The sequence below is a fragment of the Pinus tabuliformis genome, chromosome 6 (genome assembly GCF_031772625.1).
Source record: "Pinus tabuliformis cultivar Carrire ecotype Pingquan chromosome 6, CPIR1, whole genome shotgun sequence".
NCBI classification, from domain to species: Eukaryota; Viridiplantae; Streptophyta; class Pinopsida; order Pinales; family Pinaceae; genus Pinus; species Pinus tabuliformis.
This window is the reverse complement of record NC_142292.1, coordinates 723,927,420-723,999,508: the sequence shown is the minus strand read 5'-3', so window position 1 is coordinate 723,999,508 and position 72,089 is coordinate 723,927,420.

The window sequence follows — 72,089 nt, the reverse complement described above, 5'->3', positions numbered from 1 at the left end:
TGGGAAGACGTACCTCTCATATAGCCAATGAGTTGGGGAAAGAGGATGGGACCATTGCACTGTGTCTAGGATGCATGGTGTTAAAAAACTTGATCTAGGAACAAATCGGATTGGGGTTCTACCCCTGGATTGACTTTCATAAATGAAGAGTGACAAAGTCTTTTGACTCACTCTCGATCAATTATTATTCATTATCTATATCAATGTGCAACAGATTTTAGATGATATGAAAATATTTTCCATGATGACATGATGATGGATGGATTGGCAAGTAGAATTCTCCATTGTTGAGAGGGAGTTTTAAAATTGGAATCTAGGCCCAAATTCCACTTTGGATAAGTCCATTGATGGAGATGATTATTTTATTGAATTCCTCTTTTCGAGAGGACCAAAATTGACTTAAATATCACTAAATTTGGACAAGGGGAAATATGTTTTTGAAGTAAATACCACACATGTACAAATTGTTAAGGTTAGAAACATCATCATGTAGGCTCATGAAGCCTGATAAACATGTCTTTTGACCCTCATCAATTCATAGAAATAAGAGATACCTCCACCCTCCTTCGGCATCATCATCTCACATCACATTCTTCTATGTTCTCATCTGATTGGACAGTACACCTCATTGGGTAGTGATTCTTTTCACACGTGTGGCTAAAAGGAGGATGAATTTCAGGATGCCTAAATCAAGAAGTTTTCTATAGTTTGACCAAGTGTTGACCAAAATTGACTTGGGTGTATTTGACCTTTGTTGATTTCTATTTTTGTGGGATATTACCTGTTTGGGAGGCCACACTATTTAGCACAAAAATTGAGAATTTATGGGCACTTTGACATGCATTGAACACATGCTTCTTTGATCATAGGGTGGACTTCAAGTTGACCAACTTTGAATATAGATTTGTTGATTGTTTTGGGCTGAATTTTACCAATAAGAGAGGTTGAGTTACTCTCTCCTTTGACCAAGACATTTTAGAGAAGTCTAAACAGACTTTTACTATTGTTTACTTTCTGGTTACGGTTGGTTTGATTGTTGGACTAAGAGAAAATTTGCAGATTTGACGAAGCTATTTTGGACAGTGATTTGGCAAGTCAAATTTAACTTTGTATTATTGTACTCTCACTATCTGCTAAACATTTGATATTTATAGTAAGAATATTGATCAAGGGCTTTCCCCATCTTGGGGTGTTTCCCTGGAATTAGCCAAATATTGGTGCTCTCTTATATTGGCTTGTCTTCTGCATTTTATTTATGTTCTTTCTATAGTTACCATCAATGTCATTAATGGTTTAAGTGATTTCTATAGGAAATTAAGTGGAAATTATCACTAAGCTAATAAAAGGAAATTGAAGAAATTGTTGCAAGCATAGAACATACCATTGTTATCTTAAATTGATAGTAGGTGAACTTATGACAACCACAACACCAAAGCAAGCTATAATGTTTGTCAAATATATTATTTTGGCAAGGTTCTTCCCATTATCACTATGCGACAAGTATTCCCTTTCCCAATACTAGAACATCACAATGCAATGTAATTGGATTACAATACTCTAAAAATATACCTGAGACGTCATGGCTGAGGATTATTTGTTGTTATAAAGTCAGCTAGGACCTCAATTAAGCACTAGCCACTTACGCAAACAAGATGGCCCTAAAGGGGGAAATGAGGATTATTTGTTGTTCTAAAGTCAACTAAGACTTGAACTGGGCATCAACCACTTAAGACAACCCACTTACACAGGCAGGATGGACCTGAAGGGGAAAAGTATATCCCTTGGTGATCTAAACCTTGGTGAGAGGTGTGTAACACCTTGTATTTACCATATAGCTAAGACCCCATACTAACAAAGTTAAAAATGTTGGTTCCAAAATTTATCATTACATTTGTAATAACTTAGCCTCATTTCGGTTAACGGTAAATGGAGACAGTTGAGAACAAACTTAATTATCCCAAGAAGTGGCCACTAAATAGTTTTCTTTTGGACTGAGAGAGAGGCTTGCGATACTATCATTTGGGGGTTTCACGATATAAAAAACAAATAATTTGTGAAGATAATCATCTTATTGTGTTACTTGATTCATGAAGATGATGTAACATTGTTCTACAATAGATTACTAGTAAAACAATATAACATGACCCATGCATAAACTACCCACATATAAAAACATAAATAAATACAATCTATAATTTAGGTCAAATACATTTTCTTGTGCTTACCTATAATATAACTACGTTGACATAATAACATTAGCTATCATATAAAATATGAATGCCAAGAATATCAATGGGCTTGGGCTTGATGGCCCTTTCCTAGTATCCTGAAATAGACATGGAGCACATGGAGGTAGGGGTTGGACTTGTGTGTCCTAGAGATGAATATTTAGTGCGCATCATACAAAACAAACTCAACACATGTTCTCATTAAGTCCTAGGAAGAAATAATTTTAAACCATTGGCCAAGGTTCCATTCCCATGGGCTTTACTAGGTGTTGGGACAAGAAAAAAGAATGATTTATCTTTGTAAAACACTTCATTTGTCATTCATCCTTATACGATTATCTCTGTTTATATATTAAAATGAGGAAAATATTCGCTAAAGTTGGAGGAAACTATTTGGTGATAGAATATGAAAATCCAGTATGAAAAACTAATTCTTTGCTATCTTTGTATGCAGATATGCGAACTAGGAAAAAGTTGTTCAGTTGACAGAACGACATGAGGCCATAAAAGGGAAAAGCTACAACGTCTTGGGCGTCCAGGGAAGTGGAAGATCAGCTCGAACAATGCTATTTTATCACATGATAGGATAATATATTGTAAAATCCCAGGATCCCCTTATCCTGAGGATTCACTTTTAACCTATTACTCTTTATGTTATATATAGGGCCAAAAGGAAATTAGACATAGTTCAGACTCTTATAATTTGCAATTATTCTTTTTGAAAACATAGATTTTGTTATATTAGTGGCTCTATCAACTGTTACTTGCAATTAATGAAAGAATATTGCGTTTGATACATCTTCATATTTTGAGTTCTTATTAAGCAGAGGCTTTTGGCGACTTTGGGCCTAGTCACAAGAAGTTCTTTTTCTCCTTTGTGTTATAATTTTTATGTTTAGTCGTTGCTATTGATTTAATGATTTAGTCATTGGTTATTTCATTTATCATAAAGATTTGTGATATTGATTCATACTGCTATTCAATTAGATCTAGAGTGAAGCCATGTGACACACTTAGGTAGCGCTTCGATTAGAATGAGTGAATTAGTGTTGATAGAAGATTGTTGTTCATTTGATTAGATGTCATCATAGATCTCAGAGATAAGATTGATTAACTTATAGCGATTGTAATATAGATCATTTGATATCTAGGAATCCTTTATTGCTATTTTCTGTTCAATTACAGATTGTTGTTCAATTACCAATTGTTGTTCAATTACTATTGATGTTCAATTGGGAATTAAAAGTTGATTTGGGTTGTTATATATTAATAGTGATGTTCAATAGTTATAGTTTCTTTACTTGATTGAGTACGATTAGCCTTAAGTTTATTTGAACAATTCCAAGTGTAATTCTTATTTACATTCAGTTTAAATTGATTTCAGAATAGGTTACATAGAATTGCAGAGTGTGTTGAGAGTATTTCTTCCATAGATAGTTCTTTTTAGAATTGTGTGAATTTAATTGAAGAATTAGCCATTAGGATTGCAACGATTCATCATTAGATAACCTCTAGATTCATTGCATATATTGTGTTGGCACTCTTGAGATAAAAAGAATTACCTCGGGTTGAGAACTAATGTAGGGATTAAGATTGCGTGTAAAAATACATCTTAGTGAGCCAACACTAGGTATTTATGGGGGTACTTAGAGGTAGATTTTGAACTTATGGCACATTGAGATGAACAAAAAGTGCACGTATTACAAGTCCAAGCCCACTCCTTAATTCTAACTTCTTCTTGAAGCTTGGGAAGCAAAGAGCTCAACAACAATGGCCAAAGTTCAATTCCCAAATACTTTTGAGAGACAATCATGATGGCACATGGAGGTATGCATTAAGCTTAGGGCACATATTTAATATTACATACCCAATCCCACCCCAATGTTCCCCTTAAGGTCTTTGGAGTGTGAGCTTGAAATCATCGACATAGGTTGCATTCCCAAGGGATTTACCCAACACCTTAGGGTAGCCTTAGACCACTTTGAGGTTCTGATCAAACAGATGGAACCTAGATATTAGGGCCACATGATTATATTAAAAATTAAAGCCCGTGTTTTTGTTGTGGCTTTTCATGAAATGGTAATTCAAGTGCAATTGATTCAACCTGAGTTTAGTTTCCTTAAAAACATGTTAATTCAACCAATTGTTGTGTTATATTGTCATGTTTAACAAGGCAAAGACAGTCTTTTGTGTAGGTAAAAAACAAACCCCTTTTCTTCAATAAAGTTCCATTTGTAGAAATATGTATATAGAGTGACCATATGGGGGCATAAAGGTGATTTTTTTTCAAACACCTACCAAAAACTAATTGAGAAATTATATACTACTATGAATGCGAGTAAATTTTCTCTTGACAAACATCCTTGAAGGAATTAAAACCAAGTTATGATCTTGATTAAAATCTCGTGCTGTGAATTGTTTACTGGCATCGACCAATTGACCTTGAGAAAGTGAAGCTAGCCTAAGTGAATTGCACTAAAACATGATGCAAACTTTGAATATAACAACTAGAGAAAGTAATAGGATCAAAACCACATAATTGTACATTATGCATATTTTTGGAGGCTAATGACATACGCCACATTTATAGTAGGAAAATATCGATAAAATAAATGCATACCTCTAAGAATTTGTTGGGATTGTGAGGACTTGTGGCAATATTAATGGCGCTGAAGGTAGCAGCCACTGAAGAAACTTTCTGTAATTAACTTATTGAATATGAGGAAGCACTGAAAAATTCCTAAAGCTGCATGTAAAATTCCACAAAATCTATCATTATACAAAATCCATTAAAGAATGTTTTAACAAAAATGTTTAAGAACCCAAACCCTCAAATATCCAAGAATCGTAGGCTTCGTAATTTTTCATGTACAAGTTTCCTTGGTATTGTGCCTTAGCTTTGCCACTAATTGATAACCCTCCAAAGTTCAAATGTTTAACCTACATCCATCTTGACTCTTGATTTTTTAACATCTATTTTTCTATGGTCTGGGCTTTGAGCATGTTTTTCATTCCCTTAGGGCTGAGTGAGGTGTAGAGGATTCTCACAACTACCCTAGTAGCCACAATGTTGGGATTCTGAGCATCTAACCCTATTATTCAAGCCTTTTTCTCCTGATCCTTTAATATTGATAAAGGGCCTCCCAAACTCATCAAATTCCAATGTAATTCTTGCAAATAGTAACAAAATGTAGCACAGAGGTTAAAGCCTAAACATACAAGCATTGCTGCAAAAACCAATGAATTTTGAACCATAGACCTAAGGTGCATGTGGTCCTCTCTGTGTGGAAGACTAAATGTTAGGTGGAAATCTATTGAAGTTAAAATTGGAACATACCTTGACGCTATCAATGGGCTAAAGATTCGATGGAGATATTCAATATTGGGTCTGCTACTAGTAAAACCATAATTCATAGCTCTTTGAAATTCCATTTTCACTCCTGGTGAAAAGTGGACAAATATGAAGTTATGGTTTGTGGGGGTTTTGTAAAGCAAAATTAAAGCTCAATTTTTTAAAAATTGCTAGATTTTTTCCTTGTCAAAAACAAATAAATATGGTGAAAATAAAATAAATATGAAGGTATGGTTGGCAGGGGTTTTGTAAAAAGAAATTAAAGCTCAAGTTTTTACAAATTGCTAAATTTTTCTTTGTGAAAAACAAATAAATACGATGAGAAGCCAACAAATATGAAGTTATGGTTGGAGGGGGTTTTGTAAAGCGAAATTAAAGCTCATTTTTTAAATAATTCTAAACTTTTTCTTTGTGAAAAACAATTAAATATGATATTTTATTTTTTCCTACATCATGTTTTAGTTGTATTTGGCTCTTACCATTTTTGAAAACATTTACTGCGTATTAGGTCTTATTTATCATAATAATAACCATAATAATCTAACTTTAATTTAAAGTTATGACTTTTATGTAATGATTTTTCTATTAAATTTTATGGGGGGTGGGGGGGGGGGGAATATGTTGGAAGGAAACAAAGTGCTCTTAACTTAGTTGTATTGAAAATATTTAGGTGCTCTTGTATATTAAGTGGGTGCAAACAAAATAAAATATATAATAATTGTATTTAATATATAATAGGAAATGTTAGTTTTCTAAAAGTCATATGTCAAATTTGGAAGGAGTAGGGTATGTATCCTTCCTTAGGTTAAATATATTTAAATTGTTATTCAAATGGGGTTGCAAGACCCTGTGTTTTCATCTTGAGAAAATGGAGTCATCACATAGTCACTTGCATAGTTTAAGTTGTTATAAGAAAAATAGGTGCTTTTCCTTATGATGTTAACATTTCATTTTAAGCAGTTTGATAGTGTGGTTTCAACGAGGCATTAAAAGAGGGAATGAGCATGCACATTCACGATGCTAGTGTTATGTTTTTCTTGAGGAATGAATGCACGTCTAAGAAGACTCTAACAAGGGTTGAAGAGTTTGAATAGTTAGATATGTTGGGGGTTGTAGTGTCAATTAGAGGCGTATACAAGTAATTTAATCACCATGAGATGTTGTGAAGCAAACTTGAGACATTTGACAAGTTGCATGAAGGAAACTTGGTAGTGGTACAAGGTGATCATTCCTTGATCGAAGTCCATACCCTATGCTTGGCATTACCACATTGCAATATGAAGAAGAAATGTGAAACAGATGTGCAACCCATAAAGAAGTTGGAAAGGTTGTTGCAACATATATAGGTGGTTATGTCATGTTGAAAAAGGAGATGTTGGCCCACTCGCATTTTTGATAATCTATCAACCTTTGAATTTAATTCCATGTCAATGTGATCAATGGGTATAACCTGAGGATTCTAATAATATCCATAACTCTAATCCTCCTTTGATCCAATAAATAAGTGTTTAAGGAAGAATAACCGTTTGGCCAATCTATAACAACCTTTGAATGGTCTATTACTTGTAATTTTATATTGTTGAAGTGACACAATTAAAATGAATAACATAAATGGTTAATTTGTAATATATTATATTTCTTATTAGGCAGTTGTATTTTTGTTCCTAGACTAAATTAGTTATCCACATTAGTCTTTTTTAGTTTTATTACTTATTATTTAGTCATATATTTTAACTCGAGAATAAATTAGTCATTTATGTTAGTCATTTTTAGTTGAGTCTCTTAAGATTGCTCATTTTTCTAGTACTTCACTGGGAAAAGTTGTGGTAACTAACGTTTTTAGTCACCTAGTCACTAATTTCATCATTTTCTACTAATGATAGAATAGTAAATGCAATCAACAATAAGAGACAAATAAGAGACATTGTATTTAGTTAAAGCCCAAGGAAAAGCCCCACAAAGGGGATAACCCTTTCATATTATTCTTATTAGATTGTCATAAGATGTTCAGAAAAGAGAGAGTACAATATTCCAATTCATCAATCACTAGAGTATCCAGCAAAACCAACCAAAAAATATCTAAATGACAATCCCAATAGATTGATCTACTTCAAATCAGAGTTTTCCAACGTGTCATCAATGATCAAAGTATGTGGTCAAAACGCTAGGTCACAATTGCATTGAGCTTGAGACCACACATGTGGTTGCAGTTTCTAGCCACTTGTAGAAGTTTTCCTTGTGTGCGGCTACAACCGAGATTTCCCTGTTCCAACCTTGTGGCCCCAGACCAAAAATCATAATTCACACATGTGAGATCAAACCCTACACTTTCGAACTTGTTTGAAAAAATTCCACAAATCCACCTCAAACCTATGCAAGACAAATCAAAAAAGAGAGAAGAAGAATATGATTGATGATATCGTATCAATGAGGGTCACTTGATTTGTATTTATAGGCTTCCAAGGATGTCCAATTTAATTTTAGGGTGACCTGTTGTTTTATGCACATGTGGGTTTTCTTATTAAAAATATATTTTTCCTTAACCAAATTAAATCCTTCTAAGGGCTAGGAGGGGTCTTTATTGATGAGGAATATTATATAAATGAGTGAATGTGTCCCTGAGCTTCCAAATTAACAAATCCATGAGATTCAAGGTTCAAATCCCATGTGGGTCAAACCAACAAAAAAATATTAATAAGTCCTTCTCTTGAACCTTGGACAGGGGCTGTAAGACCTTATAGTGAGATTCACTTGTTATCATTAGTTCCCTTACTATATAATGAATTCCATACTCTAAATATCTTATGATGATGTGGAATTATGGTTTTCATCACCCTATTATGGTCTTGGGGGTGGAATGTAGCATTTTGCTTCAAACATCATTTGGAAATCTAGTTTAGCATCATTATTCTCATTATGGTTGACAACTTTTGATCAAGAATTCCACAACAAGACCCAAATAGCTAGCAACCCAAGTATATATATGTTTGTTTGTGGTTATATCTCTCTATTATGAACCATGCACCTTTTCTAGTGCTTAACATTCCCCATCACTTTAAACATGTTTCGTCCTTAACACTTAACTAAATGTGAATTTGTTTGCAAGAAGAACACATCTTCCCATATTGCCTCTTCCGCTAGTATGTTATTCCGTTTGATAAGGTACTAAGTAATTTCTCAATTTCTTAGTTGCTTAATCCTTATTTTAAGGATACTTTATATTTTATCATGACTTTCCTTTATTCATTATTTTGTAGTAAAACAAATTGGACTAGGAATCTTACCACTAATTACCTTATTTAAGAAATAAACATTGAATATTGGATGTACATGTGAGGAAACTCAAATTTGTAAGCCATGCTTCCAATGACCTACCACAATTTATATGGTATAATATCTTGGTGTTAACTTATTTGGACATATCTATCATGAACCATCAATTTTTGTAACCATCATCAATGGCAAACATAATGCATTTTTTCTAGGTTGAATGATGCACCCTCTAACATTTCTTGAATCAAATTCTTAATCTCAATATTTTATGCATTTGGTATACCTTTAAGTTATAATGTCAATGGTACACTTCTAGCATGAAAATTAATAGCATGATCACGATATTGAGTAGGTGGAAGTCACTTTCAATCTCTCCAAATACTTTGGAAAATTGATTTTTGATAACTTTTTGAAGATCCAATGGAGTAAGGATATAAATTTTTTAACATCTAATGAGTGAAATTGTGAAATTACACCATGATTTCCATTCTTTGCTACTTTTTTCATGTTATTAGAACTTATCACTTTAGAGGGTTTCACTTGGATACCTTTAAGCTCAGTTTCCTTGCTCCCTAAATAAAATCTCATGAAAATATCTTGAAGACTAAGGGTCATATTTTTCAGTGATTGTAACCATTGGACCCCTAAATACAACATTAGCACCACACATTTAGATTTTAATCATGGGAATATGTAATAAATATTCCTCATATTCAACTTAATACCATGGCACTTCCTTGAACAATTTTTGATACCGCCATCTACAATCATTACCTGAAATTTGGGTGCTAGAACATAACTCAATTTAGATATTTTTCCAACTTATAACTTATCAACTTATGGGTAATACCAGAACCAAAAAACATTGTTACATTTTTATCACATACCTAGTTCTCTCAATGAATCAAAAAGGTTGTGGGTTATTGACATTTTTTTAACTAGCTTGTAAATAAGCTCTGAAACCACTTTGTCACATACCCCTTCTGAATTTATCCTAACACATTTGCAAAAACTTGATTTTCATATCTTATACATTTTTTCAAACACTTTACATGTAAACATTTCTTCAAATGCTTTGTATATAACCAATAAAGTAGTATTTTTCATGTAGACAATTAGTCAAACATTTTGTATGAAATCAAATAAGAAAAATTGCTTTGATTCCACTTGTAACATACTAGCTGAAATATACCACTCAATCATGCAAATTTTGATTTCTATATTTCCGGTATTTTATTAAACGATGTACGCATATTGTAATAAAGCCCCTTTAACACATTTCTTCAAGTTTTTTGCATGCAAATAGGCATAGATCAGATACAATAGCATTGTCAAATAACAATGCTAACATAAAAAAACGTTATCCCCATCTACAGAACAACTTTTTCATTGGGGCATTTCATCAAATAGTTTGTATGCAATGAATCATTGAACCATTTACGAATATATTCAAACACTTTGAATGCAAACTAATATTGCAACTTCCTCAGGGAATATACCCTAAAATTATATTATTCCAAGTTTTGAAAAATGAACTAGATGATTAGCAGGATTTTCGCTCAGTATGGTCAAATTTTAAACATTTGAAACCTACAAGAAGAAAATTTATAGCATAAATGCCAACATGATTTGTTTGATGCATGATTTTAGGAGCATCCAAGAAGATAAAATTCACATAATCATATATCCTAAATTATTGTGACCCAAGGTCTTAAATTTGGATCAAATTATTAGCAGGTTTTCCCCTGACAATGTTCCAAGTTTCAACTTCTTAAATTTCCCAGAATAAAAGTTATAGCAAAAATGCCAACATGACTTTTCTCATGCATGATTTTAAGAGCATCTAGGAAGCTCAACTTCCTTTGGTCATATTCCCTAAATTTTCATGATCCAATATCTGAAAATTGAACCAAAGGATCAGTGGTATTTCCCATCACTATGGTACAATTTTCAGCTTCTAGAATAAAGAAAATTTTTAGCATAAATTCCAACCTAACCTGTTCAAAGAAGAATTAAGGAACCCCATCTTCCTCAACCAGTGTTGTTACAAAATTTAATACATATAAATAGCTACAACCAAATAGTATAACAACTACAACCATGATAAATTTGTTGAAGGGTAAATGCCTGTACATATAAACTTGTTGAAAAGAGGAATTTTATAGTCATGCATGTCACTAAAACATCTAATCTAGAAATATCATTAGGACGTAAATAAATATTAATCTATTGGAGTCAAATGAAAAAATACTAGAAACTTAAGTAGGGTGAGCCACATGTCACCCCACTAAAGGCTTAGTTGTGCTACAATTTTTCTCACAACTAGCCAACCCTGTGACAAGTCTTGATTCCTTAAGGAGAACTTAACTCAAGGAATTCACACCAAAGTCTTGTCTTAACACTGAGTGTATGGAGCCCATTATTCAGGTGGTTTATCGAATTCCCCCTAAAATCAAGCACCAAGGTGGTTTATCAGTTGTAACTACAACAAGAACTAGGGTGATTTATTATTTGTTCTTAGTAGTAAGAACCACAATGAACCACTCTTTCCTCTCAGTTCATTCACATGGATTCGTCCAAGGCCTAGATGGGGTATTTCACACACTCATATTTAGACCATATTTTAACACTAGAGGTGAAGGCCATTCTCCTTCACACATCCATAAGAAAAATCTGTCATCATCCTTTCCATCTTTGACCATTCACGCATCTAGAAAAATACCGTTTACTCTACACAATGCAAGGTATTCCTTCTATGATCTATACATTCACTTAGTCCTCCCCTCTTTAGTCCTCTATGTGCCACAAACACTAGGACCATTCCCAATCCTCAGAGCTATATAGTCCAAAGAAAAAAAGTTGCAAAACGCTCATTTCCTATTAGCAATCTATCATAAACTCATTCAAATTAGAATTTATGAGTGAGAGGGAGATGTATGAGAGAGTAGTAGATGAGAGAAAAAACATAAGCTTGCCAAACGAGAAGAAGAACCCCTTGATTACTCCTCCCTCTTATATTTATAATGACACCTTAACCCTTCATTTTGCCAACCTTTCAACTTATTGGGAATACTAGCAATCACATCAATGGGAAATATTCACCCAATATATATGTTTTTCCTCTTAAGTTAAGTTTTCCTCCTCCCCAAGCCATAATAATCTTTTGGTTGTCCCCTTTCTTTAGCTCTAACATTTTTATTAATAAAAATAAAAATTACATCATATAATAGAGTTTGACATCATAACATCAATGTTGGCATCCTACCATTATATGTTCTTAATTACACTACAAATTTTTCGGTAATGAAATGGGTGTCACAATCCCCTCCCCTTTTAAGGCACACCATCCTCGATTTTCTACTATATTAGAACCATTCTATGTAGAAGAAGGGATATTCCACTTTCATATCATCATCACTTTCCATGTCCTTAGTTTCCTCTTTAAGAATCATCATTCATTTTTTTCATGTTCTAGTTACCTCTAGACATTCTAGTATTCTATCACATTCATTCGTGGATTTCCATTGTTGCACAAGGCTTCTATAGGGAACAATTTCAAATCATTTTTTTCTTGGATACACTTAGTGCATTCATGATCCAATGAGTATGTACATGAATATTTAGAAACCAAAAATTATCCCATTCCTTGTATTCACATACCTTTCAAATTTAGGCATCCCCCTCTCTGCCTCACTAGTTCCTTGGACCATCCATTCCTTGGCAATGCCTCCTTTCTAGGAAGAGTTTCAATACTTATGGAGTCTTACAACCAAGGAATACCTCTAGATTTATCTAAATGTCACAACACATTTATCATAACATAACTGATGGTGATCAATGTATGTCATATGATTTCAATGTCACCACAATGGCTTTGTCCCTAGTATTTTCAACTTCACAAACATCATCTAATATTCTTGGATAGATCATCATCTCACCTATATGACAAGCATATAATTTCCATGAGATTAATTATAATAATCTAAGTCAAATATTCTTATTTTTTCTTTTCTTTTCCAAACTTGCTTCAAATAAGAAGTAGATTTCATAAATATGACTCTTCTCATGATCTTTGACTCTTACATATGATAGTACTCAACCTTCATTATCATAACCAAGGTAATTTCAACTGAAATTTTTAATTTCAATCAACTAAACCTTGCCAAGTGTTCATATTTAAAATAATTTCATTATAAGACTTATAGCATCGCTTGAAGTGATCTCAAAATTATTATAGCATAATAATTCAATCTCTTTCAATTGATTTAAAAATTAATTAAAATGAAGCTATCATTGCATTATTTATTTGCATCACAACCATTTCAATAATTCCATAATGCATTCAAACATTTATTTAAACAACCAAAGGGTCAAAATTCAAAGATACATATCTCTAAATTCATGTAATTAGATTCTACTTTTCTTTGTAGGATGAGGAATTCATGCCACTCATTCCACTACCCAATAATTTCTAAAACTTATTAGAAGTTATTTCTTTTCATGACATTCGATGATGCAATTTATTGTGTCATACAAGCATTCATGCACTCAATGCACCAAGCATATGTACCATCATAATTCAATATGAGTTTCATGACCAAATCATTCCATGGTAACGAATGAATGCATCACAATGATTATAGCAATATTTACATGATGAAGGCGTCTTGTGTTTGTCATAACCCACTAGGTATTAATGACAAACTTTCTTTCATATATCAAAAATTTCATACCATTTTCACATTAACTAGGAAAAACCAATCCTTCAATTACATGGTCCTTACCAACAAAGTCAACATTATATGATATAATCGTTTCTCTCAAGCTTTGAAACCATTGGCCCAATACTCATGGACTCGTGACCATAATTGCAGTCCCCATATTTGATTCATACATTCCACATATTCATGCATTCATGTCAATGCATTACCAAACATATTTAATCTCATGAATGTATTATTCATTCATTTAATCTTTGTTCAACATGGAAACTCAATGCATGCACACATTATTAAGATTTTCTTAAATCTTTTTTGATGGGAAATTTTTTTACTTAACATTACCCGTTCTTGGGCATACATGTAATAAATGAATTAATTTCAAAGATAAAATATATCAAATTCACCTGAAATGAACGCTTACCTAGTTAATTTACCTTTTTACCTTTTCTTTCTACGTTCCCTACTTACTTGGCTACCATCACATGCATTCTCAACTATGATATTTTCAAGGAGTTTAGCTAGCTTCTTATCATACTTGATGTTGAATCATTCAACAACTCGTGAAATGATCTCAACCTCACATATTAATCACAACTCTATCATTTCATGTACTTATACACAAGTTTTAACAAGTATTCATAAAGGGAAATTGCACTACATATCCAATCTACACATTCAAACAATTCCTTCAATCATGCAACCATGGAAAACATGTGCATATACATTTTGTCATGAATGTGTCACGCTTCCACAAATTACATGATATTCATACACATTTATTTTTAAACTTATTTTTCAACATCTCTTGTTTTCAATCATTCACATGACATTTCTCATAATAATAAGCATAATCACACTCCTTTCATTCTTGTCGTAGTAAACAACAAGAGATAACTCATGCACACTTGCCAAATGAACATTCCATTTGACATGGAATTCATTAGGTAATCTTATTTTATTGCCCAAAACATAGCAAGTACTAGTTTCTATTTTGCTACCATTCATGAATTCATATTATTTTCACAAATAAATTACATCAACAAAGCACACTTTTCATTTAAGGGAAACTCTGTTCTTAAGCCATCTTCATAGTTGTGACTTTTATGTCCATCTAGTTGATATTGACTCAGTGAAGCACTCTTAACTGATCTTTTATCCACATCTTCCCTCTATTGCAACTCTATAAGGTAGGATTCCAAGCTCATTAGGAATTTCATCACATGAATAAAATAACAATTTTATTAAAAAAATAAATACACTTTCGCAAATTCGTAGCAGGATCACAACCCAAAGTTCTTCCTTGTAACAACTATGGGGTCCATCTCGATTATGAAACTAGCTCAAGAAAAGATAGAAAAGATAGATCAACGCCTTAGAATTTAGCCTCTTCGAGGGGGCAACCTCCTTTACATTACATAAATGAACAATTCTTGGATGATTCAAATGTGAAAACCTCCTTTCTATATATAGGAGTCTAAGGAGTCACAATATAACCCAGCCGACCTAAAAATAATAATGTAAAGCCACAAAAATAACAATAGAGGGGTTCTATGGGGCACAGTAATAACAATATGGGGACAATATGGGGCACAACAATATTAATAAGGGGTACAACTACAATAGTAATGGGGTAATCACTAGTATTATAGGGACCCAACATGCCCCTCTCCTTCAAAAAAGTGTTGTCCTCAACGCTTGAGTAGTTTGGATGCTTCTGTATAAAATTCTCATCCTCCCATGTGGAATCTTTAGAAGATATGTTCTTCCACTTGATAAGATACTCTGAAATTGATCGATTTCGTAGCTGTCGAGTTCTTGTTTCTGTGACTGCTTCTCGTTCCAATATAATTTTTCCTTCCTCGTAAAGTTCTGGCAATATTGTTTGAACTAGGAGCTTATCCCCTATAACCTTATTTAAACATGAAACATGGAAAACTAGGTGCAATCTAGAAGTTGCAGGAAGCTCCAATTTGTATGCCATAGTACCAATCTTTTGCAACACTTTGTACGAACCATAATACTTTGGTGATAATTTATTATCCTTCTTAGCTTGCTTGAGGGACATTTGCTTATATGGTTGTAGCCATAGGAATACCCAATCACCTACATCAAAACTTCTTTCACTGTGATGTTGATCTGTCTGTTGTTTCATTCTATTCTGTGCCAACACGAGGTTCTCCTTTAAGAGTTGGAGGACTTGTTGTTGATGTTCGATGTGATGTTCCATTGCTTGAACCTTAGAATTTTCTCTTAAATATGATGTGATGGATGGTGGCTGATACCCATAAAGTTCCATAAATGGGGTCATTTTTGTTGCTATATGGAAGGAAGTGTTATACCACCATTCAGCCAGAGGCAACCATTTGACCCATTATGTCTGTTTATCAGATACAAAGCAACGAAGATATCCTTCCAAACATTTGTTTACTATCTCATTTTTCCCATCAGATTGAGGATGACAAGATGAGCTATGAGCTAACTGAGTACCAAGACAAGAAAATAATTCTATCCAAAAATTTCTAGTTAAAATGGGATCTCTGTCACTTACAATAATCTTTGGGTTTCCATGTAGCTTTTGAATTGTTTCCATAAATGCAGTAGAAACTGTATTGGCTTTAAATGGATGTGATAATGCACAAAAGTGTGCATACTTGGTAAGTCTGTCAACTACCACCATGATGACACTATTTCCCTCAGACTTGGGTAAACCTGTGATAAAATCCATTGAAACCTCCTCCCAACGTTGGCTTGGAATGGATAAAGGTTGTAATAGACCCGGTGTCTTAATTGTTTCAACTTTATTTTGTTGGCAAACCAAACATTCCGGCACAAACTTTTGAATATCTGATTTAAGGCCATCCCAAAAAAATTCCTTCTTAACCCTGTGGTAAGTTTTTAAAAATCCTGAGTGCCCTCCTAAGGGAGAAGTGTGCAATTCCATAAGAATCTTTTGTTTTAGCTGGGAATTCTTACAGAGGTATAAGCGACCTTTGTACCATAACAAATCATTTTTCCAGCTAAATGTATCCGACGTACTGGAATCTTGTCGTAACTTTCGAATAAGTGCCCACACTTCTTCGTCGTTCTTCCATTCCTCCATTGCTTCGTTTATCCAATCTGGTTGGATAATAGAAATGGTGCACAACAATGCTTCCACATCCTCATCCTTTCTTGAGAGTGCATCTACCACCACATTTTGCTTCCCTTTTTTGTAGATGATTTCAAAGTCATAATCCAACATCTTTGTGACCCACTTTTGTTGCTCTTCAGAGGATAATCTTTGTTCTAAAAAGTATTTAAGGCTATCATGATATGTTTTCACCTTGAAGTGTCTTCCTATTAGGTAGGGTCACATTTCTTAAGTGCATGGAGTATTGCCAACATTTCCTTCTCATAAATAGCTTTGTGTAAAAACTTTCCCTTGATTGGACGACTTTCAAAAGAAATGGGTCTTTCATCTTGCATTAAAACAGCACCAATTCCATTTCCTGAAGCATCACATTCCACAATAAAGGTTTTTGTGAAGTCCGGTGTAGCTAAGATAGGTGCTTGGCACATTGTCTCTTTAAGATGTTCGAAGGCCTTTTTTGCTTTTGGAGTCCATGAAAATGCATCTTTCTTCAATAGTGTTGTTAGAGGTGCTGCTATTCTCCCATAATTCTTAACAAACTTGCGATAATACCCTATCAACCTAAGAAATCCTTGCAGATGCTTTATGGATGTGGGGATTTTCCATTCCTTAATGGCTTTAATTTTTCTAGGGTCTACCTTAACTCCTTCATGAGATACAATATGGCCCAGATATTCCACCTCTTGTACTCCAAAGAAAAATTTGGATCTTTTTGCATATAATTGTTTCTCCTCCAATAGTTGTAGCACCCTGTCAACATGTTCAACATGATCCTTCCAAGACTTGCTGTAGATTAGTATATCATCAAAAAATACTAACACAAATTTCTAAGGAATGGTTTGAAAATTGAATTCATCAAACCTTGAAATGTTGAAGATGCATTGGTAAGGCCAAAAGGCATGACCAAAATTCATAATGACCCTCATGAGTTCTAAACGTTGTTTTTGGAATGTCTTCAGTCTTCATTCTGATTTGATGATATCCTAAACGAAGATCCAACTTGGTGAAGTAAATTGATCCATGCAATTCATCCAGTAATTCATCAATGACAAGAATGGCAAACTTATCTTTAATAGTGAGCTTGTTGAGCTCCCTATAATCCGAACACATGCGCCATGATCCATCCTTCTTGTGCACCAATACTACCGGAGCAGAGAAAGAACTTTGACTCGGTTGAATTATACCAACCTCTAGCATTTCTGCAACCATATGTTCAATTTCACTCTTTTGGGCATAGGGATATCTGTACGGCCTGATATTTGGAGGAACACTTCCTAGAATCAGATGAATAGCATGATCATGATCATGAATAGGCAGGAGACCTTTGGGAGTCTCAAATATCTTGGAATGATTGTCCAATACTCTTTGGATATATGGAGAAATAGATGATTCCAATGTGGAAACATCTAGCAAACATAATTGTGCAATTACACCTTTTTGTTCCTTTTTTAGAAGCTTTGTCATACCGTTAGAGCTTATTATCTTTCCTGGTTTCCCTGCAATACCCCTTAATTCAACTTCCTTTCCTTCCACAGAAAATTTCATGAAACGTTCTTGAAAATTAAAAGCTATTGTACCCAAGGATTGTAGCCATTGGACTCCTAATACAACATCAGCACCTCCCATTGGAATGGAAAGCATTGGGCTAGTCAATACATATTCTCCCATGGATAGATTGATATTATAGCACTTTCCAGAGCAATTTATTGTTCCTCCATTTGCAACCATCACTTGACACTTTGGTGCTGGATATAAGAAGCAATTCAATTCTTTTGCTACCTTACAATGAATAAAATTGTGGGTACTTCCTGAATCAATCAACACTATTACCTTTTTCTTCTTGATTTATCCTTCTATATTGATGGTTTGAGAAGTGGTAATTACCGCCAATGCATTACAAGATATGGTTGGATTCATTTTTTCTTCATCTAGGCTTTGTTCCTGGAGTATATCCTCTTCTTTTGACCTTTCTTGCTCCTTTTCTTCTTCCTCTTCACAATCTATGTAGAATAATTTCTTCTCAACACACTTATGACCTTTAGTGTATTTGCTATCACAATTGTAACAAAGCCCTTTTGCTCTTTTTTCTTCCAATTGTTGTGGTGTCAACCTTATAGGTTGTGGATGACTAGCAGCAAAAACACTTCCGATTTTATAGTTGTGAGTGGTATGCTTCTTGGTTGCCATAATTTTTCTTTCCATTTTTCTTGCTAACCTGAGTGCCTTCTCTAATGAATCAGGTTCCCAAAGGCGAACATCATGTTGGATATTATCCTTGAAAGACCCTATGAACACATCAATCCTATGCTCCTTTCGAATATTTTTTACCCTTATGTTCAATTTTTGGAACTCCTCAATGTGCTCCATTATTGAACCCTTTTGTTTGGGACTTATCAATTGGCTAAAAAAGTTGTTGCTTTTTGTATCCTCATAATGTGCTATCAATTCTTCCATAAAAATTTCCCAAGTGATAAATTATTTACGAGAGCAAAGCCATTGATACCATACAAACTGATTTGGTTCCAAATATAAAGTTGCAATATGTACCTTTTGTGTGTTTTTGCACATTATTGAGATCGAAAAGTTGCTCCATCTGTAATATCCAGGTTGCAGGATCCTTGCCATCAAACTTCCTCATATCGATTTTTGGAATATGGTGTGTCTTCGATCCAACATTAGAGTCTATGGAATCATGATTAACATTTCCTTTGTTCACATCATGAGTTTCCTTTACTCCCCTTTCACCATTAGTAAGTATTTCTTGTATAAAATTTGTCAAATCTGCCTTCAAATCTATCTTCAAATTATCAATCTTAGCTTCCACGCCCTTTATCTTAGATTCCACGCCATTTATCTTAGCTTCTGTTAGCTTTTGTGAGAGTGAAATTTGTTTCACTTGGTCTTGTAATTTTGATATATCATGTAGCATTTCTTCCTATTCTTCATGAGTCATGCTAGATCTTTCAGATTTCTTACTAGGTGTTTGCATTTTTTTTCCTCATGGCATCAGTTACTGATAATAATTCTCTACTATGCCCTTTGAATTCCTTAAAAATAATTTTTCAAACCAAGCTTAAGAAAAAATTTAAAAAATCTACACACCTTTTTTCACTTTGTAGGAGCTCGATATTGCCTCTGATGTATCTCTGTAATTTTGGATCATCCAATTCTAAAATTGCAACCTGCAGTAGCCCTCTGTGTCCTCTTTCCGATGCCACCAGTCTGACCCAAATTGGATTCTCCAATGAAGAGTTATGCAAATCTCCCACAGTGACCTAGTTATAGACTAATTCAGTAGAGCGAACTTGTACGATGTGCCACGTGTCCCTGTTTCGACCTTTGGATCTAAAAAATATATAAAGGAAAATACAGTCCATCCTCTTTTTGTACCTTCTTACAAAATTTCAATCCGATGCTCAAAGAGAAAGTTATGATGATTTTCCCCAGGTCACCTGTTTGGAATGTAATTCAAGAGTTTTCAAAAAGACCAACTTCCTTAGATCATATCTCCGCAAATATAGCGCGAAAAGCTCTGAATTTCTGATCCAAGGTTCAGTGCGATTTCATCTCAAATGGGTTTTTGTTTCACTTCTGAAACGTCGCAGAAAAAAGTTATAGCAAAAATTCCACGATGACCTGTTTGGAGCAACGAAACCCTAGAATCCAAAGCTCTGATACCAAATGTTACGAAACCAGCTCAAGAAAAGATAGAAAAGATAGATCAACGCCTTAGAATTCAGCCTCTTCGAGGGGGCAACCTCGTTTACATTACATAAATGAACAATTCTTGGATGATTCAAAATGACAAAACCTCCTTTCTATATATAGGAGTCTAAGGAGTCACAATATAACCCAGCCGACCTAACAATAATAATGTAAAGCCACAAAAATAACAATAGAGGGATTCTATGGGGCACAGTAATAAAAATATGGGGACAATAGGAGCACAAAAATATTAATAAGGGGTACAACTACAATAGTAATGGGGTAATCACTAGTATTATAGGGACCCAACAATCTCCCTTTGACTCTTTTTCATATCAACTGTCTCAACACAAATTATATTAATATTTTTATCTGATAACATTATCATTGCTTCAGGAAATCTCAAAAGCGTATATTCATATCATGCACTTAATTAGGCATTCAAACAATTCTTTGAGTTTGCATAGAATTCAAGATTCATAATAAATAATTCTTAAAACACTTATCTAGAGAAAATCATTGAGTTGTAGTAAACCCCTTATTTTACCTTAGTTAGAGGTTCTATTTCTCTTGTTTTGTTCAACAGTGGGTCATTCTCAGGTTGGCCCATGACTCCACAAAGACATTAGATTACCAAAATCCAAGTATTATACATAACAAATATTAAAAACAAATAAAGTCAAGGTGCTAACCCTGACAACCTCCAACCAACATTATCACATCCCCCCCCACTCAACCCAAGCTAATGCACCCCCTTCTTTAATCACAATAGTCTATTAGGTTGTGCCACTTATATTCCATGGTCTCTAACTTAGGTTTTCCAAGGATGTATTAGAGCTATGTAGCTTATGGGAGTTTCATTTACCTTCGAGGATCTAGGTATTCTCCAGAACACACATAAAAACACTTTTCCATACACTCCTTCCTCTAGGGTTCTAGCCTTCCACAAGGAAATCCAACAAGAAGTGCACTCACAACACTGTCACAAAATAAAATATCAACATTCGTAGGTTCCACTGTACCATTCTCTCATCAACACCTTATCTTCCATAGCCTTGATTCAACAAGTCCACATGCAACACCTTCATTGGTTTCCCAGTCATGTTGTCAACCTATTTCAAGTTATATATTCACCATTAACCACTATTATTCATTTCAATCCAGTTATCACAATAGACTAATAAGAGTCTTTATGCATGCACATCCATTATTGTATACACCTAGCATGTCTTTATGTGTCTAGCATATCATTATTTGATATCTACTCAATTGATATGCATCATTGAACTATTCCATCTCTTGTATTTTTATCATGATTTTGCTATTATTCATCAACATATGACAACTTATGAAAACATTAAAATTTTTTTAATACTAATGAGAGATAAGTTAAGTGATTCCCCCTCATAGTTATTACCGCATTGCTAGTCCATAAACTTGTGCAATCCTATTGGGATACTATAGGGAATCTAGTTAGCATAATACATGCTTATCCTTCTACATCAAACTCAAGTCAATCTTCAAGTAGTATTATTGTATTCATATACACAAAAAAATAAATTTACATAAGTACACATACATACATACATAGTAATTTAAAATTTAAATTCTTTCTTCTACTTAATCCCATCCAAGTTTATCATTGAAACATAACTGTGATAACACTTTGTAGCATTGAATCAAATTTCCCATTTCACTTATTCTTGAGCACATACGTGTGCAGTGTTGAACCATGCTCTAATACCATTTTTTCACCTACATAGTTCCCTCAATGACTTACAAAGGTTACAGGGTACTTGACATTTTTTTACTAGCTTACAATAAGCTCTGATATCACTTTTTCACATACCGCTACTAAATTGATCCTAACTACACTTGTAAAAATTATATTTCCATCTCTCATACATTTTTCCAAACACTTTACACGTAAGTGTTTCTTCATATACTTTTTATACAACGAATTAAGTAGTATTTTCTTGTAGACATTTTGGTGAACATTTTGTGCGATATCAAATAAGAAGCATTGTTGTAATTCCACTTGTAACATGCTAACTAAAATATACCACTCAATCATGCAACCTTTGATTTATGTCTTTGAGGTACTTTATCAAACACCTTGTATGAAAATTGTAATAAAACACCTTTAACACATTTCTTCAACTCTTTTTCATGCAAATATGCATAGATCAGCTATAGTGGTACTATCATATATCAATGCTAAAATACAAAAATACTATTCCCATCCACATAACAAAATTTTCATTGGGGAATTCATCAGACAATCCATATGAAATGAATCATTAAACCAATTAGGCATGTCTTTAGAAACTTTGCATGCAAACTAATATAGAAACTTCCTCGGGGCATATCTCCTAAATTATAGTAATCCACATTCTAAAAACTGATCTAGATGATAAGTTGGCTTTCCCTTCCCTACTATCTAATTTCCAACTTTTGGAACCTCCAAGAAAAAACGATTATAGCAAAAATTCCAGCATGGCCTATTTGATGCATGATTTTAGGAGTGTCCTAGAAGCTTGACTTCCTCTAATAACATCTCCTAAAATATCATGATCCAAGATCTGAAAGTTGGAGCAAATGATTACCAAGGTTTCCCCTCACTATGATTCAAGTTTCAACTTCTAGAGCTTCCCATAAGAAAAATTATAGTAGAAATTCCAATATGACTTCTTTGATGCATGATTTTATGAGCATCCAGGAAGCTTGACTTCCTCTGACCAAACATTTGGAAATTGGACTATAGGATTAGTAAAATTTATCCTCATAATGGTTCAAGTTTCATATTTTGCAATATCCTAAAAGAAGAGTCATAGCAAAACTGTCAACATAACTTGTTTAAATAATAATTTAAGAATCTTATCTTCCTCAACCAGTGTTGTTACAAATATTCATACATATAAAATTCTACAACCACATAGTATAACAACTACAACCATGATAAATTTTTTGAATGATAAATGCATGTACATATAATGTTTCTAAAAAGAGAAATTAAATAATCATGCATTTCACTAAACCAATTATGTCGGAAATGTCGTTAACACATCAATAAATATTTATCTATCGCAACAAAGAAAAAATATTAGAAACTAAAGTAGGGTGTACCATGCTACACCCCATCGTAGCCTTAGGTGTGCTACAAATTTCCTCACACTTGGCGACCCCCATGCTAGCTCTCGATGCCTTGAGGAGAAATTAACTAAGGGAATTCACACCAAAGGTTTGGTTTAACATTTAGAGTATGGAGCCCGCTATCTAGGTGGTTTATCAACTACCCTCTAACAATATGGACCAAGATGGTTTATCAATTATACCTGTAGTAAGAACTAGGGTAGTTTATCATTTGTTCCTAATAGTAAGCACCACAATTACCCACTATTTCCTTTGAGTTCATTCAGATGGAAATAAGCTCGAAAATAAGATCTTTTTGTCATCTTGCTATCATTAGTTTTTCCTACTTTTTCTATTATAAACCTATGATAGCTATCATTCACAAATTTACATTATCATTTGTACACAAATACCATGGTTAAGCTACAATGGTTACAATTTAATAATTTTATGGTGTTAATGTCCATCTTTCCATATTTTTGTATGTTTTTCTATAAAAAAAAATTTAAAATGTTATGACTACAAAATCAACATATTCCATAGTTTCTCTTCCTTTGTATAGCTAAATTGCTGGTTATCATATCTCTATGCATGATCCAGCAAAAATAAATACTAAGGGACGTGTAAAAAATTAAGTAGATGCCTTTCCACCTATAGACATATCTAGAAGACATCCATGTCACTAGCAAAGCTCGTCAAATGTCCTGGTCAACAATTTCAAGCAATGGATAGAGTAGTGTGGTATAGTTCGACTTTGTTTGTGTTTGTTGACATTGCACGATGGAAAAGTATCCTACAAATTTGAGATATGAAATATTTAGGGGAGATTCATGCTCATGCCATGAATATCTCATATCATTAAATCGATATTTAATCAGAAGCGATTTAGAGAACTGTTATTTCATCCTAAAGTGAAGAAACAAAAATATTGAGATAGTTTTATCTTTTTCGTTATAAATACTTGTTCTCATGTTTATGAAAAAAAAGTTGGATATATTGAAATAGTTCTGGTTAATATAACTTTTCATTTTCATGTTTATTTTCTTTTGATGTGTTAGTTGTGATCTCATTTAAAACTATGGTTACACTTGTTTTATTTTCTCTTAATTTTCTTTAAGCAATGCATTACCCAACCAGGAAGGGAACTCTGCGATGAGAACACACATTGCCATCATTTTCATGGTTTATTCTCTTTTTGTTGTTTTCTTAAATGATTCACTTAAGTCACTGGAGATAGGTGACCCTAACAACAAAATATGGTTGTTTACACTTCATATATGCAATGAATAAAGAAGAAAAACCCTGCAACAAAAGATCATGTGCAACCAGAAACATGTAACAACAAAAATGAAAGTGTAGCAACCCAATGGATGATATGAATAATAAAATTTTATTAATAGAAACTTTACACCTTCTAAGGAGAAATTATAAATTGGGGTCTATAGATCTCCATTTGTGGGATGAGTCATTTTGATGTCCTTGTGCTTCAATGATTTGTTTCTCTCTCTCAACTTGCAATGGGAAAAAAAAAATAGCTTGAACTTAAGTGGGAGCTCAAATATGATGAGATGATAGTGGTGATGATGAGAATGATCGAGGTGAATAATGAATGGAACAATCCTCTATTTATAACAAAGTATTGAGTTAAATTAGGAATTAGAAAATAATAAAATATTATTGACCAAATAAAACACTATCCATTGATAATAATTTATTATAATCCATACAAATATATTACTTCACAATCCTTTTTCCAATTCCCAATTAGTTTTTCTCCATGGCTTGCAAAAGCTAGACTTCAACCTTGATTGGTATTAGGGAAAATGTAGAAAAATAGTGATATGTGAAACTATAGAGGATGTATTAAAACAATGAAAAAGAGTTTTAAGAAAATAATACATGTAGTATAAATTATTTTAGAATGGAAAAACCATATAGATACAAGTAACTAAAAAATATTTATATTTCCTAGAAGTTTTAGTAGAACACAACCTTTGGTCTTGGTTTTGCAAAAAAATCTTGTCAACATAGATGACCTACAAGATGTATTAAACTTAGAAGTAAGTGTCCATGATGAAGATATGAATATATAAGATGTAGGTTTTCGATTTATTGGTGTTAGAACATAATTATGGAGTATTACTAGTAAGCATGCAATTAAAGCTAACAACAAATATTTCATAAATCCTAAATTTATTTTTCAATCGAACAAGTTGAATACGGAGCATGAGAAATTGTTAGAGATCCTTACATGTTTTAACATTTAACTCAAAGGAAAATAAAATATGGATTTTGGTATACTTAGAAAATGACAAATATATGTAATGAATTTGATTGTATTCAATATATGAAAATGTGATTGATAGAGAATAGTTGTTTAAGTTCTTTATTCTATGAACATTACCCCTAGGGTGAGGGGGGATTGAATAATGTTAAATAAACAGCATACGTACGAGAAATAATAGCTAGTAATGGTTGGATTTATCATCTAAGAAAAGTAAATATGTTATGTTAACTCCATTGATTTCAAAAACTTCATTCTAACGAAATTTATAATGTGCAATAATATGAACAGTTAGGTTATTAGAAGCTGATTTCAGTAATGATAAATTGACATTTTTAGAATAAGATCAAGAGTGATGTTATTGAAACATTCTAGAGAGGATTTCCAAAGATAATCAGGCAACATGATGTCATCATTCTGATAATGAAAAAATTAGCATAATTGTGTTTGCCGAAAATTTATTAAGGAAATTGACGAGAAATTGATAGAGTTAGTTGAAATATGAAGGTAGCTAGATAAGCTTGAATACTACAAATTTAAAGAACATGTGAAGTACTCAGATGTTAGGAATGGATAACACTATACCTATGATGATAGGGTATTTTCTCACCCTATTTTATACTTTTACTATAGAAGAGTTGTATGTTTTCAAAGGTAGGAAGCATACTTGTGTATATAGATATTTAATTTCTACTCAATGAGATGCCTATAGATGATGATCCTATATAACTCCAAGTGTGTCTATAAATTGGATCAACAATGAATTATGTGAAACCTTACCATGATTCATGAATTGGAAGGTAGTTTTCATTGGCTTATCTCTTTATTTGGTAATTGATATTTATTCATAATTTTGTCATTTGACTCATGTGGCTATGCATAAGATTTTTAAGGTGTATAAGTGATGATATGTGTAAAAATTAATAGCCAATGACATGTCCATGAGGTTTGAATATGAAAGGAACTTTATCTTAGACTGGCCAACTTAAATTCAAATTATATCTACATTTTAAAATATCTATCACACTACCAACCTTATTAACCTTATTAACCTTTCAACTTAGAAAAAACATGATTATTGAGGAATGCTTCTCTTAATGGTTTTTGAGCATAGAAATAAAATTCTAAAAAAAATTAAGTAACATGTTATGTTATTAAGCTTTGATAAACTATATTTGGTCTTACGGGGTTTCAATTATAATCATCATAAAAACACTCGTCCACAAACACACTCAACAATGAGTATTTACGTATGTGCCAATATACATTTATTGATGTGCTTTGCATATTGCATAAATGCAATGCAATGTTGGTCACATTTTGGATATGAATGAGTTATAAAAACAAGTACTTGGAGGTAGATGTTGCTATATAGGTGGATAACTTGTGTAACATGAATCACTCATGGTTAACAAAAAGAGGCGTTGAATTAGTGGACTATCTAGGAGGGCATGCATCATTAATCATGCTTATTTAATGTGGAATATATTTTGTACAAGGATGCATATAACATTCCTTTTAGCTAGCCCTCTTGTAATTATCACTGTGAATTTATAACTTCATGTAAATATTATAGAAATGAAAACACAATGACTAGCTGAGAGGAGTGGACACAGGTTAAAACATCTAAGGAGGAGTTTCCTAAGAATTGGTTAATTTTGGATTTTCATTTAATTGGCACTAGTTTTTATGAATATATTTAATGACCTACATGACAGGTAGGGAGGTTGCGTATGGACTTTCTGATTGAAGGAAAAGCCCATACCACCTATCTTTCCCTCATGGGATGAATTATGTGGTCAAAAAACAAGATGTTGTGAGAAGAGAATAAGGTTGGTGAAAGAAAAGAGGAACCAAAGAGAAAGGGGATTCATTTATTCAGGCTTCACTCAAACATCTTGGAATTTAGATGATACACATATAAGAGTTGTAAGAACCACAACAAGGGCTTGATCAAGATCGAATTTCATGCACAAGGAGTATGTTGGGGTAGGCATACGAGATCTGTGAGGCGAAATCATGTATGGAAATAGAGGAGAAACATTAGCACATGAGCTAGATCATGTAGGTGGAGACACATCATAGTTTATATTCCCACTATGTTAAGTCGATGGAAACATTGTCTGCTCTAGATTCCTTCATACAAAAGTGGTAAGTCCATGAGTTTTGGTAACAGAGAAGAGAGAAGAAGAGAAGAAGAAGGTGGAGAGATTGTGCATTTTGGATTCCTACGAGGTGGAGTAGGTGGAACATGATGTACTCTAGGTTCCTAATTAGCATAGGGTAAAAATTTTGTGTTTTAGGTATCTACGAGGATAGTAGAGAAATATTTAGTGTACTCTAGTTTCCTGGTTGAATAGGTGGAGATACTCTAGAATATAATCCTATATTGGGTAAGTAGATATGGGGTGGGCTCTAGATTCATGTGTGAACTAGTTAATTAGCATCAGTCTAAATTCTCGTGAGAAATTACTTATACTTTAAATCTGACTTGTAGTTGGTCAGCTACAAGAACTATTGTAGTGTAATTTTCCTATAGTTAGGTGGAGAGTTGAAGTCCCTCCCTCAGTTTCCAATCATTAAGCTATACATATAAGTGTATCTATTTGTACTTTTACTGCATTATGAATGTTGAATGATAATGTTGTGGGTTATAACTGTAAATGTATTAGCATTGCTTATGGAGGAATGGTGTTATCACTGGTTGCTTGTAAGGAGATGAATGTGTGATTGTTATCAGGTTTGAGATGGATTTACATATCCTTCTAATTGTTTATAATCTATTGAATGCATTTTTACTTACCTAATATCTATGGTTACTACTGAGTTTAGTTGAATGTCACTATGTGTGATTTTTGTTGTTGATGTGCATGAAAAATATGGATATTTGACATGTCTAGGATGGTGGAAGTATGTGGCCAATGTGCATGTATGATAGGTTTATATCCATGAATGGGAATGTTGATATTTTTATCTCTTTATTGTGGCTATGTTGACGCATGAGAAATTATTGATGGAATGCGATATTTATTCCCTATTATGTTAATGGTGTAGAGCATCGCTTCTCACCTAGAATGGCTTAGTAAGCTATTAGATTCCTTGAGACTCTATGTCCAGTCATCACTAAACAATGACCTTGCGCTTGAGATTATCAATTCCTACCTATCTCACAATAGATTTGAAGCCTCTAAAGGTTGATAAATGTATGCCGGGAGATATATATATATATATATATATATATATATATATCTATATATATATATATATATATATATATATATATATATATATATATATATATATATATTCATGTCCTTGGAAACATAAATGTGTCTTTGCAAGTTGTGAAGTTGGTATCATTAGCATAAGTCATGAATTGTTAGAAGGCATGAAGTAACAGGGAAAGGAATAGGAAATTTCCCATTACTCATCATAGATATTCATGTTGCATCATGCCAAGGTTGATGTTGATTTAGGGAGAAGTGGGCGCAGGTGAAAGAGGGTGCAAGATGGGAAAAGTCCTGGAACTTGTTGTCAATTTCGATGTGTGAGAGTATTCACCCATATCTTGGTAGATGACACTATTGACGGGAGGCAGGAGGCATGCTAGAAAATACCTTGTACATCCCAAGATACAAAGGTGTATATCTATTAATGGAAGGGTCTTACATCGTAGAGGAAAACATACAACCTAGAGGAAGGTGTGTATCTATGAATGGAAGGGGATGGGAAAACATACATCCTAGAGAAAATTAACAGATATGTGTGGTTTTACATGGAAAGGTGACCAGTTTAACATAACCAATATAACTCTAAGTCTTGGATTAACATAAAGAGATAGGAGTCTATAGGATCCTCAAGTAGGCTGGTTTGGAAGAAGAAACGTAGGTCGGGAGAGGTTACATGGATGTGACATGGGCATATAATGTCACATCACTGCTAACGTGGCACACTAGAATTGCGACACATTTTAGGTTAGAATGACCCTTTTAGTAGGTCAAGTGACTAGTTTTCAGGTGACACATGGCATCATTGAAGGACGAAAAGTGGTAGGATGACATCATCATCACATCATTAAGTTAGAAAACAAGTATAACATGGGATCATGTGCTGACATGCAACCTAGGTTATATGTGGAAGTGGTTAGTGGTGCCACTTTGCATAGGTATGTTATGTGGTGGTGATGGGGAAATCAAGGTGGATCAATGCTAATTATTACCAGATAGCACGAGTCCTCAAAGAATTTTTGTAGTGCATTTCCTCAGTGGGGCATAGTTGATAAAAGTCGTAGGATGGATAATTTCCCCCATCACTTAACATGGGAATGTTTGATGCACCATGGAATTGTAAGAGAAAAAATTCCTTAGCAGCAAGCATGGAACAAAGGCATAATCATGTTGTGGTGTGGTGGAACCACATTAGATCTCATGTGAGGTGGTGGTGTTATGTGGGTATTACGCAATAGGTGATTTGTTGATGTGGCATGGGTTAAAGGGCTAAGATTTCATGTGTGCATAACTTTTGTTCCAGGATTTGGATCAGGATACAATTCATATCATCAGAGAGCTCTTGACAATATGAACCTAATAGTTTTATCGAAATTTTATTTTGTTAAATTTGGTAAAGGAGAAATTTTGATACCCCATATTCATAATGAGACCATGGAGGTTAGGTTAATTGTAGGTAACACCTCCCTTTCATCTTTGGAATTCTAAGGGGGTGTAAGGGAGTGTTACAAAGTGGTATTAGAGCTTGGTTCAACATTGGACCTAGATGCACTCAGAAATACATAGATTTGGAGTTCAGTTGTAGTGTAGTAGTAGATAATTTGGGCTCAACACTTGGATTGGATGGGATCAAGACAAATTAAATGAAAGAGAGAAGGTTATACATAGCACCTTTGGAGATAAAAATTTGGAACTCTATTGTAGGGTGCAATATTTTCTAGTGATTGTTGTTGTGTGCAAGTGGATGTTGGTTAAAGCATTATGAATTATGATAATGTGATGATTATAGACTACTTGTTGTATGCATATTAGTGTTAATATAATAATTATGAAATGATAGGAATGACAATTTCTAATATGTTAGTTTATTTTCTAATTGACTTTTAAACCCTTATTTGTATTTGCTACTAGTCTTGGTAAAAGGCTCATTTGAAAGCTAGTGATGATATGAATAGAAGCATATTGATATGCAGTCTGGAATCATAGAATATGTGGCTGACATGAATTCTAGATGTGCGAATAACAACATATAGGCACACTTCATATCAACATGCTTGGTGTTCGCATGACATGGTAATAAGTGATTTTTTTGATGTTGCTATGGCTAACATCTATGTGTGTGATAACACATAAGAAGGTCCATTTGTAACAAGAAACAAGAGAATGGATGGTAGTATGGTGTAGTATAGAATAGACGAATTCCATCATGAATAACGAAGAGAAAGTTCCCATGATAGAAAAGAAGCCTTTAGGAGCTTGAAATATGAGTTGGAGAGTTGCAATGTGTTATAACTTAATTTTCCACTCTACTATAGTGAGAGAGACCCAATTTCCACTTACCTAAGTTGCTGGCTAGAATGAATCCCATTTCACCTTGATTTTAATTATGTGGGTCATATAATGATTATTTCGTGCTAAAAGGGTGAAATTACAAAATTGAGCAATTTCTCATAATTATTTTGTCACAATTATGAGATAATAATTGTCTCATAATTGAGAAATATGTTCTAGACTTTCTTAATCCCAAGAAGATCAACTTGAACTACTATTGTATGAGTTAGCTAGGGGTCCATTATTATAGATGTTTCTTAACTTCTCAAGCCACTAGGTACCTAGATACATTCTTGTGAAGGATAGAATGAACATATATAATATCACCCTATCAATAGGAAAGGGGATAGATCCCTTTAGATCTAGATCTAGATCTAGTTAGAGTCTAAGATCTCAGACTCTAATTGGATCTGGATCAGGATCTAAATGGATCTAACAACTTTTCCCTTCATAGAGTGAGATTATATAGGTTCATTATATCCTTCACGAGAATGTACATAGAAACCTATGGGCTTGAGAAGTTAGGAAACTTCTACAATAATGGACGCCCAACCAACTCATATACAAGTAGGCCATGTTAATCTCCTTGGGAATAATAAAGTCTATAACGTATCAAATAATTATGAGAAATTAACCAATTATGTAATTTCACCCTTTTAACATGGAATAAATTGCTTGTAAGACCCACATAAGTAAAGGAAAGGGTGAAATGGGATGCATTCTGGCTAGCAAATTAGGTATGTTGAACTTGGGTCTCTCTCACTATAATAGAGTGGAAAATAGGGTTATAATAGTTTCCTATCCTCTAGTTTCCACATCATTGTTCGACGTGTCCTATCCGCCAATTTCCATGTCATTAAACTACCAAATATACTACAACATTATTCTTCCACCTATCTAGGGGTCTACCACCTACTAGAGAAATCCAATATCCAACCTTTCTCGTAAGTGGATTCCTTGGGAAACCCCAAATACTTAAATTCTCGCATACCCTCAAATCCTAGATTTCAACAAAGCGTGGGTAAAATAGGAATATTTAACGTCAACTTATTTTAACTACTCAATAATTGAGCACACCTTGAATGAGTTCAGATGTTTGGATGCCTTGAAGCCATCTCTACTTGCTAAAAATTCCTTCACTTCAAAATAAAATTTCTCCTCATTCCTTGAGAGTTTAACCAAGTCTCATATACCATTGGAAATCCATTTTTGATGACTATCATATAAAAAAAAATTCATGCTCTTTTTATCAAGATAAATGTAGGGAAAATGTTTACAAAGCTATGATATCCAAATAGTCTACATTCATGACTTCAAGTCAAATAATATGCAACCTACATTCAACAATTAATGACATCACTCGCATCATGAATACTCAACAAGCTCCACCTGAAATTGACATCACCTGATTAATGGCTAGAATTAACATCATTGACAACAACAAATTGTCAACACACCCAACAATATCCGCTTTTGTCACTCATGGCAACAACACTAGACATGGTTGGCCATTGATAGCTGAAACTACTATTAACTCTAATAACTATGAAGTTCCATTGTCTTCTCACTCTCACTCTTGCTTTCTACTGCTAATGTTTGCTCGTTCTTCCCCTCTGACGTAAATGGAAAAGATATTTAGCTTCTTATTCCCCCAAATGAGGTTGACACCAAGTATAACCAAATTGCATATGCATCATGTTCCAAACTCCATTAAAAAAACTACTTTTGTTGTTGTTCACCTATACCAAAATACATAAATGGCTAGTCAAAGAGAAGAATGCTCCCAATTATTTAATATACCAGGCTGCTCACTCTATTAACTACTAAAATATATAAGAATACAAACCTTTCATTTATTCATCTTTTTATACAAATCTCTCCTCCTAAACACATCCTACTTCTGTTGAGCTTGCAACTAGTGATAATCTCTCAACTTCTTTATGGTTGTGAACACTTGTGCTAATCTATATATTCTTCCTTAGTATACCTTATGAGAAAAACAGGTAAATTTTAAAAAATTAGTTTTTGTTCTTTTTCACAACTTCCCCTGAACTAATATTCCTTTAATGAGCACCGTTTCCTTTGATTATCATTATGGAACATCTAATTTCATATATTCCTTTGATTTTATTATAAGCTCCACCTGTGCTAATTTTCATGTATGATTTTCCTTTTTCAACATTAATTTTTCCTACTTCCATTGAACACTAGATTTCTTCTCGGATTTTTCTTGTTTGATATTCCTAAAGACCTATCTAATTTGTCCTTACTATTCCCTTTTCCTTTTGATTTGTCTCTATTGCACCTTAAGCCTTTTGATGTAGTTTGGGGATGTGTTGGGTAAGTTATTTCTCTTCTTTGTACTTCATGATCTCACTTAGTCACCACATTTAGGTCATATATTATTCACATATATACAAGTACCATCCTCTTCTTCTCTCAAATTCTTCACACAACCTAGTTCTACTCTTCACATCTGCATTTTTTTCTTTTATACACACACATCAACTCCCGATCCTCAAATATTTCAATATCCACCACTTCATATCCAAACTATCGCATGCTCAACAATCTAATTGCTTAGGTTTGACGCTCAGTTTAATTTATCAAGCATCAACACAACTCCCTTGCATTTTACCTTCTTAAATTGACAATTTCAAGAGTTTACAAGGGTTACATGAGTTGATTTGTCATTAAGCCCCCCAATTCTTACATTGTTCTCTTATTCGTTTATATATAATCCTCTGTAATATGTACTATTCAACTAATGTATACGTTGTTAGAACTATTTTAACTTGTTTCCTTTTTCAAGCTTGATATCTTATCCATATTTGTTGTCCCTTATGAACACTAGTTTGTTGATGCAATTATTTTCATAAAATTTCACCTTTTGAAAGATTATGGGCTCTGTTCTTATTTTAAAGCTCATCATTCAATTCACTTGTTCATGATGTAGTAGTTGTTTTATATATCTAATTATTTCACTTCTATTTCCTTGTGGGATCCTTCCACTTCAATCTAAGACTATACCTATGTTTCCTTTACTTGCATTTGTTGATTCATTTCACTTATTAGCTATGTATGTGTCTTCTGTATCCATAGTTCCTTGCCTCACTAATGTGAGCACTTCTTTTATCTTCTGTAGTGCACCTTGTGAATATGAAATGGTGTGATGAACAACAACTAGGTACTATTCCTTATATTGAGTATGTGAAGGAGATATTACCTTGAACCTCTCATAATTGTCTTTGCTTCCTTTTAGTACATATACATTATTTAGATTCTTAGTCACTTTTACAATTAATTCCTTATTCTACATGCTTTAGAGTTGAATGTGACTTCATGTCCACTCAACCATTTGAATTACACTCAGTATGTTTTTTTTTAAACCTTTACAAATAGAAAATTGTTAGAATTAGTCCTTTTATTACCATGGATAACTTTTCCTTTTCCTGTTACTTTTTCTAATGTACCACTTCAAGCAATAACACTACCATTATTGACCTCTTTTAGAGAGATAAATCTATTTTTATCTCCTATCATAAGAGGAGAGCATCCACTACCAATGTACCATAAGTTATCCTTTTCTTGTGTACATAGAGTTAGCCGGCATTCCTCCTGCTTTTCCTGCTATCTTTTACAAATATTTATACATTGATTTATGTTACTGACATTAGCTTCAAATTTTATTTGTTTCTATTATAAGATCTTTCTATTTGGTTTGGTTTAAATGCTCTAACAACTTCTAGAATATTTTTCTTGTTCCCAAAATTGTTACATATGTAGCATTCAACATGATCTATGAAGGGGAAAAAAGAATTCTAAATTTTGATGGAATTCTTATCATAGCCCCTATATTTGTTGCTTACATATTCATTCTTTCAGATCTTATATGCTCTCTCTCTACTATTATTCGAAATATTCTGATTTCTTGCATAATATCTATAATATATTGCCTTATGTCAAATAATATTGCAAGAAAAGTAATAGACATAGAAAATCCTTTGATAACTTGGAGCACTTTGCCTTTGAGAAGAGAAGCTTCTAATCCTTTGATGGATTTGTCTATGAGGAGGATATGATCTTTATTCATTTTCCACTTGATCTTTGTCGTTGTTTGAATTGTTGTTATAAAATTTCCTTTGTTGTTGTTGAGTTGTATTACTATAATTTTATCTTCTTTGCTACTAGACATTTTATCATTTCCTTTCACTGAAATTTTTTTAGGTCCTATTGTAGCTGCAACAACAACCCACCAAAATTTTTTACTTCTTCAAACTTTCTAGCCCCATCAATCTCCCAAAGGATCAAGCTTCTAACATTTTCTATTTATTTTCTTGTCATAAGTATTGTTGCATCCTACTTGAGAAAAATCATAGTCACAGGTTCTAAGGTTAGCGCACTTTTCTTACCTAGTGTGATCTCACCATCTAGTTGCATAAGAACCCTTGAGACTTGTTACACTTTTCTATGTTAAATCACATCTTGAATTGAGATCATGTCACACATGTGGAGCAAGTTATAAATGGTATTGATCCCCAAACTTCATTTCACTGTTCATTTTACACTCGAAGATCTCTGTAAACTTTTCTTACACAAAGCTCCCTTCTCACCCTTGTGAAGTGCGATTGGGCCCACACACCTAGTATAGGTAGGCCGTTTTCTCTCATGCTTAGAATTTGTGATCTGAATGTGTCTTTTGGTTTCTACTATTTTTTTGTTTTATGTCTTTTCATTTCATGTGGCCCTTGGTATTATTGTGAATTTGTTAACTTATATAAATACCAGGGAAAATTTTAGGGGCTAATGTTCGCCCAGTGGGCTAATTTTCCATGATTTTTCCACAAAAAAGATTCGCCAATTTCCAATTTTATAAAAGAAGATTCGCCCAAATTTTAGAATATAAAATTATTTTACCTTAAAAATCGCCAACATTATATAGAGACTATATATAAAATAATTATAAATTTGAATAATTTTACAAATATATCAATAAACATTTAAAATTTGCATATTAGGATTAGTGAGATTCGCCAATGTTTTAAACTTCAAGAAAATTTTCCATCCTTAAAATTTTCCTTGATAAATACCTACATATTTTCATTCTAACCATTATTCTTCTATGCCCTAAGCTGAATTCCATTACACTTAGCTAAATTTTGGATCTCTCATTTGCATAATCATACTCTAAAATCACTAAGCCTCAGTCCATTTCAAATATTAGTGTCGATAGTGATTTTCCTTAGAAAATAATTTACCAAAATGATTCATTAATATTTTATTTTCATGATATCATGAATATATTTCGTAATACCCCAAATCTGACTAACATTCGTGCCTTGCCTCTTTGAGTCACACTCACACCGTCCGGAACCTCAATACCTTCTTATTACCACTATGAAGTTCAAGTGTGCCTAACAAATCATTTTGATCTCAATTTATCATGCTCGTGCATGATAGAAACATATCCTTGAGACCCTTACATCTACTAATTATGATTGCGGTAAGCTATGATCTATTACCATCGCTTGTCGCACACATGTAATATATTGATACAGTCTAATCTTTGTACTCTTGTGAATCCCAACCATGTTTTACATATGCCCCTAAGCCTTTAGTTAGTGAATTTGTGCACATTATTCCTTCATCTCACATCCTTTTAGCATTGATAATTTTGATTACACCAAAGCTCTAAATCTTACATCTATCAAACGAAACCCTGCCCTAGTGAACTATGTTTTGATAGCTAAAATACATGAATAGACTAGGAACTAGAATATAGTTTTGGACTAATTTTTTTCCTTTACAATGAATATGTTTGAATTTCTAGGAACGATACATTTTCCATGAATCAATATATCTTCACCCACATAAATTATGCCTCTAGTAATAAGAAGAGGGCCATTAAGGGAAATAATAGAAAGTAGCATTGAAGGATTGGTAAATGGTCATAGTTCCAAAGTGTCAATACTTAAGGATACTACTTGCTTCACTGGAAAGTCAATATCCATATCATGGCTTACAATATTCAAGGAATTCATCAAAAAATAGATACTAGAGACTAAAGAAGGTAGACATTTTTACATCAACATCAGGACATCTAGGTTTTATAAAGTTGGTTCCCATACTTCTGTGTTGCATTATGTTGAGACCATAGAGTGGATCCTACAAAAAATTGACCATGAGAACATGATAGTTTGAAGCTCTAAAAGCATACCCTTGGCTTCATATCAAGTGCATGTTAATAATATGTATTACAAGCTTCCTAATCCACAATAATACCTAAATTCCAAATGGTATGGTGATTTCAAGAAGTCTAAAAAGAAAATCCTCAAGTCATGGTGGCAAGAACCAAGTAAATCCCAAAAAAAACGTGACGATATATATAAGACTGAGATGTGTATGAAGGTATATCACTCCCTGATGGCTATGTGTTGTAGAATTTATGGGCAACATAACGCTAAAGTCTTTGAAGAGAAATGGGTTTACATGGTGTACCCTTGCACTACCAAATGGACTATCTACAATTGGAATGATCTTATAGCCATATGATGGCATAATTGTGTTAAAATAGCAAAGAACACAACAGAGGGTGAGAAACCATAATTATATATGTCTTCTTATTTGGTGGATGGAAATTGCAAAGGGAATGAATTCGCAAGAATCAAGTAGAAAATGGCTTTTTCCAAAGATATATTGTTGGTACACATTTATTGTGAAGTACTTTAGGAAATAAGCTATAGAGGTATATATGCTAAGATCACCAAATCATTTAATTTAGTATTATATCATATGTTATTTAATATTGAAGCACTTTGTACGTCATACCAACTAAGGGCATCTCTATTCGACATTGCAGATTGGTTCACACCTCCTAATGGGACATTTGTCATGATATTTGGTGTGTATAAAAGCCCTCATCTTCTACCTTGATTTATGATTGACAAGGTAGTGATGTAGGAGGTTGGTTACCATCTATCTATAAGGTTATCTAGCTCACTGCAAAAGGAAAATAAGTCACCTGGCTAATATTCTTGCTATGCATAGGATCATATGACTTGAAGAACCTGAAGGAGGAAGAAGTGGAAATAAAAGAACTAGAGTGCCTTAAGTTCGATGAACTTGGATATCATAGATATGATCCTGGAGGCATAGATACCCAACATTACATAAAATTTAGATACAGTTGGATGTATGCCTCAGTATCTTGGGTTGAGGAGGAAAAGGTTAAGAATTTCTTCAACACCACTAAAGCAGTTTCTCCATATTGTTTATGTTCAGTTGCGAAATAACTGAGGTTGGATATTGGCGGCGTATAGTCAGGGATACTTGCCAAGGATGGTCTATGGCCAGTGAAGTTCACGTCTCATTATAACTATTAGCCGATTTTGTAATATTGGTTGTTAGTCCATTTAGCCGAAAGGATTGAATAAGGAAATGACTATAATTAGTAGAATTTGGCTAAGGCCAAAAGACTGTATATAATGTAGACTGTAGGTAGAACCAAGGGAGCGATCTCTAAGTTGTAATTTCATTTACTGTGTAATTTTTTATCGTCCTCGGCTTTGGTCTATACTTGCGCCATCATGTATATTTTTTGATCAATTTAATACAAGGAACATGCCATGTTATCTACACATTGTGTCTAATTTTCATTTTATGCATGCTTAAGTGTTGAATCATTTCATTTCCTAAATGGGAAATCAGCTTGTTGGCTAGGACCCAGCCAATCCAACTAATTTACCCTTGTTCTTTATCCATTTAAAAGGTTTCTATGAACATTTATTCATTTGAAATTGTGTGGTTTGAATGGTTCTTATATTTATTTCAGAAGTTCTGAATTAAATTTATTTCGTAGTTTAAGTGTGAATGGATTTGTAGTTTGGAAGTTTGATTGAGCTTATTTCTTTCTTGCAATCTCTTTCCTCCAATTCCTTCTCTGCAATTCTTGTCCTTGTTTGCTTCTGCTCGGGTTGTGCAGGAAGATTCTTCCTGTACCAGTGCATGTACTTTCTTTCACTCCAGTTTATTCATTTACTTCATAGCAAATGTTACATTTCTTTTCCTGCTTATCATTTTGGTTATTCCTGCAAGAAAAAGTATTGTTAATTCCAGTAATCGTTCTTAACATTAAGAGTACACTTCTAAGGGATCTGAAAATGTTTATATGAATTAAGAAAGGATGTTATTACAAACACTTTACACTTGTATTTTATGACTTAAGAAAAAGGAACAGAAACATTACAAGTGAATTGCTCAAGTTAGCTGATGCATGCAAATTACTTTGATTGTTGCTTTGATTATTCTGAATTGTTTTCACTTTATGAAGTTGACTTTCATTGCAAGGTTTAGTAAATTAAAGCATTTATTTTCCACATATAATTTATCTAAAAATCTAGCTTACAATTGAAATTCTCTTCAACACTTCTTTTAATTCATTTGAAAATAAATTGGAAACATTGGTGAAGGAAACTCTTTCTTAGAGAAAGAGTTGGTATCTTGTCATAGGAACAGAGTGCCCTAAGCCCTAAGGCTTGGAGCACCTCCATAAAAACATAAATCTTCTGTAAAGAAGGTAAAATATACTTTTGCACAGAAGTACTGTACCTACACTAGTGCAAGCAGATTGCAATAGTACAAGAACGTGTTGTTTGTGTAGAAGGAAAATCAACTGGGAAATATATCTCTACAAGGGCCCACTTGTCAAGTTGTTAGCCATCTATACTGAAGATAAACATAGTATTTCATTTCATCATTTAATATTTCTTCCAGTTGTGTGAAAGTTCATTTACTTGATTTACTTGCAAATTATTCTTTTACATTATAGCACTAGGGTTGCTTTGGTCTCGATTTCCTTTAAGATTGTTTTTTGTCTGATTCAGCAACATTTCCTTTAAGAAGTAGGATTAAGAATAGGAAAAGTTCATACCACTTCTGGCAATTCTTGTGCTTCATCTCTATGTTTACAAAACCCCCGGGTTGACAATTAAGTGTTGAGGAGTTTGCTTAAGTGCAATTCCTGCACCCAACATTTTGGCGTCATTGTCGGGGAGGCAATTTGAATCGGTAATAATTTTCCATTTTCCACAATAGGGGTAAGTATGCTATTATTTTTTCCTACAGTGTGCTTCTATTGTTTGAAGGAATTTATAGGTGCTGAGTTATTTTTGAAATTGCAGCTTTTATTTGAATTTCGTTTTGTCATTTTTTGAGATGAATGCCTAAAGAGGTAGGGGTCCAAATCCCACTAGGGGCGAAATAAATACTGATAAATCTAAAACCAAATCTTCTATAGGGCCTTCTTTCACAGGCAGAAAGTCCAAACAAAATCAAACTCATCACGCAGGAACAGTCCATTTGAGCTCTGGTAGCAATAGTCCAGGTGTGACACAGCCCACAAAGGGTAAGAAAGGGACTATTAGAACCCATAGTCAGCCTTCTCAACCTGTTGAGAGCGGTTCGTGTGGAAAAACAACAATGGAAGATCAGGAAGACCATGCAGAAGGAACTGGTGAAAATCAGGTAAATGAGGAACAATCCACTTTTCGATTCCCAATTGTGGATCTTGATACACAAGTACAAATGAAAAATATTACATCATCATCTCTTCCTCATTTCTATGGTAAGGTACATGAAGACCCATAATCTTTCATATTTGAGTTTTATATTTTTTGTAGAAGTTATGATTATTCATCTTATGCCCAAAGGTTAAAGTTGTTTCCTGCAACTCTAGAGGATGCAACACTCTGCTGGTTGATGGGACTAAGAGGAAACACTATATCTTCTTAGGAGCAAATGAAGAGAGTGTTCTTGTCGAAATATCAGGAATATTGTAAAGCTAGAGATATTCAAGATGAAATATTTAGTATTGTGCAAAATGATAATGAGACTCTAGAGGACTACTTGGAGAGATTCCTGTATATCCTCCAAAGGTCAAAGAAAAAATTTGATCTAAGTACCATTAGAACCTTGTTCTTATGTGGGCTTACTGATGATGCTAGGAATAATTTAAATTTGTTAGGACAAGGGGATATTTCTCAAGGAACCAATATAGATCCGGTAAAGGAATTCAGAATAGAAACAAGAAAACCAAATCTACTGATGCTATGATTATTGGATTAGAAAACAAAATGGACAATATGAAAATTGAAATAATGAATATTGTTAGTAAACAAATAGACTCTTTGAAGTTTCAGCAAAAACTTGTAGAGGAACAAGAGTCATTGTCTATTTTTTGTCCAAAATGTAGAAGAAAGCATCTTTTAAGAGAATGTCCTCTCGATATTAAAGAAACTAATAAATGTGCAATTTGTGCAAAGAACCATGCCACAGAAAAATGTCCCTCCATACCTAGGCTGAAAGCTGTACTTGAGGGAGGACAACCTGAAGCCGAATCAATGCATGCGATGGGAGCACGAAGAAATTGGCCTTAGGTAAGTGTAGGCATGGCTCTTAAACCTCCACCACATTTTTTGGTTATAATGCACATTCATGTTCCTATCTAACACTTGTCACTCTCAACATTGGCAGCATGGGAACCAATATCAATATGGAAAACCCCTCCAATCTTGGAAAAAAGGATGGAGAGGGACAAACCATTCACATCATTCCTATCCTACGCCTATGTAGTCATACCCTCCTACATATTCACCTTACCCAATGCCACAACCATCATTACCTCAGTTGAGTCAGCCAATGCCACCATTACCTTTACCTCCACCATTTCGACCTTCTCAGCTTCCTGCTCAACCTTTACCCAACCCCAATAACAAAGAGGTACAAATGATCCATTATATGAACCTACTTTCTTCATCCCGATATCAGTTTATGCCAGTGGGAGTCAATGACCTCCAATTGAGATCAGGGAAGATAGTAACCTTAGAAAAGCAAAAGCAGCCTATGGTGATTATCAATGAGAAGGGGAGAGTAGACTTTTGGCCATTCTGAAAAAGATGGCACCATTCAGCATATCCCTGTACCTTCTGAGCCCTTGTGATTTTCTTCCAACTGACCTCCCTATCTAGAGAGGATAGTTGTGGAGAAGAAAGACCCCATTCCTGAGTCTAGCCCGACTTCTGAGCTTAGGAACCTTTTCATAAGGGTACCTTTGCTCCAAGAGATTAAAGATATCCCCATCTGCACAAAAATCATTAGGGAACTCTATCTTAAGAAGCTAGGAAGGAGAATATTAGGACCTCAAACTATTAAATTTGTTGGTAGAACAACAAAGTTAATGATGGGGTGTATGCACATGGAGAAATATACAGACCCCGGAAACCTTGTTGTCTCTGTTCAGATAGGCGATTTCCTTGTCTCCAATGTGCTTATAGACCTGGGGGCAGCCATTAACATTATGACCAAGCAAACCATGGATCAACTTGGATTGGTCCATATTTGTCCTACTCCCACTGTGCTTGAACTAGCAGATAGATCTAAAATCAAGTCGGAAGGGGTGTTGGATGATGTGGTCGTTTCCTTAGATTCATGGAAATATCTAGCAAATTTCATTATGCTTCAGCCAAAGAATCTTGTAGGAGGACATCCCTTGATCTTGGGACGACCATGGCTTGCTGCGGCTCATGCTTATATTGGATGTCGTTCTGGGGACATGTATATTTGCCGTGGAGATTCCATGAAGAAGGTTACCTTGTATCCACCCGCTAGATCCATTTAGGAGCTTCGAGACACTTTATGGTTAGATGACAGTAGTGATGAGGAGACTCAACTTGTTTCCTTGATACATTAAAATGCTAAGTTCTCACAGGTGTTAGAGTCAGTCTTTACATCCCTCTGTCAGAGATCATTTCTCTTATTGCATTTCATTTTTTAGGTGTCTCATACAGTTCATTCATCTACATTCCGTTAGGGGGCATGCCATAATCTGATGGAAGGGTGTTGTCACTTCTTCCCCTCATGTTATCTGCCTGCTGGCTCATATGTGTGTGTTCATTTAAAAAAAACACATATACAGTCTTTTTGTCTTGAGAATTGCAAAAGTTGTCTTTAGGGTTTTCATGCTCACTTAGGTTTAGGGTTTTATTAGGGTTTTGTCAATAAATGATTTAGAGGGTCCAATAATCACCAGAAGGCCATGAGGATGTTTAATCATCAATAAATTTTGTTAATAAGTGTTCGAAACATGTTTTTCCTCAAAACTCTGTTTTGAGGAAAAAACAGAGTATTTAGCCTTTATTGTACAAAAATCATGTAAACTTTGTTTTCTTCATTGCAAATTCCTTCATCTGCACCCTGGTTTCTTTCCTTAGCCTAAGAAGCTCTGACACCTGCAAAATCAAGCAAAGTTCAGGTTATTAAATCATCATAAAGTGAAAAAGCAGTGAAAAAGTCCAAAAACAGAGGTTGAAATAAAAGTTATTGGCAAAACATTATAAAAGTGGGCTTCATGAGCCAAGATTTCAAAAGCTCTTGGTCTATAAGCTATTCCTTCATGTCATAAGCTCATTTTTAAAGGAGAAACAAGATTAAGCAAATTTGGTGAGCAAGTAAGGATATTGGGAAAAAAATCGCTGCAAGTTGTAGGCGCGGCGCACTGAGCAGGAGGTGCGGCGAACTGGTGAGGCGCGGCGCACTGGGGGTGAACATTCAGTGCATTTTTATATAGGCGCGACGCACTGGGGAGGCGCGGTGCACACCGCAAAAGGCCTGAAATTGCTAAGAAATGTTCCAAATTGCCAACAATTCACATGGATTCGCCAGGTAGAGCCTCCATCTTGGTGTTTCATCCAATTTTGTGATAGGCTATGGTGGTTTATGGATGATAATGGTTAAAACAAAAACATCAAAACCTACCTCCTAAATTACCTCAAGGAAACTTGTTGCTAGGGTTTCAAAATCATTGTTTTGTCACAAAAATTCACTCCCTCATCCCATTGGTCCCTTGTTTTCATCATTTCCCAAGTTTCCCTATCCCCCTAAGCTCATTAATTCCTTCTCCTAAATTCCCTTTCCAAAATTCTCAAACCCAAAACCTAAAACCCTAACCCTATACAAAAATTCCTAACCCTATACATAAATCCCCAAACTCTCCCATATTTCCCTAACTGATTTTATCCCAACAGTCCCTAATCCCTCACTGTTTTCCCCTTGGTGACAGAGGTCAAGCACATCACCTAAAGAGCAGTCCAACATAGTTCCATATGCCAGCTTCTATTTCTCCAAGGCAATTTGTATAGCAGCAGTTATGTCATCCGGTCATTCATTTGATTATGGAGTGGAGACCCAAAGTGACTCACCCATGGAGGAACATGCACCCCTGAGGCCTCATAGAGGTGGCAGACATATTAGAGAAGAACCAACCACCCTTACTAAATTACAGGCCTGCCCTCTTGCCATCTCCTCTTTTCAGCATCAGTCATGTTATGAGTTTTGTGAGAAGGTTGCTAATTTTCAATTTCATCATGAGTTGGCTTGTCTGTCTGTACTGCATTTACATGGTGATCAGGCCACTTTAGCTGGTGTCACTTTCACACTAACACCAGATTCCATTTCATTAGCAACCGGCATACCAAACATTGGAGAACCATGGAACAAGAGGCAGAAGATTGACCGACAGCATTATGAGCCATATATTAAACTCGGTTTCTTGAGGCAGCTCAAGAGAGTGTTTCCATTCCGATATCTTAAAGATGAATATGCTCCATTAATGAAACTGATCATAAAGTATTTCAGCTGTGAGGGACAGGTCTCTCGTTTATATGCTTATCACATCAGGTTGCTCATGCATGTCACTCGGGTATGAATGATGAAGATTCCTTATTTCATATGCCGAAATATAGAAAGGATGACCACCCTTGTGCAACACAAGACCCCTCAGCAGCAACTTAACAATGTTTATCATTTTGCTCTCATCAAGATTGTGGTGGTTCATCAGCTTGGATTACAGGGTATCACTTGGGATGATTTTATCTCTCGTGACTTCTTCAGAGCTTCACAGGGACCTTCAGAGGCTGGGCATGAGACAAGTGGACCTTCTCATCAGCATGAAGGCCATGATCTACACACTGCTAGCATACCAGTTTTCAGTACTTATCAGAAGGGTACTAAGCAGTTGTTTGCGGCAGCAAAGCGAGTGTTATCTCCACCCGGAGTGGAAGGGGCCTCGCTTCCGACATCAACACCATAGGTACAGGACAAAGGCAAGAGGCCAATGCAGGATGAGGGGCCTTCAGGTGAATGAGAGACCGACTTCATTCTCATTTAGGATGACGATACAGACATGGGCCCGTAAAGTGCCAACCTTAGAGATATCATCCAGGAGCAGCAGACAGAGATCAAAGCCTTGTCCCTCAACATGGAGAGGGCTAACCAGAATATAAAATACTCGAAGCAAAGGAATAAGTAGCTTGAATATCAGCAGGGTATTATGGAATTACAAAACATCAGGGAGAATCATCAAGATGCCCAAAGAAGGAGGATTGAATTTGCTTCATTGGAGCAAGAGATTAATGATGATCGGGAGTCTTGGCTAGAAAGAGTCAACATCCACTTAGAGAGGCTATTGGACAAGGCTGATAGGGACAAAGCATTGCTGAGACACATGGCTTTCCACTACATGGCACGGAACAAGGTTTGCAAGGCATGAATAAGGAATCTAAAGGCAAAATTAAAGAAGGCAATAAGGAAGAAAAAGAGGCAAAAGTAGCATGATCGTCTTTAGATATTGGTCGAAGCCTATTTAGCCCAGCATGACACTTGATAGAGAAGGTACAACCCAAATTTCAAGAAATTTGGAGCAATTTTTGGCATTCTGAAATTTTTTGCACTAAAAAACAGGTTTTGCCTTCCTATGCACCGCGCCACGTCGCGCTCGCTTTTCCTAGAGGGCTCCAAATGTCAAAAACTTTACATTTTTGATTTGGAATGAAAAATTATGGTTTCTTGTGCATGGCCAAGAAATTTTGGCAGGTTTTGAGCCCTTAAGAGGTCAAAAACACTCAAAAAATGACCTCACTGCCCTTATTTTGACACACAGGAAGCAGTCTTGGGAGATTGAAGTTTTGGAGGGGAAAATGACGTCCAAATTCAGAAATTCCACTTGGGTTGGAAAGTAGACAGGTAGGGCTTTCCAAAAATCTATCTTGGGCTCAATTTGGACTCCGGAAAGGGCCTCAAATTTAGCTCCAAACTGGCGCAACGCATAGACAATCAGTCGCGCGCATAGAGGATTTTTGCCTATTTTTCACTGTACAGCTCAGAAATTCGCCCAGTTTTGACCAATTTTTCTTTTTGATGTTACTCTTGATCGTTCATGATGTAATTTTATAACCATGATGTAGTATTGGCACATTTTTACTTGTTTTAGAGGATTTGTTCACTAAAAAGTGAAAATTAAATGAATGAATCAGTTTCCTAGCATATAGGGGCAAGTTGTTTGATTTCCTAGATTTCAGTTCCTTGTTTAGAATTGGTTCAAACAGATCCTAAAATGATGAGATCGACCCCTAAAGGCATCGAAATGGGTTGGGCTAGTCTATATCATGTATTTTCTGAGTCATTTTCAGGGTCGGACACTTGGGATTGCTTGGCACTCCATTGTACATCTGATTTCTGCATTTTTGGCAAAGGAAAGACCAGGGTTTTGCAGCACTTGTTAAGATCCTTGTGGCTCTGTGTTTTGATGGTTTTTTTCTTCATGTAATTGTAAGTTCATTGATGTTTTATGTATGCCATTTCCCTTCTCTTTGCTTCTGAAACTAAACAAATTGAGTGATAAAGGTAGAATTCATTAGCTTATGGTGCTCTGCCTGGAAATTTGTTAAGTTTTACATATTTTCATCTGTTTCGAGAGGATTCTTGTAGCCTCTTTCCCTCTTCAGCTCCTCAGTGGTATTTTCTATCCATTCATTTCATCTAAATCATCAAAACTGTAACTCTGCAAAAATTTGGCCTCATCCCCGAACCCAAATTTTCCTTTCCCTTTTTCCAACAAAAAGCCACCAAAACAATCAAATAAAATCCTTGCACTTCATACCTAGCCTAAGATTAGTTGTTAAATCAGTCATCTCAAGCCCCATCCAATTATCTTTTGCTGAGAATGACCCGGAGAAAGCCCTCTCTTGTCCTCGTAGGGCTAGCTACGAGGCTGAGCATGGTTTGATGTGGACCTAGAACCTTACCTTTTCAGCCTGAGGTAAATCTAGGCTCTAACATAATGGAAACGATACTAGGGAAGAAATTTTTTGTTTGCTAGTGTTCTTCATTTTATAAACTACAGACGGAGCCTGAAGTTAGCCAGGTAGCCTTCGAAACGCTTTTGCTTTGCATTAGCGTAAGTAGATAAAAGTTGCTTCAGTCAATCTCCAGTCTAGTCTTATAAACAGAACATCTAACTTGCAAATTGCCCCAGTAACATGTATCATGTTCAGATTTGATGGTTGATGGTGGACAACGATCAGACATAAGAAGGATGAAATCATTCACCCGGCGACTTCATTAACTGAAAAATCTAGGGATCAATGCTTCATGGTGACTCCACTGTAGGAATATTAGTAGATTTAAGATTTTCAATATGGAACGGGTTGCAAGAAGATACGCTCCTATGAGCCGAGATCACATCCCAGGTTTTCCGAATAAAATGCCCAAGGTGGATTGGCTTCAGAATTTTCCTATATTCAGAAATGTGGAAGGTAATGACGCTGCTCTTCATCTGGTGAAATTTCACATTCATGTGCATAAATTAAAGATCGTTTTTCCTGAAGACTGTTTGATGAAAATGTTTATGGCTACTTTGGAATATGAAGCTTGATCTTGGTATGAAATTTTGCCACCTTCTTCCATTTATTGTCTAAAATATTTTCATACAATATTCTTTGAAAGGTATAAAGAATCTTGTCCATCCTTAATATTAGTGCAGAATTGTTGTGAACATGTTAGTAGTTTCATTGAAGATCTTGAGAATTTTTATGGAGATACTGAATTGATGGACGGAGAAATCATGGAAGCATTGTATGAAAATTCGTTTCAGCAGCACACAGAAATCTTAGAGGATACTTATCAAGATCAGCAGGTTGAAGATTTCCATATGGCTGAAAATGATGAAAGAAGAAGTTTTATTTCAGATCTGGTTGAAATAAAGGATGATACATAGGAAAATGATGTTCCAATCTCAGATAGTGATGACGATAAATCAGAACGAGAGATAAATTGTGATGAGGAAAAACATGTTGTTCTGGATCTCATAAAAGAGAGTTGTATTGTTGAGGCTGCCTCAAATGAAGAAAACAGAGTTACAGACCTAAATGCTCTCATCTCACCAGAACTAGATCTTCATGAGGAGGTAGTTCATTTCCTCTATGAAAAACAAGACGAGATTTTTGTTCAAGTAAGTGAAAAAGTTTCCTTGGATGAATCGTTGGTAGATGATAGAAATGTCATGTTTGAGTATCAAGAACCATTTGAAGTTTATTTTCTTATGATTGATGAATGTAATGAGGAACATGATAATTTGGTTGTTATATCATATGAAGATGATCAAAAATATATTCAAACTACAGAAGATTAGAACATTCAGGACTGCCTTTTAGATTCTTCTTCATATGCCTCATGTTTTGAAATGTTTTTTCAAGAGGAGATCTACTCATCTACTTGTTCAGAATTTTTTGAGGACTAGGAACATACTTTTACTGAAGTACATTATGAAGGAAGATCAGAATCAAAAGAAAAAGACACCTTGTTTCTTCAGTAGGAGGTAAATCTTCATGTTTTTCAAGATCCTCTGGCAAATCTGTTGCAGTCAGCAGTGAAGGTGATTATTGCAGTATTCACTGATGAAGGAGATCATGGTAAATTATGTTTTTGGATGCCCAGTTACCAGTATATGTTGTTGACCGGAAGATTTGATCAGGAGAATCAATCAAGGAGGCATTTGCTTAATTGGTTACATTGGAAGACACACTACACATGATTGTACATATTCCATTAGCAGGCAGTTGGTTTTCATCATGATTTGAAGTCCTCAATTCTCGATGGTCTGCTGCCATTCAAAAAGCTTTGTAAGTACTTGTTTCAGTTAAATAGGTCTTGAGTCATTCTAGTCAGTTTCAACATAGTTTCAGTTAAAACTGAAGGTCCGATTTCAGTTTTGGTGTATTAGATGTTGAGTTATTTGCGAGTTAGTTTTCAGTCTTGTTATTGATTCAAGTTTCAGTCAATAAATAAGTCAAGTGTCTTGTGTTAATTTGTCAAAATAATGGACTCCATAGCCCAATGGACGAAGGCACTATCTATCTCTCCTAGAGACCTGCCATTCTTGGCACCTCCCAGGAGCTACCATCCCCATTGGAGCCAATGTTAGAGTGGTCTTTACATCCCTCCGTCAGAGATCATTTCTCTTATTGCATTTCATTTTTTAGGTGTCTCATACAGTTCATTCATCTGCATTCCGTTAGGGGGCATGCCATAGTCTGACGGAAGGGCCTTGTCACTTATTCCCCTCATGTTATCTGCATGTTGGCTCATGTGTGTGTGTTCATTTAAAAAAAAACACATATACAATCTTTTTGTCTTGAAAATTGCAAAAGTTGTCTTTAGGGTTTTCATGGTCACTTAGGTCTAGGGTTTTATTAGGGTTTTGTCAATAAATGCTTGAGGGGTCCAATAATCACTAGCAGGCCATGAGGATGTTTAATCGTCAATAAATTTTTTTAATAAGTGTTCGAAACATGTTTTTCCTCAAAACTTTGTTTTGAGGAAAAAAACAAAGTATTTAGCCTTTATTGTACAAAAATCATGTAAATTTTGTTTTCTTCATTGCAAATTCCTTCATCTGCACCCTAGTTTCTTTCCTTAGCCTAAGAAGCTCTGACACCTACAAAATCAAGCAAAGTTCAGGTTATTAAATCATCATAAAGTGAAAAAGCAGTGGAAAAGTCCAAAAACAGAGGTTGAAATAAAAGTTATTGGCAAAACATTATAAAAGTGGGTTTCATGAGCCAAGATTTCAAAAGATCTTGGTCTATAAGCTATTCCTTCATGTCATAAGCTCATTTTTAAAGGAGAAACAAGATTAAGCAAATTTGGTGAGCAAGTGAGGATATTGGGCAAAAAATCACAACAAGTTGTAGGTGTGGCGCATTGGGGGAGACCATTCAGTGCATTTTTATATAAGCGCGGCGCATTGGGGAGGCGCGGCGCATTGGGCATGCTACGCGGCACACACCACAAAAGGCTCGAAATTGCTAAGAAATGTTCCAAATTGCCAACAATTCACACGGATTCGCCAGATAGAGCCTCCATCTTGGTGTTTCATCCAATTTTGTGATAGGCTATGGTGGTTTATGGATGATAATGGTTAAAACAAAAACATCAAAACCTACCTCCTAAATTACCTCAAGGAAACTTGTTGCTAGGGTTTCAAAATCACTGTTTTGTCACCAAAATTCACTCACTCATCCCATTGGTCCCTTGTTTTCATCATTTCCCAAGTTTCCCTATCCCCCTAAGCTCATTAATTCCTTCTCCTAAATTCCCTTTCCCAAATTCTCAAACCCAAAACCTCAAACCCTAACCCTATACAAAAATTCCTAACCCTATACATAAATTCCCAAACTCTCCCATATTTCCCTAACTGATTTTATCCCAACAGTCTCTAATCCCTCACTGTTTTCCCCTCCCTTTGCACTCCCTTGTTTCACTGTTTTCCCCTTGGTGACAGAGGTCAAGCACATCACCTAAAAAGCAGTCCAACACAGTTTCATACACCAACGTCTATTTCTCCAAGGCAATTTGTATAGCAGCAGTTATGTCATCCGGTCATTCATCTGATTATGGAGTGGAGACCCAAAGTGACTCACCCATGGAGGAACATGCACCCCGGAGGCCTCATAGAGGTGGCAGATGTATTAGAGAAGAACTAACCACCCTTACTGAATTCCAGGCCTGCCCTCTTGCCATCTCTTGTTTTCAGCATCAGTCATGTTATTTGTTTTGTGAGAAGGTTGCTAATGTTCAATTTCATTACGAGTTGGCTCATCTATTTGTACTGCATTTACATGGTGATCAGGCCACTTTAGCTAGTGTCACTTTCACACTAACACCAGATTCCATTCCATTAGAAACCGGCATACCAAACATTGGAGAACCATGGAACAAGAGGTAGAAGATTGACTGGAATCATTATGAGCCATATATTAAACTTGGTTTCTTGAGGCAGCTCAAGAGAGTGTTTCCATTCCGATATCTTAAAGATGAATATGCTCCATTAATGAAACTGATCATGAAGTATTTCAGCTGTGAGGGACAGTTCTCTCGTTTATATGCTTATCACATCAGGTTTCTCATGCATTTCACTCGGGTATGGATGATGAACATTCCTTATTTCATATGCCGAAATATATAAAGGATGACCACCCTTGTGCAGCATAAGACCCCTCAGCAGCAACTTAACAGTGTTTATCATTTTGCTCTCATCAAGATTGTGGTGGTTCATCAGCTTGGATTACAGGGCATCACTTGGGATGATTTTATCTCTCGTGACTTCTTCATAGCTTCACAGGGACCTTCAAAGGCTGGGCATGAGACAGGTGGACCTTCTCATCAGCATGAAGGCCATGATCCACACACTGCTACTATACCGGATTTCATTACTTTTCAGAAGGGTACCAGGCAGTTGTTTTTGGTAGCAAAGTGAGTGTTATCTCCACCTGGTGTGGAAGGGGCCTCGCTTCCGACATCAGCACCACAGGTACAGGACAAAGGCAAGAGGCCAATGCAGGATGAGGGGCCTTCAGGTGAACGAGAGACCGACTTCATTCTCATTCAGGATGACGATACAAACATGGGCCCGCAAAGTGCCAACCTTAGAGATATCATCCAGGAGCAGCAAACAGAGATTAAAGCCTTGTCCGTCAACTTGGATAGGGCTAAGTGGAATATAAATACTTGGAGAAAAGGAATAAGCAGCTTGAAGATCAGCAGGTTATTATGGAATTACAAAACATCAGGGAGAATCGTCAAGCTGCCCAAAGAAGGAGGATTGGATTCGCTTCATTGGAGCAAGAGATTAATGATGATCGGGAATCTTGGCTCAAAAGAGTCAACATCCACTTAGAGAGGCTGCTTGATCCGGATTTAAACAGGAACGCAATAGATTACAGAGATAACCATAAATACAGAGATGCAATAACCATAAACACATATATGCAGCGGAAATAATGATTCATTTCATTAATGGAAAAATACTGAATACAACCAGAAATGGAAATAAACCAGCTAGGGCGATGGTAGCTATCTCTGAGAAGAGATGTGCGGCTACATGCCTCTGAACTGTTCCCAATTGTATTACAATGAGGCTCGAAGGCCTATTTATTGTTGAGAAACAATGGAAAACCCTTCACATACCGAAACCTAACCCTAGAAGATGAAACGCCAAATTGTGGGCCCCGTTTGGGTAAATTGGTACATCAATTTCCCGGGGTCGTAACTTTGGCATACGATCTCCGTTTGACGCGTACGATAGCTCGTTAGAAAGATCTATCCGAGTACTACCACTTTGGGAGGCAACAATAGGGCTCGGTCGCCCCAGAATTCCAAAAAAACGTCGTTTAGGGCCTCAAAACGGCTCCGGAAGTTCAGGACCCGAAAAACCGCTAAAAATAGTAAACTGTGCTACAATTTAGGAAACTGAAAAAGCTGAAAGAGACAGTTGTGGGGGGCCAAATGGGTTAGTGGGTGGCCACCAACATCCACCTGGATCACTGCTAGACAAGGCCGATAGGGACAAAGCATTGCTGAGACACATGGCTTTCCACTACATGGCACGGAACAAGGTTTGCAAGAGGCAAAATTAAAGAAGGCAATAAGCAAGCAAAAGATGCAAAAGGAGCATGATCGTCTTTAGATATTGGCCGAAGCCTCTTTAGCCCAGCATGACACTTGATAGAGAAGGTACAGCCCAAATTTCAAGAAATTTGGAGCAATTTTTGGCATTTTGAAATTTTTTGCACTAAAAAACAGGTTTTGCCTCCCTATGCGTTGGGCCACGTGGCGCTCGCTTTTGCTAGAGGGCTCCAAATTTCAAAAACTTTACTTTTTGGATTTGGCATGAAAAATTATGGTTTCTTGTGCATGGCCAAGAAATTCAGGCAGGTTTTGAGCCCTCAAGAGGTCAAAAACACTCAAAAAATGACCTCACTGCCCTTATGTTGACACACAGGAAGCAGTCTTGGGAGATTGAAGTTTTGGAGGGGAAGATGACATCCAAATTCAGAAACTCCACTTGGGTTGGAAAGTAGACAAGTAGTGCTTTCCAACAAGCTATCTTGGGTTCAATTTGGACTCTGGGAAGGGCCTCAGATTCAGCTCCAAATTGGTGTGACGCATTGAGAATCAGGCGCGGCACATAGAGGATTTTTGCCTATTTTTCACTGTACATCTCAGAAATTCGCCCAATTTTGACCAATTTTTCTTTTTAATGTTACTCTTGATCTTTCATGATGTAATTTGATAACCATGATGTAATATTGGCACATTTTTACTTGTTCTAGAGGATTCATTCACTAAAAAGTGAAAATTAAATGAATGAATCAGTTTCCTAGCATATAGGGGCAAGTTGTTTGATTTCCTAGATTTAAGTTCCTTGTTTAGAATTGGTTCATACAGATCCTAGAATGATGAGATCGACCCCTAGAGGCATGGGAATGGGTTGAGCTAGTCTATATCATGTATTTTCTGAGTCATTTTCAGGGTTGGACACTTGGGATTGCTTGGCACTCCATTGTACATCTGATTTCTGCATTTTTGGCAAAGGAAAGACCAGGGTTTTGCAGCACTTGTTAGGATCCTTGTGGCTCTGTGTTTTGATGGTGTTTTTCTTCATGTAATTTTAAGTTCATTGATGTTTTATGTATTCCATTTCCCTTCTCTTTGCTTCTGAAACTAAACAAATTGAGTGACAAAGGTAGAATTCATTAGCTTATGGTGCTCTGCCTAGAAATTTGTTAATTTTTACATATTTTCATCTATTTGGAGAGGATTCTTGCAGCCTCTTTCCCTCTTCAGCTCCTTAGTGGTCTTTACTATCCATTCCTTTCATCTAAAGCATCAAAACTACTGCCTACCTTGCCCCAACTGGAACTCTGCAAAAATTTGGCCTCATCCCCGGACCCAAATTTTCCTTTCCCATTTTACAACAAAAAACCCCCAAAACAACCAAATCAAATCGTTTCACTTCATACCTGCCTAATATTAGTTGTTAAATCAGTCATCTCAAGCCCCATCCAATTATCTTTTGCTAAGATTGACCCGGAGAGAGCCCTCTCTTGTCCTCGTAGGGCTAACTACGAGGCTGAGCGTGGTTTGATGTGGACCTAGAACCTTACCTTTTTAGCCTGAGGTAAATCTAGGCTCTAACAACAGGAAGGTGAGATTCAAGACTTCCTGAACAATCTAGACACCATGCCCAATTTTGAGTCATTGAGTCAGTTTTTTAGTCTTGATTTTCAGGAAAGATATGACTCTTTACCTCCCTCACCACCATCTCTAGTGACACCTTTGTGTACTCTTGAGCCTGATACCACTGTTTTTGAGATTAGTCTAGGTAAATCCTTTCATATCAGTTCAGACTTGGATCCTTCCCAATAAGAGCAGCTTGCGAATTTGTTGTGAAACCATCTTGACACCTTCACATGGGGCTATGAAGATATGAAAGGCATCCCTCCTGAAACTTGTACACACCATATCTATATATAGGATGGAGCCCGACCTATTCGACAACCCCAAAGGAGAATGAACCCAACTCTATGAGATGTTGTAAAGGAAGAAATGCAAAAACTCTTAGATGTTGATTTTAACTATCTTATTTCTAATAGCCAATGGGCCTCTCCATTGGTATTAGTCCCAAAAAGGATGGGAGATGGTGCATTTGTATTGACTATAGATAATTGAACAAATCCACTCTCAAATATTACTTCCCCCTTCCTTTCATCGATCAGGTACTCGATATCCTTGCTGGTAAGAAGCACTTCTATTTTCTAGATGGCTTTAGCGGGTATAACAAGATACAAATTGCACTTGAGGATCAAGACAAAACCACTTTTACATGTCCATGGGGTACATTTTTTTACCAAGTGCTTCCCTTTGGGCTATTTAATGCCTTGGATACCTTTCAAAGGGAAGTCTTGGCTATTTTTGTTGATCTTCAGTGTGTAGAAATCTATATGGATGACTCTTCTACATTTGGTGATTCATTTCAGGAAGCCCTCAAGAATATAGAAAAAGTGCTTCTTCGCTGCCAAGAATCTCTTCTCGCCTTGAGTGAAAAAAAAATGCAGATTAATGTGGAAGGCAGGGGTGGTCCTTTGCCATTTTATTTATGACAAAGGTATCTAGGTTGACCCTGCAAAAAGAGAAATTATTTTGAGTCTCCATATACCCAAAACTCAAAGGGAAGTGAGAGGTTTTCTAGGACATGCAGGCTACTATAGGAGATTCATTGAGAATTTCTCAAGGATAGCTACCCCCTTTTCCAACTTTTGGCTAAGGATAGTGAGTTTTCTTGGTCCACAGCTTGCTAACAGTCCTTTGAGACATTGAAGGAAAAACTAGTCCAGGCACCAGTTTTGAGAGGACCAAACTAGTCCCTGCCATTTCATATTTCCTCTGATGCCTCAGATACTGCTATTGGTGCAGCTTTAGGACAAGAAGAAGACAAACAATCTTATGTTATTTATTTCATTAGTAAAAACTTGTCACCCGCTGAACTAAATTATACGGTTACTGAGAAAGAGTTTTTAGCTGTAATTTTTTCCATTAATAAATTCAGACATTATATTACAAGATATGAAGTCTTTGTACATACTGACCATTCCTCGTTAAGGTATTTGATGAATAAACCATTAACTAGAGGTAGGGTGACTAGGTAGTTATTACTGTTACAGGAATTTAATATTACCATTGTTGATAGACTAGGAAAATCAAACGTAGTAGCAGATTATCTTTCAAGATTAAATAATCCTGGTGAAGAAATTCCTATTGAAGATGATTTTCCTGATGAACATATCTTTTCTATGTCAAAAAAATCCCCATGGTTTACTAACATAGCTAACTATTTAGTCGTTGGAAAATTACGCCCTCACTTATCTGCTTGTGAAAAGTGGAATATCATACAGAAAAGTGTTGCATATTCCTGGATTCAAGGAGACCTCTTTTACATTGGAGTAGATCTCATTATTTGTAGATGTGTAAGAGAGGAAGAAGTGTTTGATATTTTAAAATCTGCCCATGATGAACCTTTCAAGGGTCACTTCGCTTATAAGTAGATTGTATAAAAAGTGTTACGAGCTGGCTATTTTTGGCCTTCCTTGTTTAAGGATTCCAAACAATATGTCAAGTGGTGTGATAGTTGTCAGCGAGTTAGCCAGCCTAATCAAACCAATGGAATGCCTTTATGTCCTCAAGTTATGATTGAGCCTTTTGAAAAATGGGCCACTGATTTGGTAGGACCAATATCCAACATCATTAAATAAAAGTCATATTTTGGTTTCTACAGTTTTCGTTACGAAATGGGTAGAAGCTAAAGCTATTTCTTTTGCTACTGAAAAAGTTGTTGTTGATTTTCTTTTTAATGAAATCTTTACTAGATTTGTTATGCCTAGAGAAATTTCTTCTGACAATGTAATTCAATTTATTTCTAATTTGGTACAGGATGTGATGGAGCAGTACAAAATATGGCACATGAAATCTACACCATATCACCCGCAAGCAAATGGTCAGGTGGAGTCCACAAATAAGGTGATTCAGTCCATCCTCACAAAGATGGTAAATATTCATAGAAATGATTGGGCTGACAAATTACAGAAAGCATTGTGGGCATACCGAACCACTTGGAGAAATAGCGCAGGACACACACCATATGAGTTGGTGTACAAAAAACAAGTCCTCTTGCTGATAGAATTATAGATTAAGACTTTCAGTACTACAGTCCAATTGGGGCTAGATCTCTTTGAAGCACAGTAGCATTATCTTCTATAGTTGAATGAGTTAGATGAATTTCGAAGGGATGTTGTTCAATATAACATCTTGGTTCAACAACAGTGCAAGAAGTGGCATGACAAGTCCATTTAGAAAAAGCAACTCCAACCAGGTGATTGGGTACTCCTTATGAATCTAGATTCAAATATTTTAAAGGGAAATTCCACACACGTTGGATGGGACCCTATGAGGTGGTTAAAGTGTTTGAAAATTGAGCGGTAGAAATTAAAACTATTGATGGACAAAATTATGTGTTCCTGATAAATGGGCATAGATTGAAGGTATATTTTCAGCCCCTTACTAAAGGGGACTTTATGCAACAAGTCCAATAGCAATTTGAAAAGGAGTTGGTAGGTGGTAACACCAACCTATTGAAGGTTTGATTCCTTCTTGTCCTTATTGAAAAAATAATAAAGGAAAAATAAAAAGAAAAACAATGACAAAAATAAAATGTATAGAAAAAAAGAAATGTTTTTTCCCTGTAATTATCAAAATTAGATGACTGAAATGATTGTAGAAGGATCAACCTGAAAACCAACATGCTAGCAGGAAGATCGAAATTTTAATAAAAAGCAAATGTTACTTGATTTTTAGATATGTTGGCTGCCACCAAGAAGAAGCAGGTTCGAGAAACCGAGCCCTTACCCAAGTTTGGGGTAACTAGTATGAGAAATTTTTATCCAAGTAAACACTTAATTCCCATTGCAATTACATTTTCTGGCACCAGTGTAGGCAGATTTTCAAGGTAAAAATCTCTACCTTTCTTCTATTTTTCGTTTCGAAAATTCCCACTATTTTCTTTTTCTAAAATCCCCATTGAATTACCTTCCTCTTTCTTCTAAGAAAACTACCCTACACGATTTCGTAAAACCCCTATTTCCCCTTGAATTTTTCCACATCCCTTTTCATTTATCCCCTTTGGTGATATTATTTGTGGAATCCCTATTGTAATCTTCCTTCCCATTCTAAAAATTACCCCTTTCCCACTTCTTTATTCCCTCATAGATTGATTCCATAATTTGATGCAGTCAATTTAGAAGGCATGCTCATGAAACACCAAAGGATGGTGAATACAATTTTTCTTGTATATTGAGGCAAGTTAAAAAAAAAAAAAAAAGCTATAGAATTATGTTCTATCAGATTTTTTTTTTTGGTAAAATCCCTGGTGCAAGATGCGTAGTGCAAGCAGTCAGTGCAAGCATGGTGCAGTGCAAGCAGGATCAGTGCAGGAAAACAACCAACTGTGGAAGAAAGTGTAATATAATTTTCACACAATCTACGAGCATCTTATGAAGGATGTTTATGGAACTTTATTACCCTGCACATGAGTACTGATAGATCATAGCATTATATATTTTAATTAATACTCCGTTTTATCATTTACTGACTTAGGAAAATTTTTAAAGTGTAAGATATATTGGGTTCTGAAATCTATTTTTTTTAATGAGTACTGAAATATGTCTTGATTAAATTATGAGGTAGACTGTGGGATAGTATTGATTGTCCGATAACCTATATTCACCTCCCTTGAAACAATCTTTCATTACTTGTTCATTATTATCTTGCATTGTAACCCGATCATTATGACCATTCCACCACCGCCACATAAGCCTTTGCTACATCTAATCATTATTGCTCACCCGTAGCAGGCTGATACGTATCTGCATCTGATTTGAGGAGTTGTTTTCATCATGATCGGTTGGGTGGGACTGAAAAGACAGAGGATGGATGAACCTTTGGCATAAAGCTCTCATCAATCATTGGTATAACTCACTGAAATCCTTTTGAGGTTGTGACTGGGAATTGTGAAGTGTAATTCGAACATGGCACCCATAAGGAATAAGCCATTGTCCTTGAAGGAGATCGAGCAGACCGCGGAATACTGGAATAGTATTGCACTATTGCAGGAATCCAGGTTCCTTCCATTTTTACAGAAGTTAGATGGTTTGAACATGGTTGTGGTACTAGAGTTCGTGAAGCTGTTTGAAGGAGGTCGAGTTAGGGTCTGATCATTGGAATTCAAAGTCATGTAGGAGTCCATTTCATAAGCTACAAGCTTGCTAACTATAGGGGAGGAGTGGTTCAAAAAGGAGTGGCTCGGGAAGAAATGATGGCATTGGTTTTTGGTTGACAAAAAGCTTAAGGTTGATTGGAAGAAGGGACTTCCACAGAGTGCCATGATCGGGAAATGGCGAGACCTCCTGTTCATACTACAAAAATTTGTGACCTGTGAGGGACATTATACATTAGCATTTGTGTATCACCTTCAGTTGTTGCTGCACTTTGAGTCAGGAAAACTTATTAATTTCCCTTACTACCTGCTCAGAAGTCTCGAGAAAATGGCGAAGGGTGTGCAGAGTGGGAATGCAAGCCAAGTCGCAAATAAGCTATATCATCATGGGCTTATCACAATCCTCATCAAGAAAGTGCTGGAAGAAAAGGGAGTGACCTGGGAAGCATTCCTGAAGGAGTTTCAAGCGAGGAGTGCAGGGAAGTATTATAGCACGTGTACAAGCAAGAAAAGGAAGGCATAGACATCATCCCTTGCTAAGAAAAAAGGTAAAATTATGCTAGTGTAAGAAGAAAACAAGACTATCGAAAACACTCCACCCTCGGCAAAGAAAATAAAAATCAGAACCTTGCAAGGAAGAAGATTGTCTCTCCAGAGACAAATCAGTCAAGCTCTCCAATTGTGATTGATGAATCACCCCAAGTTTTGCCTAAAGACCATAACCTTTTAGTGCTTGCAGATATAGCTGTCCACACCATGGTAAACAAAGAGAACGTGGAAGACAACATATTGTTGTGTACCTTTGTTCGCAAATTAATAAAGAGGAAGACGACACCGAGTGCCGGTGAAGTTGAAGCAGAGGGTCATGAGGATGATGAGGGACAACACATGGAGACCCTCAATAATTTAAATGAACATGGTATTGAAGCCCCTGTTGTTTTTGAGGAATAGGGTACTAAAACCCCTGCTGGTCTAAATGAATAAGGCATTGAATCCCCTGAAGAATTGGAAGAACAAGGCATTAAAAACCCTGTGGAGTTGAGTGTGCAAGGTATTGAAACCATTGGCACGGAGGCTATGGAGGGCACCAAAACCATCGGTGATATGGAAACCCTGGGAACAAAAAATTTTGGAAATGTCATAATGCAAACGCTGGAGGACCTTGATCTTATCAATGATAGGACTTGTTTTGAGTTTGTTGTAGAGAAGGTATTTACATGAGAAGATCTAAGCACGGAGCCCTCTACACTCTACCTCAACAACCAAATAGTAGAATTGGAGCAGCAAGTTCATGACCTGGAGGCTTTGAACCAGGTCATGAAGGAGAAAAATTCGCAAAAGCAAAGTGAGGTAGAGTTGCTCGCAGAGGTCAAGAAGCAGAAGGAACAAGTAAAAGTATGGAAGTATCGGGCTTCCAAATGCTACAAATGCCTCAGGAAGGTGGCTAATTCGCTGAAAAGAGTCCGATGTAAAAAGCCAAAGGTAGTGAAAGCAGGAATAAGTATTGAAGTACAGGATTGAGAGCTGGCCACCAATTTTTGAATATTTTTTGTAGAAGGTAAAATGTTGTGTGAGGACACACAATAGCTTAGGGATGGGAGGATGTTGGTTTCCCAAATTTCTTTATTTTTACCCCATTTCCATAAACTTTAAAATCTATTTTATCTCTACTTAACCCTCTCATTCCTGCAGTAGTCCATGATAATCATCTATTCCTACATATGCTTCATATTTCATAATTAATATTTATTAAGTTATTTATTAATTACTTTACATAGATTTCATGCCTGTTAGTATCTCTTGTAACTTATGTTTAACTTTCCTAAAAGCAATTGAAGAACTAAGTGTTAATTATGAGTTAAAATGAGCAGTGCAAGCAGATTCCTGCACAGCCAACGATGTTGGTCCAAGATCTCCATGATAGTTCAAATCCTTCCACGTGGGCAATTTGATCCATGACTACTGGCTTGGTTGTGGTCTAACTAAGGTTGGATATTGGTGGCGTATAGTCAGGGATACTTGTCAAGGATGGTCTATGGCTAGCGAAGTCTGCATTTCATTATAAATATTATCTTGTTTTGTAATATTGGTTGTTAGTCAGTTCTGCCGAAAGGCTTGAATAACGAAATGAATGTAATTAGCTGAATTTGGCTAAGGCCAAAAGACTGTATATAATGTCGACTGTAGGTAGAACCAAGGGAATGATCTCTAAGTTGTAATTTCATTCACTGTGTACTTTTGTATCACTCTTGGCTCTGGGATGGATTAGTGCCATCATGTATATTTTTTGATCAAGTTAGTACAAGGAACATGCCATGTTATCTACACGTTGTGTCTAATTTTCATTTTATGTGTGCTTAAGTGATGAATCGTTTCGTTTCCTAAATGGGAAACGAGTTGGTTGGCTAGGAACCAGGCAACCCAACTCATTTACTCTTGTTCTCTCGCCATTTAAAAGGTTTGTGTGAACATTTATTCATTTGAAGTTGCATGGTTTGAATAGTTCTTGTACGTATTTCATATTTTCTGAATTAAATTCATTTTGTAGTTAAGTGTGGACGAATTTGTAGTTTGGAAGTTTGATAGAGCTTATTTCTTTCTTGCAATCTCTTTCCTGCAATTCCTTCCCTATAATTCTTGTCTTAGTTTTCTTCTGCTTGGGTCGTGCATGGAGATTCTTCCTATACCACTGCATGTAGTTTCTTACACTCCAGTTTATTCATTTACTTCATAGAAAATGTTACATTTCTTTTCTTGCTTATCATTTCAGTTATTCCTGCAAGCAAAAGTATTGTTAATTCCAGTAATCGTTCTTAACATTAAGAGTACACTTCTGAAGGATCTCAGAATGTTTATATGAATTAAGAAAGGAAGTTATTACAAACACTTTACACCTACATTTTATGACTTAAGAAAAAGGAATAGAAACATTACAAGTGAATTGTTGAAGTTAGCTGATGCATGCAAATTACTTTGACTGTTGCTTTGATTATTCTAAATTGTTTTCACTTTATGAAGTTGAATTTCATTGCAAGGTTCAGTTAATTAAAGAATTTATTTTCCATATATAATTTATCTCAGAATTTAACTGGCAATTGGAATTATTTTCAACGCGTCTTTTAATTCTTTCGAAAGTAAATTGGAAACTTTGGTGAAGGAAGCTTTGTCTCAGTGCAAGAGCTGGTCTCTTGTCACAGGAATAGAGTGCCCTAAGCCCTGAGGCTTAGACCACCTCTATAAAAACATAAATCTTCTGTAAAGAAGGTAAAATATACTTTTGCACAGAAGTACTATACCTACACTAGTGCAAGCAGATTGCAATAGTACAAGAATAGGTTGTTTGTGTAGAAGGAAAATCAATTGGGAAACAGATTCCTGCAAGGGCCCACTTGTCAATTTGTTAGCCATCTATATTGAATATAAGCATAGTATTTCATTTCAGCATTTAATATTGCTTCCAGTTGTGTGAAAGTTCCTTTACTTGATTTACTTGCAAATTATTCTTTTACATTCCAGCACTAGTGTTGCTTTGGTGTTGATTGCCTTTAAGATTGTTTTCTATTAGATTCTGTGACATTTCCTTTAAGAAGTAGGATTAGGAATAGGAAAAATTCATACCACTTTTGACATTGCCTGTGCTTCATCTCTAAGTATATGAAATCCTTAGGTTGACAATTAAGTTTTGAGGAGTTTTCTTAAGTGCAATTCCTGCACCCAACAAAAAGTAACATCGAAAAAATGATACGAATGCAAAAATTTGAACAAGGAATTCACTGGACCCCTACTAGCCATGATAGGCATTTCGTCAAACATGTCACAAATATGAATTCTACAGGTCATGACAACAGATCTAAGCATAGGGGTTGCATACATATCTGAGAGTCGCTAAGAAGAATTTATGCGGTATCACATTAGTTGCATTATAGTCTATTGGGTCATATATTCATTTTTCATTCATTTAGAAACCAAAACATGATGAGATCCATACATCATCATTATCATAAAACATGATCATAACCAAGATATAACCAACATAAATAACAAGGATATAACAACCATTAATACCACATAAAAATAAGTATATCTACCCATCAAATAAAAGAGGAAAGACGATTTCATTAACATATGCAAAATGCAACTAGGTTTGGGACTTCCACGAACCACCCTACCATATACTATGATGAACCAAATCTCTCTTTTAGCTAGTCACCCCCATGCCATATTCGAAGCATGAATGTGGGATCTCATGGAACACATCCAACAAAACCAAACCAGGGCTTCGAGATGCCAAACCACCTCAACCCTCAACCAGCGATTCCACCTCATGGTCAGACATTACTATCCATCACCAGATTGGTCTCTACCCAAGATATCCAAGGCTCAAGAGCTTTTGTTCCAACCAGGGATTCTAGGATTATTAACTCAACCCACACTTGTCGTCGGGCTGCTAGAGCATTTTTCCAACTAGGGATTCCAAGACTAGTAACTCAACCCACCAAAGGATTCCAAAGCATTTGTCCAACCAAGGCTTCCAGGACTAGTAACTCAACCCAAGCTGTTATAGGGATTCCAGAGTGTTTTTCCAACCAAGTCTTTTAGGAACTAGTAACTCAACCCACAACCAAAGGAACATGAGAACCAACCAAAAAACAAAAGGAAATAAACCCACAACACTATGGTTATCAATAAAATGGCAATGCTAAACAAATCCATAGTCAATCTAGGAATTCGTACATGCCAATGATAAAACTACCAAGCATATTCCATGTGTGTTGAAACTAGCAAGGAAATCATACATGCAACTCAGTACCTGCACGCAAGAATCATTGAATTTGTTGATCTTGATGTCCCCTTGCGCTTTCCTACTCTTCCTTTTCCTTATTGCTCCAAAAATCCAAGTATGCCACACTCCCACAAGATTCCTCCAAGAAAACTCTAAGTGTCCAAGAGTATAAGAGAGAGAGAGAGAGAATAGGCAGATAGATCCAAAATTGAACTGAAAAAATTCTACCAAATAATACTCAAAATCCTTTTTGTTAATGAGGCCTCTGTTTTCTTGATTTTCCTCCCCACATGCAACTTGTGTCCTTTCACTTATACCAAAACTTATACCAAGACATATGCCAAAACATTTAGTCAACTAAGGAATGCACAAGGATACATAGCCCACATATCATTTATTATCTACCATCTAGATTCATCAAGACCTGCTCGATTGCTAGGTTTCGGATCATGAGCATATTTCTCTACAAAATTCACTAAGGTTTCGGTTGGAATTCACCTTCTAGCTCCACTTGCAATACATACCAATCAATCACATGATCATCATCTTTAACATATTTGATCTGAAAATGAGATCTTAAATCAATATTAAGGTATTATAGACTCATGTGCAGGAATTCCTATATTATTTAGTGCAATGGATCGAAAAGATTGCAAATAATATAGACAGTGAATAGTTATAAAACATAATAAACACACACATCAACACAGAAAAATAATCAAGGAGTTCAACAGACTTCTTGGCTACGTCTCCTGGTCCAGCTTTCAGTGTCAACCTCTATATTATGACTTCAAGAGTAGAATATTACAAGTGTGATCTCGAATAGAGTCTCAACACAATAGTGACAAAACAACAGGGATTTACTCAAAATCCTCGAGTCTAAAAGAGTGCATAGACTGTACCTCTTGCTGTGTGTCTTCTGCTTTCTCTTGCTCTCTTCTCTATGTCCTCTTTGTCTGCCATAGAGTTGCTTTTAAGCTCCTCGGCTCTGTGTGTTCATCTACATTCTTAGGCTTTCTGGCTCCCAGTCGCTGTCTGTTCAGCTCCTTGTCGAGCGTTAAATAGTCATTGTAAAATGCTTAAGGTATGGTGGCCCCTTGTTTTTAAACGAAAAGACTGGCGTGGTAAAAAATCCCAAAGAATTGCTTCTTTGTTTACATAGAGAAATACACAGGAAAAACTCTAAAACGGAGGAATCGAACGGCTGTTATGCCTCATCCATTATTGGTCCTTTGGCATCCCACACTGTAGATCTGTTCTCTTCTGACAGTTCACATCCATCCCAATCATCCAACCTGCTCGTGCATTTTGCACCGTTGATCTGAGACCATTTGAACTGACGACTGATGTACATATCGGATGGCTTACTTGTGTGGAGATCACCCACCTAAAAAAGTGGTTTTCTCTCTCCTTGTTGTGTGCTACGTGGCGATCAGTGTATGGGATTGGGCAGATCCTGTCCAATACCACTTACCACCTGACACCCGCTCGAAATACCATTTACCAAGGAAACCAAATAACATAAAGTTGCATTCATAAATCCTTTTGGGTCCATGTTTTATCACTGTAGCACCATATGCCATGTCCCCTTTGTATTTGACTTTATAATAGAAATACACCAATACATAGAAAAAGCCCGACAAAACACTTTTATGTCGGAACTAAAATTTTATAGAGCTGCATTTATAAACCCTTTTGGGTCCACCTTGAACTCTATTACAAATCGCATGGGCTAAGGATCTTTTCCCCTTTGTATTGTTGCAATACAATATTGCCATGCGATATATCGCAATCACATATCACATGGTCTTCGGGCCTTTGGTAAGTCCTTCCCTTGGAAACCTACAATGTGATGGTGTAATTGCAGCCATTGACCTGTGCACTCGATCAATGGTTCGTGCTATATCGCCGATCACAGTCGCATTTCCCCTCAGGTCGTCCCCGATACACTCCGCCGATGCAACATCGTCGAACCCTTTGATGCAATCCATCGATTTGATCTGGACCACTGATCGGTTTGATCCAACGGCTCTAATTCAATGATACTTCAACCTTCACTTTACTCTATTTTTTTCCATTCTTCATGGTTTTTCTTTTGCGACAGTGTTTTCCGATAGTAGTAAAGACATAGAATTAGAGTTTTTAGGATCCATTTTGGATCACGCCTTCCCACTAAAAAGCTTTTGGACCACCAAAAGTTGGTTTTTAGGTGTCGATCAAGTGAGGATACAACTCTCTTACTTCTTTAACTTCTATCCATCATGCTTTTCTTAGATTTGAACCTTTGAGCCCTACTCTCAGGTACTCAACATCCCTGTACTGCCTGATGAATTTCTTACATTTTCTCAATGAACCTGGTTGCTTTGTCCACATCACTATGTCCATCAACTGCTATGTCTTTACCAAAGACAAAATCCAAGGGAGACTTTGGTACAAAACCAAAAAAAGTCTCAAAAGGAGATCTCTGAGTAGAAGACTGCTTGGCACGGTTGTAAGCATGTTGCACATAACAAAAATGCTCATCCAAAAGCTTGGGATGCTTGCTGCAATAGCCTCTGAGCAACTGGATCACTGTCCTATTGACCACTTCTCTCTGACCATCTGTTTGTGGATGAAATGATGTGCTCTTCTTCAACCTGGTGTCCATCAACTCCCATAGATTTGACCAAAACTTCCCAACAAATCGAGAATCTTTATCAGATACAATAGAAGTGGGTAACCCAAAATGAACCCATACATTCTGAAAGAACAACTTTGCTATTTGTTCAGCTGTAACCTGCTTGTTACATGGTATCAAAATACACATTTTACTTAACCTATCCACAACAACATACAAATAATCATGGCCTTTCCTAGATTTTGGCAATCCCCCAACAAAATCCATGGAAACACTTTCCCAAGGACAAGAAGGAATTGGAAGTGGAGTGTACAAGCCTAATTTTTTATTACTTGGTTTGCTTGTAGCACACATAGTGCACCCTTTGATATATCTAGAAATTGTCTCATGCATTCTTGGCCAATAACAGAACCTTTGCAATTGTGCAGTTGTTTTACTTACACCAAAATGACCTGATATTAGAGAAGTATGTGCCTCTCGGATTATGTTAACTCTTTCAGTTTGTGGAATGCATAACTTTCCCAAATGATATAAGAGTTGGTTCTTTACATAATAATCAAATTCTTTTACATGCTTGCCATGACTTAAAGTTGCATATACATCTTTAAAATCTACATCTTGAGCATATTGTTCAATGTAACTTTCATGCATTACTAAGTTATGCTTAAGTATAGTAGATGCATTTATGACTGGTCTTGACAACATATCTGCAACCTTATTGTCTATGTCCTTCTTATATTTCATGACAAGATGAAATTGTTGTAGAAAAACCATCCACCTATAATGTCTTGATTGCTACAATTTAGTTTGTGAGTGTAAATATTGAAGTGGTTGATGATTTGTGTCTATGATTGTTTCCTTATCCATTAGGTAATGTTTCCACTTTTTCACACTTTGTAATAATGCATACAATTCTTTATCATATGTGGGATAATTAACTACTGCGGAAGTAAATGTCTCAGAATGATAGCATGTGGGTTTTTTGTGTTGCATCAACACTACTCCCATGGCATAGTCATTGGCATCTGTCTCAATCTCAAATGGATGTTCAAGATATGGCAGTGATAGTACTGGTGCTATATTGATTTTCTCATTTAAGGTGTCAAATGTGTTGAGCTAGGTTGTCATTGATGTCAATATGGCAATATTCTGGATACTAGAGGATGACATGAAGCCAAGGGGATGTAGAGCAGATTCATGAAGAGACAGGAGCAAGCCCATTAGGATAACCAAGCCATAAGCAAAGTGGAGTTACCTAAGGAGGCATATCAAAGCATATTATAGGATATCAAAGCAAGAGAGGCATTCATATATGCAAGGAGGTCTTTGAAAGACACTGCCAAGCCAGAGGAGCTACATTGGACTAAGAGGAGCTGCAGGAGGAACCATAAAGCAAGGAGGCATATCAGAGTCATCAGGAGCCATCGGAGGAGCAATGGATGCGTTTAAAACAAAAAGGAGCAGACAGAGTCACCAGAGGAGCAGATGGAGACGAAGAGGAGCTAACAGAGCACGAAGCACCACCATCGGAGCCATAGAGGAAGCAGACAGAGCTAGAGGAGCCCAAGTGGAGCACACAGAGTGTTGTAACACTATCCATGGCATAAACATGCATATGGCAGCAAAGACCTGTATATGCATTTAACGCAAACAGAGCTATCGAAGGCGGACGATTTAGACTCATATGCAAATACACTAACTGAGTGAAAAAGGTAGAGTTTATATTGTATGAGCAGGCTACGTTATCGGGCTTGTAAAACCCATGTATGCATGCTTTAACAGCTATTGAACACTGTTGAAAAAGTTGGAGAAAAGTTGCTAAAACATCAATTTCTCTATTGCTGAAACACCAGTTTCGGTGCTGCTGAAACACCAGTTTCGGCGTTGCTGAAACACCAGTTTCGGCGTTGCTGAAACACCTCCGTGACGAAATTATATTTCGACGTTGCTGAAACACCTCCGTGACGAAATTATATTTCGGCATTGCTGAAACACCTTCGTGACGACATTATATTTTTGTGACAACACATCAATCGAAGGTAATCATGAGGAAGATAAAGCGAATGGAGGAGGGAAGCCGGAAGGTCAAGCGAGTGTAGAGGAAGCCGAAGCTCAAGCGAGCGAAGAGGAAGCCAAAGAGCCATTGAGTAAGCGAAAACGAATGGACAAAGGTATGAGAATTTATAAAACAGTAAAAACAGAGAGCTGTTGTTGTTGGAGCTATTGTGGTTGTGGCAAAGAACCAGAATGTATGCCAACAGACGCAGTAGAGGTGGTTAAGCGTTGTATGAAGTTGCTGGTGAATGCTGCTGCTGCTGCTGCTGTTGCTGTAGCTGCTGTTGGTGTTGCTGTAGCTGCTGTTGGTGTTGCTGTAGCTGCTGTTGCTGTTGCTGTAGCTGCTGTTGGTGTTGCTGTAGCTGTTGTTGGTGTTGCTGTAGCTGCTGTTGGTGTTGCTGTAGCTGCTGTTGCTGTTGCTGTAGCTGCTGTTGGTGTTTCTGTAGTTGTTGTTGCTGTTGCTGTAGCTGTTGTTGCTATTGCTGTAGCTGCTGTTGGTGTTGTTGTAGTTGCTGTTGGTGTTGCTGTAGCTGCTGGTGTTGCTGTAGCTGCTGTTGGTGTTGCTGTAGCTGTTGTTGCTGTTGCTATTGCTGTTGTTGCTGTTGCTGTAGTTGCTGTTGCTGCTGCTGTTGCTGTAGTTGTTGTTGCGATTGCTGCTGTTACTGCAGCTGCTGAAAGTTGCTGAAATACGCTGTGAAGGCCGTTACAGCTGCTGAAATACGCTGGAGGAAATAGAGGCCATGTGAGGGTCCAACAGAACAGAAATAGGGTGCAGCAGAACATAAAGAGGGATGAAGGACCAACAGAATAGTAGGCAGTCGAAGGGGAGAAACAGCCAGTAGAAAAACAGTCATGCTGAAGCATTCACTGTGACAATGAGAACATAAGCTTGAATAGAAAATTGTTCTTTATACAGAGTTTAGTGCAGCTAACAGAAGATTGACTAAAGCTGTGTGAAGACATTATCAGAGAGAAAAATGGCTATTGGAGACTATGTGTGGGCAGTGTGCAGAGTTGTAAAGACTCATTCTTAAGAAGACTAGTTGTCATTGATACTGTAGCCTGGAGACTACAGTGAAGCTGTAAATAGACAGAACTCAGCAGAGAAGAGTTCTGAGAGCAAAATATTACCATCAAACAGTGCCTTGACAAGATAGGATTGGAGTCCTTGGGGCTGGTGCCTCAAGAGCAAGAAGGATTGGAGTCCTTGGGCTGGTGCCTCAGAAGTAAGTAGGATTGGAGTCCTTGGGGTTGAAGCCTCAGAAGTAGGAAGGATTGAAGTCCTTGAGAGTTTGTGCTCCTAAGTCCAAGATTGGTGTCTTGGCAAAATAGAGTTGGTGCTCTGGAGGTTGGAGCCTCATCAAAGTCCAAGTTGGAGCTTGGCAACTGATTGCAACCATCTATATATTGTATCTATTTTACTGCACAGTTTATATTAATAAAAGAATTTATTCTTGCTGTTCATCTTGTGTTCTGAATATATATGTTTTAACTGGTAAAACAATAGTGGGAAAAAGAAATACTGATTCACCCCCCCCTCTCAGTATTTCCAACAATTGGTATCAGAGCAGGTACCTTCATTCAAAGCTTAATAGCTTGAAGGTCGACATTAGGAACACAAATGGCGAAGTCAAGGAAGAAAGTCTCCAATCCTCCTAAGGATGTGTCTCCCTCTACTACTAAAATAGAAGACAATCAATTTGATGAAGCTCCAAGGCTTAATGGGAACTTTAATATATGGGAAGCAAGAATGAGGAATTTCTTACAGACTCAAGGGATTGAAATCTGGAAATCAGTGATTGAAGATAGCAGGATGGATAGAGAATCCAAGGAGTACAATGCAAAAGCAGCAAAGGCAATCTTGAATGGGCTACCTGATTCTGTAACAAACAATCTAGGAAAATATTCATCAGCAAAGGATATATGGGACAAACTTCATGACCTTCACTCAAAAGGAGCACTGACCATGACCATCAATCAAGAAGGAGATCCTGAACCTGTCATAGAAGCTGAAAATGAGAATGATGACATCAAGGCTAAAACAGACTTAGAAGATGAAGAGAATGAAAAAGATTTTGTAGAAGAAATCCTCGCTAAACTTATGATTGCCATGGAAGAAATTAACAATTTGAAAGAGGAAAATGAGGAACTTAAGAAGAGAGCACTAGTTGGTAACCAAGATCAAACAAGAAAGAAAGTTGACCTCATCAAGCTTCAAGTACAAGAAAGGGATGAAGAGCTTGCCAAGCTTAAGAAGGAATATCATCAAAGCAAAAGAAAGCATCATGAAGAAGTCATATCCATGACAAATCAATTGGACAAAGCAAAGAAGCAGGAAGATATCCTGTCAAGCCAACTTGAACAAAGGCACAAGAGCTTGAACAAACTTGAAGAAGAAATTGGTCAATACAAGGTAGAGGTCTCCTCCCTTAAGTCTCAACTACAAGAAGCCAGGAAACAGGCACAAGGAGCTGAGAAGAAAATGGAGAGCAGTCAAGCAAAGAATGAAGAAATCTTCAAAGTAAAGTCAAATATCATCTCCCTTAAAATAGAAGCAGTTGAAGCTACTCGTATCAAGGAAGAAACTGAGGAAAAACTTGCTAAGAAGAATAATGAGTGTGAAATATTGGAAGAAGAGATTATCTTCCTCAGAACAAAGGTTGAAAGGATGAACAAAACCTTGAAGAGCTCTCAAGCCTTGGATGACATGCTCAGCTATCACAGATGTCCATCTGATAAATCAGGCCTTGGAGGTGAATCCTCAAACAAGAATGAAAATGCTTTAAACAAAAGAGATGTGAAGAAGCCAGAAAGAAGTGGTGATGCTCCCAGCTCTAACAAAGGCAAGGAGGAAAATCAAGGCTACAATAGAACAAATCCTCCTCCAAGAAGAAAACCAGCTCCAAGAAGAAATGTAGATGATGTCAAAGATGCGAGAGGAAATAGTTATCATCAAAGGATATCAAGGCAGAAAGGTTTCAAAAGTACATCAAGGAAACCTCCATCTCCCAGGTACCAAAGTTCATTTTTTGGTTATTGTTATTCTTGTACAAACTTTGGTCACATGGCAAAAGACTGTAAAGCATATCATAAAGATAAATGTTATGGTGCCCAACCACTCTATAGAGATAGATATTATAGTCCCCAACAATCTACAAGAAATAATTTTGCAGGAAGAAAACATGAATTCTTATTCATGAACAATGTAGAATGCTTCAAGTGTCATAACATTGGTCATATGGCACATGATTGTA